The sequence below is a fragment of the Quercus suber genome, unplaced genomic scaffold (genome assembly GCF_002906115.3).
Source record: "Quercus suber isolate HL8 unplaced genomic scaffold, Cork oak 2.0 scaffold_10, whole genome shotgun sequence".
In the NCBI taxonomy this organism is placed as follows: Eukaryota; Viridiplantae; Streptophyta; class Magnoliopsida; order Fagales; family Fagaceae; genus Quercus; species Quercus suber.
This window is the reverse complement of record NW_027069476.1, coordinates 1,149,464-1,216,653: the sequence shown is the minus strand read 5'-3', so window position 1 is coordinate 1,216,653 and position 67,190 is coordinate 1,149,464. Positions and strand designations below refer to the sequence as shown.

Below are 67,190 nucleotides of genomic sequence, written 5' to 3'. Positions count from 1 at the left end.
AAAACTTACACCAATTAACTGCTCTTTTTAATGGGATACAACTTGCCACCATATTCTTGTAGGCTTTTTTATATACAGCCTGCTCATAAGCCTTACTCTGATCCATTCCATGATAAGATGGGCTTGTCTCTAGCTTTCACAATCGTAGAGTTAAAACTCTCACTTAGATTGTTACCATACAATCTGTCAAAGCTCTTGAAGAAAAATGGATCTGGTTTACTGTGCAGGCTTATATCAGCCAGGTACTTCCAGCTTCTTCATCCAAACTCTTAAGATGGTCTATCGACTCCATCCCCTCTCAAATTCCTGGCTGATGTTGTGCCAGCACACCTTCACAGTACACTCTTCAACTCCATGCCTTGTGGTTAACCTTGAAGTTGTTGTATATGTGCTTCACACAATACCTGTGCTCCACAGTTGGGAATAGAGTCTCCATTGTAGGTAGAAGGCCCTGCAATCAAGTAAGCAAGTAAGCATTCAATGTCAGCAGTAAGCAAGGTAAGCATGTAATGAAGTCATGAACATGAGCTAGATGATAATACTTTTGCCTGTCACTGACGAATACCAGATTGAGCTCTTCTGGCCTGCCAATGTCATTTGCAAACTGCTCTAAGAACCAGATCCAACTTTCCTTGTTCTCTTACTCAACCACAGCCATTGCCATTGGGAATATATTGTCATTTCCATCCTTGGCAGTGGCAGACAATAATTGCCCATCAAACCTACCCTTCAAGCGGCATCCATCCAGCCCAACAAAGGGTCTACAACCACCAAACTTTTTGAGCATTGTACCTAATGTACATTCTTTTAAAATTGGGTTCTGCATTCTTATTTTCTATTTATGTTTGCAAAATCACCCTACTTTCTACATTTGTCCTTAATATCATTTCTGCATAATCTCTAAGTAGGCCATACTTCTATCTATCAGCCCCTTAGCTGCCCCTTGATCTATACACTTGACTAAGACTTAAATCAATTGAAATATTTTGCATCACATGGTACTTAACACCGGAGACTTCCCAATTAAGATTCTTACAAAATCCTCCAAATACTTCTTTGCCACATAGGCTGATGTAACTTGCCCATTTTTAAATGTTAAGGGGCAGGTACATTCAGGATAAAGTGTCTTGATCTCAAATGTGCACTCTCCAGTCACTATTGAGGCATAACACCTCCATCCACAATTGTTCTTACAATGTACAGAAATCTTCTTCTTCTCATTCAACTTCCATTTGACATCAATGTGATTTTGAATCACATACTCCCTCAAAGCCTTCCTAAACACCTGGGAGTTTGGGAACTTCATCCCTTTTGCCAACCTAACATTTTCCATATCAGTCCTCTCATTGAACTCCAAATTTCTAGGTCTTTGCTCATCATCAGAACTATCCACACTTGTAATATCATCATCTAAAGTTGGTTCAGCCCACTCTTCATCTAAATCTATGTTTGGAGGAGGAACATTGCTTGGCCAGGTGCATCTATGTTTGGCTGAGGTGGAGAAGTGGTTGGAATAGTATTAGGCTCATATTGCACTGTGTGAGGTGGAGAAGACTCACCAAAAATGTCATTAACAAAGTCTTCTCCTTCCAAATTTTCATTCAACCAATCAAACTCCTCCTCCAGACCATCACCCCTTATAGCAGCTCCTGCATTGCCCCTACACAGCCCTACACCCCTTATAGTAGCCCTTGCACCAGTACCAGCACCATCACCCCCTATAACAGCCCTTGCACCAACTCCTACACCAACCCTTCCATCATCAGGAACTTCAACTACAAGTGGGGCATTACAACTCTCCACATACAGTATGATGGTGTCTCTTGGCCCTCCCTCATTAAGCTTACACATGGGTACCACATCTTGATCATCTTCTATGAGCCTCAAGTCTTGCTCCAAGTTGCCCCAGGACCTAAATAATGAACACTACATGGTTCATCAACCCCAATTCCTCACATATACTTTTTATCTCAAAATAACTAAGCAAATCAGGATCCCTATACACTATTTCAACTTTCCCCAAAGTATTCTAAACTAGGGTTTCGTAGAAAAGCACCCACATAATATACCTCCAATTTCACCTCATCATCCATTTGGAATAATAAATTACCATTTAACACATATACATTTAACAATTAAAGAATTGTAAACAACAAAAGAGTAAACAGTTGCATGTTTTTGTTTTGCTTTTGGGTTGCAACACACAAGAGGGACCACATTTTCTGCTTTGCTTTTGATTCTGTTTTACTAAATAAACATGCAAACACTAAAATTTAAAACCCAATAGAAATTTGGGTCCACTGTGAGACATAATGACCACGACAGACAAAATGCCCATAAACAAATAAATCCAAAGAACAGGCGGTCACATTTTTCATAAACATCAACAAACACAACCAATATTCTCATTCCATTAAATGTAGCATTAACCATTGATTGATTACTTAAAAACAATAAAACAATCACAAGCCCAAAGTAAAAACACAAATAGTGACTGATTTCTTACCAGGATTTTAGTCCTGAACAACTCGTTGCTCGTCTATTGCTCGTCTAGGTTTACACTTGCAACACTATGTCAATATCAGATGTAGAATGGATTTTCGCATTCCTTGGGCTTGTGAGGGAAAGAGAGTGAGTTCATGTTGTTTGATCCGTGTTATGTTCTAATTTGGAATAAAAACGTGTTTGTCTAATGTCTAAGGGTGAGGTGGCAATGGGGGAGTAACAGATTGAAGTACAAGTGGGCAAAGTGATAAGTTTTGAACCACGGGTAAGCAAAGTGAAAACAGGCCAAACCTCAGGTGGGTTTATTGTAATTATCCCTACAAATAATCATATTTTTTCTTTATTTACAAGATTGCCATAAGTAAATAGTAAGTTTAAAAATCTTATATAAAATGTGAATAAGATTATAAATAAATATTTTTTTTAATCCCACCTTATTTAAGATTTCTAAAAAAAGTTAAATTAAATTCATTATTTTATATAAAAGTAACAATTTATTTATATATATATATTAAACCCCGAAACATTCTGAAACAAGCAACAATAGAGACAAGTAATAAAAAGAGGAACATTGATTCAACTTTCAAGGAATAAAATGGTAAAGTTATGAAAAGTGCTTGTTGGTAGTGCATAATAATTCAGTGTTGAGTTCCATTTTTATAGATAATGTATTAAGAAATAGCAGTGTTTTGTGTCTTTTGTTTTTTGTTGATAGATATGATTGCATCTTAATATATTAAGAAACAATGATTTTGTGTATTTGTATTGGTTGATTTTTGTTAATAATATATACGATGCACATTTGAAGTTTTTATTTATTTATTTATTTATTTTTTTTCATGCTTATCTCCGGCTCCCTAACTTGAAATCCTGGGTCCGTCCATTACTTACAATACTAGCAAATTCACAAGGGCCTAATGTTATGTGGCTTATTTTTATAAGTATTATATAAGCAACATTAATAGTTAGTTGTGTGATTCATTCAAATTAGTTAGATTAGATTTAGAATATGTAATGACAGATTCAATTTAACTTGCTTTTAGTTTTATTGATAATAAATTATATGAAGCTATTTTTTTTTTTTTTTTTTTTTTTTAAGTTGGAAGTTAGTCTTGTATAAATTCAAATGTGGACTATAAATAAAGATTAATCTTGATTTTTCAAATTACAAATGTTTAGCCATTCTAACTTCGAGATTTAGATTTTTTCTTAAGAAAGCCTTACTTTTTTTTCCTCTTAACTAAAATAGAATAAACAAAAAAATTGTCCAGAATATATATATATATATATATATATATTTTTTTTTTTTAACATAACACTCACAAATCAATACGTTACTCGTTGCGTTAAGTTATCTCAAAGGACCTTTACTTTGAAACACCGGTAGAGCTTAGGTTGGGGCAGGAGCTTCTTTATTTACCAAATTTTTTTCTTAGAAAAAGATGCGTGTGTTAGGATACCGCTTATTTCTTAAAAACTGAAAATTTATTACCAAAAACACTGTAACAAAATAATTTTTAAATGTGTGAATAATGCTGTGGGATTCAAATTTACCTAAAAATCTGTGTTTTGTTGAGTTTGGTGGTACGTGATCAATACCCATGGGACCCACTAAAAAAACACTAAAACGTGTGAATTGGGCAAAACGCCCAATCCAAACGCATGCTATGACCTTTTATGCCAATAAGAAGTTAATTGTGATTTTTTATATTTTGTATACGTTGGATTGCGTTTGGCATCCCAAGTCTTTACATCTTGCGTTTAAACAATGGGTCCCATGCATTATTCATGGGACCTGCAAGTACTTTTTTCAGCAAAAATAACTTTAAAATTGGGTTTCACGGTACTATTCACACATTTAAAAATTATTTTGCTATAGTATTTTCAGTTTTTAACAATAAGTGGTATCTAAACAGACCCTTTGTCACTATACTCACGACCTAGAAATGTTTGAATTTGTTGAAATATATTGCCGTAGTAAGATTCACGCAAATATGATGATCAATGGTAGTTCAACTTCCAAATTCAAGGTAATAACTACCTCTTCCGCCAGCTTCAAAGAAGGCAACAAATTCAAATTATTCAATCTTTATGAAATGGAAATTGGTACAAAAAAAAAATGAAGTAAATAGAAAAATTAACCCCCAACCCCCCTACCCCTCAAAAAAATACTAAAAATAATATCTCCTCTTCAATTAGTTTAGGTATTCACAAATCCGTATAATCTAACTTGACTTATATACATTTAATATATATTTAAAATATATATTAGATATTTTAGTCAATTACTCCTTTGCCCCCTTCCTATAATAAAACAAAAACTCTAACCTATTAAATTATTTCTCATTTCAATTCTCACTCCACTCTCTCCTTATTGCTGCCTGCCACTCTCAACTATTTTGGGATAAAACTATTTGATACTTATTAAATTCATTGTAATATTGTTGTTATTCTATTTTTGTCTCTCAACTATAAAACTATTTGATATCTTACTATTTAAATGTCATTTGGTTTGATTATTTGTTTACCCTTCATATTTTATAGTGCTATGCTTAGAATTTAAAAAGATGATAGGGGGTGTAAAAAAACACTTGTAATATGGCTAGATGTTGTTGTTCTAATGCTTAGAGTTTTTTTTTTTTTTTTTTTAAATGTCCTACCTGACCTACATGAATTGGGTTGGACCCTTGTGATAGGTTATATTACAAAAACTAAAAACTCCTCAACCTAACCAATGCACACCCCTACTTCCATGTGAGTAACATTTAAGGATTATTTGGTTGGAGGTAAAATGGGGAGGATAGAAAATAAATGAGAGAAAATATGAGAAAAATGAAGTTTGGGATTGTTTGGTTGGAGATGAAAAGTTGGAAGGATTTTAGTGAAGTCCAAGTATTTTCTCTCCTAACCTACCAACATTTTTTTCTCTCCAAATTAGAGAAAAAACACGGGTGACAAATTTGTAACTGAATGAGTTACTTGTTTGCCCATTTTCTAACATTGGACCACTCATCTTTCTTTCATTTTTTTTTCTTCTTGATTTTTGTCCCCTTCTTTTCGTCTTTTTGTGCTTATTCTTTTCCAGTTTTCCTATTCTTTCTCTTGTATTCTTTTTCTAATACTGTTTTCTTGTGTGTTATTTATTTATTTTTATTTATATGTTGAAACCTTTGTTTTCCTTGCCTTTTTTTTCTCTCTTTTTTGCTTGTTCAGTATCCATCTCATTTCTTTGTTCTTTTTTTCCCATTGATATATAAAAAATGTAATAAATATAATAATAAAGAGAAAAAAATTAATATAATAGGTATAATGTTTTAATTTTAAAAAAATGTTACTTTATTAATTATAATTGAAAAATAATTAATATTTTATTACAAAGAAAAGTATTTCTTATATATAAAGAAATAAAAACATAAGAGTAAATTTAGACAAATCATATTTTTTATCCTCTCATTTTTTCTTCTTAACCAAACAAATAAGTTTTACATCTCTCCACTTTTCCACTTTCCCAATCAAATACAAATGAGAGAAACGGAAATCTTTTCTATCCTCCCACTTTGCCATCCTCTCTTCCTTTTCTATTCTTCTACTTTTCCATTCCCCAATCAAATGGACCATAATAAAAAGGAAGTGAAAATTTCAGCTTTTAATGTTGGCTTTTCAATCTTCTCCACATGATTTATCATCTTGTTTGATTTTTTTTTTCCTAGGTACATATTACTCTTATTATATTCTTTTAAAAAATGTTGTTAATTTAGAGATTAACATATTAGTTAAAAAAATGGCTTATAATTTTAAGAGCTCTAATAATGAGTTCTTATATATATATATATATATATATTAGTTATAACCACAAAATGGTAATTCGAAATAAGTTGATATACTTAAATATTTCATTTCAATGAACAAACCAGAATGAGATCTAAAATGGTATTCAAAAACTTTGGATTTTCTTTTATCATCAGTGGTCTCCCAAGCAGCCTTTTACATTTCTCTCTCTCCCCATGTTGTTCAGATCCATTACTACCTCTTGATTTTTTGCCCCCTCTTTCAAATCTGTTTGTTTTGGAATGAATAACCCCAAGGTGCAAAAACATGATTTTTACTTAGCCGTTTGCAAATATCGGGAGTGTTAATACTCACACATGCATATATGGTACAATATGTTACTACTTCCACTTGATATGTTTAGATAACAACTTCTATTTGAGTTTGGCGACTTGTTACTCTTTAAGAAATTGAATTTGTACGTGAAACTTGGAAGTGCGTGTTTTATAGGATCCGGATCCTCTCCATTTCTATTTGAAATGGAGAGTGTCTAGTTAAGGGTGAGGATCTGCTTAAAGAGAATCAAAGGTCTACAAAGTGCCACCTCAATTAAAAGTTTTTAACTTGACCAAATAACAAATAACTATGGTAACCAAAGTTAACTATGGTTCAAAAACAAAAAAACGCACTAGATCCTTGTATTTGGATTTTGGATTGTCCACAACTTTCTCAATCCAAAATTCCTTAGCCTCCAAATGCAGCATTGTTAATATCACTGTTACAGAACTTACACACAAGCAAAAAACCAAATTTTTAGCCATGCGCCTAAAACCTGCAGAGTTGACGACCACATGGGAGGAGTGGGTGGCGACCCAAGCTGAGCTTGCCCTAACATCGTCCATGGCGAACCTGAACCACACTGTGTGGAAGCTTGGTGGGGAATGGTGGTTTTCCAACTTGGATCTGATTTTGTGTTTTGATGGATTGGTGGGTTTACAACTTGGAGATTGGTGTTGATTTTATCAATAAAGATGATGCAGATCTTTTGATTTTAGTGGGTGTATATTGGGTTCAAATTTCTGGATATGCATACCTGTTTCTAGGTTTGATTGTTGGTGTATGTTGATTTATGGGTTTTGAATTTTGGTGGGAAGGCAAAGAAAAGGAAAAAAAAAAAAAAAGAATTAATTTAGCTGAGAGTATTTATATACAATGTTGGTGTGGGCGGCTTGCCAATGTGGTAGTTTTTTCCTAATTTGAAGCTTCCAGCTTTTGTTGGTTTCTCACTTTCTTTTCATTTCTTTTTCTTTTCTCACCACAAGTTCATCATATTCAGAAACACCAAAAGACTAACGAAGCATCAAAAGTTGAATATATAAAACAAGTCATAAATCACAACCACAGAACATAAAATAAACATGAAATTCACGTCTCGCGAGGCCTATAGCAAAAGCCAAACAAAGAACATGAGAGAGAGAAACGACACCCCAACTTTGGAAAATCAACTCATGGGTCGACAGTAGCGCGATAGTACTGAAGATGGTGGCCAGTGGTTGATGGGCAGTTGGGATTGAAGAATTGAGTGATAAAGGGAATCCAAAATCCAGATACAAGGATCTGGTGCGTTTTTTGTTTTTGAACCATAGTTAACCTTGGTTACCATAGTTATTTGTTATTTGGTCAAGTTAAAAACTTTTAATTGAGGTGGCACTATGTAGACCTTAGATTCTTTTTAAGCAGATCCTCACCCTTAATTGGACACTCTCCATTTCAAATAGAAATGGAGAGGATCTGGATCCGTTTTATAGTAGGTGTACGTGTAACCGTGTAGTTTCTAAGAATAATAATATATAGTTTAAAAGAACTAGATTAATCCAAAGACTGATCTAGGATGATATTTAAAAATAAATAATAAAAAAAGATGAAGAAAAATTCAAAGGATGATATTGATATATAAGAAATGTAGTGAATGAGAATTCAAGAAAGATTAAATGAAACACCACGTACATCCTTAATCCTCGAATAAAATTCAAAACTGATATGTAAAATCAGCGGGCTCTCTCTGTGTCGGCCATATATACAGAGAGAGCCCGCCGATTTCACATGGAATACATTTTTATAGATCTTTTGAAGTAGCAGCAGTCAGCAGAGAAAAAAAAAAAAAAAGGTGCAAACATGTTTTCTAACCCAACATGCAAGGGCNACCCTAAAAAATATTTCTAGAGCCACCACTGAGGTCCATGACCACTAAACCAATTACCCGATAATAATAAAGTGGTGTTTTGAGAATGCAAATTGCGTATTTTTTGCATTCCAGATGGGGGAATGCTCTAAGGGTTGGAAACCCTAAGCCTAGCATTTGTAAAAAATTCTAGAATAAAGGAAAATTAGGTAAGAGTTAAGACCTCTCCAAGTAACAAAAGAACAGAAAAATTTAAGGAGAATGGAATAACTGATAATGCTTGTACTAAAAAAAACCATAAAGACATGTTGGTAGGGGTGGAGCCAGGATTTTTGTTTGGGGGGGCAAAATTGCAACTCTATTATTTTATCAAGACAACCCCACATACACATATACATACGCTTTTTTATTATATACACACTTTTTTATTTGATAAGTTACATATATAACACACACAACAACAACAACAAATAGTTTAGTAATTTCAATCAAATTATATTTGGTGGCAATCTTACATAAAATAAAATTCATTTTTACTATTTTTATAGTGAAATTCTTAAAAAATTTCATCTTTGATACAAATTATCAAATTTTATACAAAGTAAGTAAAAAAATCTTTCAATTGAACTAATGAAATTTTCAAAAACATGAATGATCCAAAACTTTGAGGAAAGTTAGGCTTCAAACATATTTGAAGCGATCTTGCTCTACTCATTATGTAGTAACTAACGAGACATTTCATGTATAATTATAATGACATTTTTTTTTTTTAATGAATCAATGACTTGTTAATTGCCACATAACTGGTTGAATAATATATAAATTCAAATATGTTTGGTGCCAAACTTTATCAAATATTTAACAGATATAAGAGCATATTTTATATAAAAAATAGAATTGTGAAAAATGATGTTATGTCTTTATAATTATTAGACCAATTTTTTTTTTTAAGAGCATCATTGGACTAAATCAAATATTTTGGGGGGGGGAGGGGGGTCAACTCTTATTTTTTAGACTAAAAATTTTGAAAAAATTAAAATAATTATATATATATTTAAAAAATTTCAAAATTTTGGGGGCCCATGCCCCCCCCCCCCCCCAACATAGCTACGCCTTGCATGTTGGGTTAGAAAACGAGAGAGAGAGAGAGAGAGAGAGAGAGAGAGAGAGAGAGAGAGAGAGAGAGAGAGAGAGAGATAGAGAATATTTGCTACAACTACAAGTTGAGTCGCTAAGGAGTAAGGAGAGCAAAATCGTTACAACTGAAAAAGCCCAAAAAAGTAGAACTGTTGTCACCATTAAGGAAAACTCACAACCACAATATTTTTCTTTGTACAATTTTTTAAGGAAAAATGAAATTATGAACTATTTTTATTGAATAGATTAAATGAGTTACAAATTTAAATGATTAGCGATTTTTATCTTTTCGTTTTATAATTGGCTTTTTGTTGAATAATTTGTTCACTTCTTGTTGTTTGATCTTGTCTTGTTTTTGTTTGGTTTATGTTTGTTGTTATTTGGGCTAATATTTATTGTTGTTATTTAATCCTTTTAAAAAAAGGGATTAAGGATTATGTTTGGGAGGCAAAATTAATTTTAGAGTGATACGCCCACAACATTTTTACAATAAATCTTATGCAAAAAAATATTATTGGTGGACAAAAAAATAATATCAGTATTATGACCAAATTAGAATCAATAACAATTTACTCTATTGGATTTATTGTGAAATTATTGTGAAAAATGTTGTGAATGTAACATTACTTTTATTTTTGTTGATCTAAATTTTTGTAATTCTCAAGTTAGCGTGTTCAATATTTTTAAGTGGTCACAATAAGTTAGTTTAGCATATAATTATTTTTAGGCAAGTGTATATAGACATTTTTTTGCAAGTCAGGGTGGTCTTGTGACCACCCTGGCTTGCATGTGGAGCCGTCAGTGATGGACCCACTCTTAAGGGTTTGAGAGGTGGAGATGTCAGGTTTGAATCCCGCAATGGGAAGCGCCTGGTAAATAACTCCCTGCTCACTAGCATCCTCAATGGGTCTAGATGCACAGCTATGGCTCATTTGGATTCCCTGCTTCTGCAAGCCCAAACCCAACAGGTAGAATATCATTATGGTCGCGCCTAGGTAGAAAACGTCAACTTAGGTCGCCCCCCTTTACCCCTTTTTTGTTCATAAAAAAACACTACTTTATTTATTTTACATTCATACTTAACAATACACCATACATCTCATTCTTTATTTTACACCAACAGTCCAACACCATGATAGCGGCCAAACGGCCCAACCTCAGCCAAAAATACACCTAGCTATTGCCACCAAAACCTAACCTTAAAAATCAATAAAATAAGAATAATATTTCAATTCTACTACTAGCAATCTGCAAAAAAATTTTGCATATTGCATTCCTATATATGGGGTAATTTGGGGGTTTGGGGTTTTAAGAATGCGTTTTGCATATCCATTCATGCTCTTAAAAAAGAGTAATGTTTAGACTCATTCAATAGTTCACTATTAATTAAAATTTTAGTATTTCCTTTCGTTTTTTAAAACTTTTTTTGTGGGTCCAAATCTCTATCTTAAGGATTTCTTATTTCTAATTTGAGGATTCAAGGAGTTTAAGGTTTAGTCATGCTAATGCTTCATTTGTTATCATGTTGTAAACACCATATTTTATAACCAGTAACAAAATTTCAAGGTTGAGGGTAAAATGTCATTTCACACACCCAATGATAAATTTTTCATTCTATTACATTCTCATAATTTTTTCTTTTTTCTTTTTTTTTTAAAAAATAATTTCTTATTTGACTTAAAATAAAAATTTACATAGGCCATTATGGAATTCAATGGCAAAGTAGTCATTTTCTAGGTATAAATTAAAAATTTTGATCAAGTCATATGAAAGAATGATTTTTTTAGTCGCATCATAATAGATCATTATGAAATTTAGTGACAAAACAATATTTTTCTAGGTGAAAATTAGAGTTTTAATCAAGTCATGCGAAATAATGATTTTCATTGGTTGATCAAGTGATGTGAAAAAATGATCTTCTACTCAAGTTTTATCACATAACTTGAGCGTACACAACAAACTTGAAAAAAAAAATGCAAGATTGCCACAATGAGCTTTGCAAAACCCAATTTTGCCACAATGGAATCTTCCAAAGTACTTGTTAAAAGAAAACTCAAATACCTCTGAAAACTTGTCATTTAGTTTCATTGGCCATGATAGGAGGAGGAAGAAAAGCTCAAACCCAAACCCTTATCTCTCACTCGTGTGTTTTCTCTTTGTTTGAGAGTTTATAAGAGAATGAAATGAAAAGGAAAGTTTAAGTGTGCTCCCTAGTTCGAGTCCTGCTACCTGCACTTTGAAAAGAATTTCCTAGGCCAGTGCTTTACCCATTCGTGGGCCCACCCGGCACGAACAGTGATTAGTCTCTGGTTGAAAGCCTTGAGGAAACACTGTGGGAAACCAAAAAAGAAAAAGAAAAAGAAAAGGAAAGTCTATTTTTTCCATTAAAATTTCCAAACAAGAAAACGGAAGAATATTATAAAATTATTATTTTCATTCATTTTCATTTCATTTCCTCCTTACAAGCGAAGGTTTACGTGGAATTTCCAACAACTTTATTTTTTGTGTATGCGTATATATGTGATCCAAATGCTAGCAACTTAGTTTACAAAAGCCTTGAGGAATTGGGCCAAAAACTAAGTTAATAAGCTAACCCCTTATGGCCTAGACCATGGAAGAAGCCTATATTTTGTGTCCTCGTGGAGATCAGAAAATTAGGCTTAAATGTTTAATACAACTTACCAAGAAAAAAAAATATATTAAATCACTGCCTTAATGCAATATGGCGTAATCATTTCCATGGCTACTATTTAGTTTAAAAGTGAGTGTGGTGGATTTCCATTAACACTTACTTTTGAGAATGACCCTTCTTGATGAGTAAAATGGGTCTTGAAAAGCCCAAAAGTGAAAGAGTAAGATAAGACCCGACAAATGTTGCCCAGCAAAATCCAATGAAAAAGAAAGGGGAGGAGCCTAAAAGCCAGTAAGTCCAGCCTAGCAGGATGTAATATGGCAAGCTTAAGAAGCCCATGCTGTTCTTACCCAAGGGATGAGGGAAAACCTTAATTCTGCGAGGGTAAAAACAGTGAAACAACACCAGGTAATAGCGGCAGAAAATGCACGGGAAAGAAAGAGACAAAGCATAAGAAAGAAACAGAGTAGAACGACCAGAGTCCCACCAATTTGTAACCCAGCCAATGCAAGGCAAGGGAGGTGGGACCCGTGGCTGAAGAGATTACAGAGAGGATGGTTTGGAAGAGCTCTTTTGAGAGATTCTCTACTAAAAATGCATCTTTGCCAAAACGGGAAAGAAACTGGTGGGAACGCATGCTAGAGAGTGAAGACAAAGGGAATTAAGACTCAGGAGATACATAATACATTACATAATGATACTAGTCTAACAAAAATGAAAGTCCATCTCGGCATTATTGCTTGAAAATATCTCCATTCCTCTTTTATCATATGCGGTGCCTTACTCATCAAACTTAAGAGCCATGTGTGGACTTCTACCCCTTGTCATGGTTTTCATATGATGCAACATTTCAAAAGCCACCAAGCTGATGTTTGTTAGTAATCTCCTGCGAACAAATGCTCTTTGATTTTCAGAGATGATGCAGAGCAGCACCTTTTTCATCCTGTTAGCTAGGTAGAGATCTCCACGGCCATAGTCTTAACTCTTAACGCACGTATGAAGTGCTTTCAAATTCGCGTAGATGTCCCATATAGAATAGATACAATAAAGTTGTATAAGATAGCTGTAATAAAATGGAAACTCATTTCATTTCCAATTAACACTTACTTTTGAGAATGACCCTTCTTGATGAGTAAAATGGGTCTTGAAAAGCCCAAAAGTGAAAGAGTAAGATAAGACCCGACAAATGTTGCCCAGCAAAATCCAATGAAAAAGAAAGGGGAGGAGCCTAAAAGCCAGTAAGTCCAGCCTAGCAGGATGTAATATGGCAAGCTTAAGAAGCCCATGCTGTTCTTACCCAAGGGATGAGGGAAAACCTTAATTCTGCGAGGGTAAAAACAGTGAAACAACACCAGGTAATAGCGGCAGAAAATGCACGGGAAAGAAAGAGACAAAGCATAAGAAAGAAACAGAGTAGAACGACCAGAGTCCCACCAATTTGTAACCCAGCCAATGCAAGGCAAGGGAGGTGGGACCCGTGGCTGAAGAGATTACAGAGAGGATGGTTTGGAAGAGCTCTTTTGAGAGATTCTCTACTAAAAATGCATCTTTGCCAAAACGGGAAAGAAACTGGTGGGAAGTTGGGAACGCATGCTAGAGAGTGAAGACAAAGGGAATTAAGACTCAAGAGATACATAATACATTACATAATGATAATAACCTAACAAAAATGAAAGTCCATCTCAGCATTATTGCTTGAAAATATCTCCATTCCACTTGTTATCATATGCGGTGCCTTACTCATCAAACTTAAGAGCCATGTGTGGACTTCTACCCCTTGTCATGGTTTTCATATGATCCAACATTTCAAAAGCCACCAAGCTGATGTTTGTTAGTAATCTCCTACGAACAAATGCTCTTTGATTTTCAGAGATGATGCAGAGCAGCACCTTTTTCATCCTGTTAGCTAGGTAGAGATCTCCACGGCCATAGTCTTAACTCTTAACGCACGTATGAAGTGCTTTCAAATTCGCGTAGATGTCCCATATAGAATAGATACAATAAAGTTGTATAAGATAGCTGTAATAAAATGGAAACTCATTTCATTTCCACACCACGCAGCCACGCGGTGAGCACAGAGCGAACTATTCTTTCGCCTTTTACTAAAGAATACCGTGTGCACGCCGCAAATAGTGGCATACGCCAATTTTTGAAGGGGTTTCTCCTAAGGGGAAGCTCCCAAAAATACTAGTTTAACATTTTCAATACCTTGTTTCAGTCTCTTTTAAGAAATATAGTTAAAGAACCCGCAATTCCAGAAACTAGATCTTTAGCTGTGACATAGGGAAATTTAAGATATTTAAATACGCAGGAGGTCATGTTCGTAACATTTCATTTGTTGAGTGACTTGTTGGATGGACTCTATTCATACCAGCAATGTCACGACAGTAAGCCATCATAACAATGAGTCTCAACAGCATGAGCCATTGTCGATTTTAAGAGAACAGACTCCAAATCCATTTCCTTCTCGAACACAGCTAAAATTAGGATTTCCTTTTTTTTTGTGTTGAAAGCCTCATTGAACAATAAACTAATATTTGAGCTTGCTTTTCTTCATCAAAATTTCACCCCCTTCCCCTACTTCAGCCACAGAGTTTCAAATTCTTCCATAACTTCACAAAACCATCATCCATTTTTCTACAAGAGAAGAAGAGTAGAAGCAAAGAGAACAGAACGAAAACAAAACAATGAACGAGGAGATGAGAGGTTTGAAAGCTTGGGGCATTGACTATTACACATTCATTAGTGTACATGGCCTATGAACTATGAAGTGTACAAAGTGTGAAATATTTATGGTATTTAATTTTTTTTTAAAGTTAAAAAACCACTTCCTTTTTTTGATAAAAAATAAAACTACATTTATAAGAGCATATTTGGTGATCTTTATAAAGAAATTGTTTTCAAGAATAACTAATTAAAAAATTGAAAATACAAGACAATAGGGTATTTTTACATGGTCTACGTCAAAACTATTAAAGAGGAAAATTTCCTGAGAACCTAGTAACCTAGTGACCCCATAGTCACTTCTTAGGCCACTAGCTCGACTCGAAAAGCCGTCTACAAAAAATCTTAAATTATTATAAAATTTATTACAAAAAATTTATAAATTGATATGTTAATAAATGTAATCATGGGTTGTGCTAATTGACGATTTGAGGTTGCAATGGTTTTCGATGACCTTGGTGTTGCAACAATTGAGTTCAACATCGGTGTCCAAGCCTTTTTATGTGTGTGAGAGAGAGAAACGTTGGAGGTACTAAAAAATCAGATTCATTTGCTAGGCTACAATACCATAGAGAACAAATAACTTGCTAGGCTACTAATACAATACCTGACCAAGCCTGACAAAGATACTATAACCTTTTTACAATTTAGCTAGCTTGTGAGTAGCACGGTGAGAAGCATATGTTTTGGGTAGGGCTAGCTAGAATTCGACTGGGAAAATCATCTATAAGCTAGTAGCTAGCCTAATGTGAATGCTGAAAGCTAAAACAAACATACAACTGAGTATTTTACCGATTTTGCTAGATTGGACGTATGAGTGTGAGTATGTAGCACTCTAATGCTTCTTTTTTGAAAGAGAAATGCTTTATCAAAGTTCGTATTTGAATGATAAGAAAACACGTTCGCATAATGTGGTGGTAGAAAGTTCTCAAGCATTATTTTAATAGCTTGGCTATCTTTACATTGTTGAAGATTTCTGTTTTTCAGATATGCAGTTTGATATCATTTTATCAGTGTGCACAATCCCTGGAAAGGTTCCTCTACCCTATGTTTTGGATGGAGGGAGATGGAGGTAGGGGAGGGGAGATATTCAGAATATAGTCAATATACTAAAATTAGTATTTCGACTACCTTCTTAACTCCCTCTTATCTTCTTCTATCTCAAACATAATCATTAGTGTCTAGCTCCTAGATTTTCAACCCGGTGAACCACCTTTCGATAGGAAAAATATTTTTTTTTGTATAGGCCCAGTGTATAGCTGTGGAGCCCACATGTCAATCTAAGTCTTGTACACCGGACGCACAAGATACTTTCTCCTCAAAAGGATACCACTTGATCAAACAAATCCACTCCACGACTCTTCAAAATCACAATTCCGAATCACATGAGAATCAGTTTCAGCCTCCTCCAAGGTCCAAGCAGTGGACACATGCAAACATAGAAGATATTCCTTTATCAATTAAATGATTTGATTCATTTATGAGGAAACCGAGAGAGCCCAAAGTCCATTAATTCCAATTATCATGAACACCTTTGAGTCTCATCTTTCACTAATAACTAGACTTTTCACCGTGAATTTTCCATTTGAGATGCCCATCCACACTAAGTTATGTAACTATATATATGGGGTATCTCAGATCAAGTTTGTATTATTGATTTCATATATTTCATTCCTAATTCAGAAGATATTTTTTTCTCTCAATTCCTTTCTCTCTTTTCCTCTCTAGTCTTTGTCTACTTCTCTGTTCTTCTTCTTCGTTGAACTATACTCTCTTGTATTTTCTCTCTTCACTGTGTGTGATAAAACTCTTCATCCCTCTTATCTTCTTCTATCTCAAACATAATCATTAGTGTCTAGTTCCTAGATTTTCAACCCGGTGAACCACCTTTCGATAGGAAATTTTTTTTTTTGTTATAGGCCCAGTGTATAGCTGTGGAGCCCACATGTCAATCTCATATAAGTCTTGTACACCGGATGCACAAGATACTTTCTCCTCAAAAGGATACCACTTGATCAAACAAATCCACTCCACGACTCTTCAAAATCACAATTCCAAATCACATGAGAATCAGTTTCAGCCTCCTCCAAGGTCCAAGCAGTGGACACATGCAAACATAGAAGATATTCCTTTATCAATTAAATGATTTGATTCATTTATGAGGAAACCGAGAGAGCCCAAAGTCCATTAATTCCAATTATCATGAACACCTTTGAGTCTCATCTTTCACTAATAACTAGACTTTTCACCGTGAATTTTCCATTTGAGATGCCCATCCACACTAGCGAGTCTGGCTTGAATTTGAGAAGCTATAAAGGGGTGGAAATAGAATCAATCAAATGAGAATTCCAAAAAGATGGGGACATGGTTGCATTTTCTGGAATAACTGTATATGGCGAAACTATCTTTCGTCCCTGTTTTGATGCCAGTCATTTATTACCATAAACCCGAGCTTTATCACCAATCCCGATCCTTCACCTAGCATCCTATAGCAATCACATGATCACCTCCCTTGCCTGAGCTAGAATCCTTGCAAAAGAGTGAGTAGGTACACGCCTTCATAAACTGACAAGTCGAAAAACATTTGGATTTGAACACTTTGAATAAAAGTTAATCTTGGAGTTGAATCAATTTCCACCATTGTTGAGCTGCAAAAGCTAATTTAAAAAGCTTCTAGTCTCAAAATCCAATTCTTGGATCTACATAATTTAGCCCAACCCTACTCATTAAAGAATTTAATTCAGAACAAAATCCGTCCAGTTCACTTAAGCAACTCATGGCATAAAATGATCAAGATCTTCCTACCAGCTTGAAATAAAATCTTCTCCTTCCACCCTTCAGTTTTTTTTTTATGAACTGGACTCTTTTATCTCTTCAAAAGCCAAACTCTTGCCTCTACCAATTAAAGGAGGTAACCGAAGGTACTTCTCAAAAGGAACCAGAGAAGTTGCACGTAAAGCTGTCCTAATATCATTCTTCACACAGGCATAGTGTTTAAACTGAAAAACGAGGACGTCTTACCAAAATTCGAATTTTGTCCTGATGCCCGTTCATACAACTCAAGGGTTCCGCTATAGCCAGGCATTCCTCCATTGTGGCTTTACAAAATAAAAGGCTATCATTCGCAAAAAATTAGTGAAAAATTTTTGGACCTCTCGAGATTGACACACCTCTAATATTGACTTCTCTCTCATCACATCTCAATAACGCAGATGGACCTTCGGCACAAATCAGAAATTGACAGGGAGACAGGATTTCCTTGCCTAATTCCTTGTCCCGGTCTAATGTAGCCCATATTTAGCATAATTGCTTGTAAATTCTGCATTCCACCCTATCATAGGTCTTACTCAAATGCAGCTTTAGAGCCATGCTTGGACTTATCTTGGTTTTCATCCTGTTAGTTACAACCTTCCACTCCATTTTATACATCACATTACATAAGCTAAAGGAAGAAATTATTATTCTCCGTTCCCGTTAGCCTGGCACTTTTGTCTCAAGAAGACCAAAGTCTCTCCACGGCCATAGTCTTATTTTACAAATGTCTGAAGAATTGCTTTCAAATTCACGTAGATGTCCCATATTGAACAAATACATCAAGGTTGTGTAAGATAGCTGTTATTAAAACGGTAAGTCATTTCATTTCCAATCCACGCAGCCACGCGGTGAGCACAGAGCGAACTATTCTTTCGCCTTTTACTAAAGAATACCGTGTGCACGCCGCAAATAGTGGCATACGCCTATTTTTGGAGGAGTTTCTCCTCAGGGGAAGCTCCTAAAAATACTAGCTTAACATTTTCAAAACCTTGTTTCAGTCTCTTTCAATAAATATAGTTAAAGAACACACAAACGTAATTTCAGGAACTATCTCTAGCTGTGATATATGGAAGTTTTAGTTATTCAACTACATGGGAGGTGATGTATATAACATTTCATATGATGACTGACTTGTTGGATGGACTCATACCGGCCAGCCATCATATAACTTCATCACAATGAGACTCCACAGCTTGATCTATTGTGGATTTTAAGAACATAGACTCCAAATCCTTTTCCTTCTCCAACACAGCTAAAGAATAGGTTTTCCTTTTTTGTGTTGAGAGCCTCATTAAACTGCTTGAACAATAAACTAAATATTTGAGCTTGCTTTCGTCATCAAAATTTCACCCCCTTCCCCTACTTCAGCCACGAATAGTTTCAAATTCTTCCATAAATTCACAAAACCATCATCCATTTTTCTACGGGAAAAGAACAGAACCAAAACAAAAATAAGAGTAGAAGCAGAGAGAACAGAACGAAAATAAAACGATGAATGAGGAGATGAGAGGTTTGAAAGCTTGGGGCATTGACTATTGCACACTCGTTAGTTTACATGGTCCTATACATCATCTATTTCATGTGTTAAATGTGTACATGCTTACATGGTCATATGTGAAATTATGAATATTGTGCGTATAAAGTAGCAGGTGTGAAACTATTTATTGTATTTGATTTTTTTAATAAAAAAAACCACTATTTATTTGATAAAAAATAAAACTACTTTTAAAAGAGCATATTTGCTTATCTTTATAAAGAAATTGTTTTCAAAAATAATTTACTTAAAAAATTGAAAATACAAAGATAGGGAAATTAATTTACATGGTCTACGTCAAAACCATTAAAGAAGAAAATTTTCTGAGAACCTGGCTACCTAGTGACCCCATGATTACTTCTTAGGCCACTAGCTTGACTCAAAAAGCTATCTAAAAAAAAGAACGAAAAAAAAAAAAAAAAAGCAGCAGCTCCAAAGAAACAAAGAAAAAAAAAAGAGTTACCCAGATAAGAAGAAGGAAGAAAGAAAAAAGAGTTACACAGATGTGAAGAAGGAAGAAAGAAAAAGGAAAAAAAAAAAGAAAAAAAAGAAGAGTTACCCAGATGTGAGGAAGGAAAAAAAAAAAAGGAAAGAAAGAAGACCTGAAGACTTACGGTGGAGTGAGTGAAGAATGAAGAAAGAAAAAAGAAAGAAGAAGAAATAAAAGAAAAGAAGAAAGTGGGGTAGGTGGGGATGTAGGTGGGAAACAGGGGGCACGTGGTAAGCTGAAGAATTTTTTTTTTTTTTTGGGTGTTACATATAGTGGCGTTTTTAAAAACGTGGCTATAGGTTCTCCTTTAGAAAAATTATTCGGCTGGACCTGTAGCTGCGTTTTTGAAAAACACGGTTATGGCTTACCTTTACCTGCGTTTTAAAACGTGACTAAAGGTCAGACATAGCCGCATTTTTTAGAAAACGCAGCTATAAGTCCACTTTAAAAAAAATTATTCGACTGGACCTATAGCCGTGTTTTTGAGAAATACAGCAATAGGTTAAGGCTTTAGCCGTGTTTTTTTTGCAGTTTCTAGTGCTTATTGTGAGCATCCTTTGATCCTTTCAAAAAAAAAAATGACAGTTATTTTCTACTAATATGTCTTTTCTGGTGAGTTTCTACATCTTCTCTCCTTTTCTTTCTTTCTCACCTGTTTGTTTTTGCTATACCCAATTACTCAATTCAATAGATATTTGTGATTTTGGGTCCCTGTGGTAATTTGCTTATTTTGTTATTACACACAGCTTCCCCGATTAGCTCGGCATGGAGTGGTCAGGGATCACTCCAGTTACACTAAAATGTTGTTACATCATCAATCTCACATATCTAACCAAACCACTACAAAAGCTATGGCATCATTTCAGGTATATACATACATATATCTCTATATATTTCGAGGGAAAAAAGAAATAATGCATTTGCAGTGTTTGTTGGGTGTTTGGTATCTCTATTGTGTGGTAGGTTGTCAACATTAGTTTTTTGTGGCCTCTACAAATGAGTAAGTGTGCGTTTGTATAAGCTGTGTTTTAAGTTTAAAATGAGTGATTGTAAAAAAAGCTAAGAGGTGTTTCTGTTACGAAATGGAGTTTTGGGTTTTAAGAACGTGTAGCTCCCAAACGGACCTTTAGGATATGTTTGAATATCGCTTATTGCTGAAAATTGAAAACTAAAAACTGAAAATATTGTAGCAAAATAATTTTTAAATGTGTAAATAATATCATGGGACCCATTTTTGAAGTTGTTTTTTTTGTGAAAAATGTACTTGCAAGTCCTGTGAACAGTGTACGAGACCCACCATATTTCAGCCAAACACAAACGCATAGGATAAAAAACACAATCCAAATAAATACTAAGAACGAGAATTTATGAAATCCTTCATTCTCACTCTCTTTTCTTCTTTTGCTTACTGATTTTCATGTACTACGCACGTAAAATTACTTTTAATTTCTGGGGTTAGTGTATTTTTTTAAGTGTAATACCGAATGATATATATATATATATATAGAGAGAGAGAGAGAGAGAGAGAGAGAGAGAGAGAGAGAGAGAGATTTTTAAAAACCACTATTAAAGGTTAATAATTCAGGAGATAAAAAGACTGTTTTGACCAAATCAATTCAAATATAAAACAGCTTTGCTTTGGCACAAAAAATTTCAGGTAATTTCATAGGATGTTTGTAATTTTGCTTTTATGAGAATCTAAGGGATCTGATTAATGGATTGTTTCAATGACTTGTGATGTTCTAGGATGAATGTGACAGCCCAGCTAAGTCCAGATCAAAATGCTGGAGGTGTACAAGGGCGTCAAATTGGGGAGAATGTTTCGAGAAAGGACAAGATCAATTTTCTTGTGAATACAGTAAGTATAACCATATGATTTTTTTTTTTCTTTGAAATAAATGTAATAGGCAAAGTGTCTATGGTCTTTTATTAATAGGATGGAAGTTTAGTGAATGTTAACTTTTGATAGCAATGATGATTATTGATTCAGACCTGCCTCTTGGGCATGAGGAAAAATTGCTTAGCCCGTTAGGGTAAAAACTCTTAGATTACCCAGTAACTGGTTCTAGCAGGTGGGGTCAGTTGCCCATAGGAGTTTAATTAATAGTAAAGGTTGTTGTACAATATGCTTTGCAACGTGCAACTAATCTGAGTCAAGTTCTCCTATGTCATTTTTAAAAAAAAAAATGATTCAAACCCTTGAAATTGAAATGTGGTTAGCATCTTTCTAATATGTTGTATGCAATGAGCTCTATGAATATGATGTTATCAGCCATTTCTTGATCCGTATATACCACAATTAACCCAGCTGCATATTCCAAATGGAAAATAAATTATATTTCACTATTTCTCTTTTTTGTTTTCTGTTTTTGACTATTTCTTCTTTGGAATAATATCATTTCATAAAGCCCTCAAACTAATCCTATGGTATGTTGATACTTCAAATTTTCTTGGATTGTTCCATTCAGGATGATGCATTTTAGCTGCTGGATTGTCACCTTCTACAACATGTCCGAAATTCAATCGTTCACACTATGTACCATGATCATTAGAAAGAATGATTATAAGGCTTTGCTATGATTTCATTTAGAACTCTTTTTACCCTAATGCTTGGACAATTTACCTGGACTTTCTATGTTGTTTAGGAAGTGATTATCGTATAAGACACTACAATTACACTTAGGCTCTTAGTTAGTACTTTCACTAAAAAAAAGTAGACTTAAGTATACTATTGGTCTCTAAAGCTTAGCCCATGAGCAATTTTTGTCCATGAAGTGCAAATGGATAATATTTAGTCCATAACAAATTTAAAGAGATCGCTTTTTGTACCTAACAAACTTAAAGTAATCCATTTTAGTTTCTATAAAGTGATAATGTGTTAGATTTAAGTTTGGCTACGTCATCTAAGTGACTAAAAGCAACCACTTTAAATTTCAAGGATAAAATCACACTTGGGCTATATTTTAGAGAACGATGGTGTATTTTGGCTAAAAAGGTCAAACAACTTTTGTTTTGGTGATTGAGGCTGATATGTCAACTATATATTTATTATTATTATTATTTGTTCTTAATATATAGTAAAAATTACAAATATGTTTTGTTTTTCCATGTACATGCAATTTATTTTCATGAGAAATGCTGCAGTGTATTAGCCAATTGCTGCACTTAAGTTCTGCTCAAATATATTTTTATGTTATTATAAGTTTTTTCTTGCTTGTTCGTAAGATGACATTTAGTTGATTTTGTCGATGAGTTTTTTATTGTTTCCCAAACATTTTCTCCTTCTTGTCATATTGGTATGTTAGTTTTATTTTGCTCTTTGTTGTCCAAAAGATAGAGCTCGGGTTTATTTTTCTTACCTCTTACAAGGCCTATCTAGTCAAGTTGTTAAAATAACCCCAATTCTGCAGCTTCTTGATATTAAGGATAGTAAGGAGGCTGTTTATGGTGCTTTAGATGCCTGGGTTGCATGGGAGCAAAACTTTCCTATTGCATCTCTTAAGAGGGCATTGCTTGTTCTTGAGAAGGACAGCAATGGCATAGGATTATTCAGGTATGAGCCATTCTCTCTCTCTCTCTCTCTCTTCTGTGTCTGTATTTATGTGCATGCACGTGAAAATGAAGCACATGCAATTGTGCCTTTCAGAAGAAGATCCATTCCAGAATAAAATGAAGAAACATGAAGGAGAGGAGTATTAAAAAATTTCTCAAGACAACTGCAAGACTGAGGTGAAGAAGAAGTCTTCATCTAATTAAGAGTGTTTGCTCCTGTTTCTTGCTTATATATCTTAATCTAGTCTTATTAGCAATTTTGTTTGTTTATAGATCTCAGTTTAAAAACCTCTACTGGCAATACAAATAATTTTTATGGAGAAACACGTGTATAACTAGATCACTTGAAGTGTTCATTCTCATTTTCTCTAGCTAAAGAGGTTTTGCCAGATAAACACATTGAACTAACCCGCATTCAATTGATATGGGGGATAAAATTATATAAATACTCTGGCTTAAATTATACTTAATCTAATTATTAAAATATCAATAATTCAGTCTTTTAACCAAAACATAAATTAGGGGAAAACTAAGAACACAAAAGTTTTAAGTTTAACCAAGAACATATGTGGATTTATGCAACTTACACTCATCCAATACTTATCCCCATATAAAAATGCCAAAATAGTTATTGACATCATTAAATATTGTTGGTAAAAATATTATTCCTTCTTTACAAAAATTAGAGGAATATTTTCTTTTTAAAATCTTCCTCAAATATGTAAGAGTTTCTAAGTGAGCATGCTGCATGAAAGCAATATTTATCTATTTAAATTCCGAGATATTTTTATAACCCATTTTTATTTCTTGTTATATTTGTTCAATTCAAAATTTGAATTTCAAAAAGAATTTATAACAAGAGTATCCATGTTGAAATATTTCAGTCAAGCTGCAAGTAGTTTAGGTGCTTTAGTTAGTTTTCACTGCTGTGCTACATGCAGTTTATATTTTCTGTTATTTGTTCCCTTATTTCATCACGTGTTAGTCATGTGAGTTAGTTATTTTGTTTGTTAAGTTTGTTAATGAGTTTGTTAATTACTCAGTGTATATAAGCAGATCAGTTCTTAATAATAAATCATCAGAGCATTATTCATCTTCCTTATCTCGTTCATATCTCTCTCTCTCCCAATTTCAATATGGTATCAGAGCGAGTTGGCTCGGTACATTCCATCGATTCCTAACTCATCCTCCATTGTTAGGGTTTGTTTTGAAGCTTTCTTCACTCTGCATTCCCTTCTTCTTTCATTGATCTTTCTTGCAAAGTTTCTTTAATTCTTTGCTTTCTCTGATTCTTGAAACTAAGTTCTCTGTAAAACCTAGTTCAAGCTTCTTCAATGGCTTCTGCATCTGCCAATACAGATTCCGTATCATCCACTTCTCAATCCTCTGTTCTTGCTTGGGAAAAACCATCCAGTCCTTATTTTTTGCATAGTAGTGAGAATCCTGGCTTGATTCTAGTTAATCAGCCTCTTACTGAAGAGAACTATGCTACTTGGAGCCGAGCTATCATTTATGCTCTTGATTCCAAGAACAAAACTGATTTTGTTGATGGCACCATCAAAGCTCCAATAAGTTCATCGGATCCAATTTTTCCTGCTTGGAAGAAATGCAACAGGATGGTTCTTTCTTGGTTGATCAATTCGATGTCCAAGGATTTGATCTCAAGTGTGATTTACCTGAATACTGCGCAAGAAGTTTGGGTAGATCTCAAGAACCGATTCTCTCAGAGCAATGGTCCTAGGGTTTTTGAACTACGGAGAATGGTAAGCAATCTCTCTCAAGATAATCTCTCTGTGAATGGTTATTACACGAAATTCAAGGTAATCTGGGATGAATTGGTTAATTATAAGCCAATTCCCTCATGTTCTTGTGGTATTTGCACCTGTGGTTCAATGGATGCTCGGATTGAATATCAGGAAGAGGAATGTATTATGAACTTCCTGATGGGGCTTAATGAGTCCTTTGCAACGGTTAGGGGACAAATCCTACTGATGAAGCCTTTGCCTTCACTGAATCAAGTCTTCTCTCTCATCACTCAAGAAGAGTTGGTTCTAATGCCATTGCAGTTGAATCTGCTGCACTCTTCTCTAGAGGTCCTAATAATTCATCTAACAGAGGAAATTATACCAACAAGCCTAATGGAAGAAGGGAAAGGCCAATTTGTTCACACTGTGGAATTCTTGGTCACGTGGTGGACAAATGCTTCAAGATTCATGGTTACCCTCCTGGGTACAAGAACAAAGGCAAGGGGCACTCAGCTAATCAGGTTTCAATGGGTTCTAATCTGGATCACACAGAATCTATAGAGGAGTTGACTACAGTGGCTCTCACTTCTTCTCAATGTCACCAGCTCATGACTATGTTACAGGCTCATACCTTGGGATCACAAGGAAATCAAGATTCCTCTCTTGGACCTCATCAAGCTGCCACACTCATCAGTCATGCTACCCCTGCTACCAAGTCCTTGCCACCTGGTACTTTTCACACTGCAGGTATTTTACCTACACTTAATACTGCCACTTTAGATAAACCTGAATGCCTAGACTCTATTAATTCCATGCCTCTTTGTTTGCATTCATCCACCAACTTAGATCATTCAGTTTTCTCTTCCACTCATGTCATTCTACCTGCCCTGTTACCTAATGAATGGATTATAGATAGTGGTGCTACTGACCACATGGTTCATTCCATTTCATATCTTACCAAAATTACTTCTGTAGCTCACATTAGTGTCAAACTTCCTAATGGTGAATCTGTCTTAGTCACTCATGTTGGTCAAGTGCAGTTATCCTGTGATTTGATTCTTGACAATGTGTTGTGTGTTCCTTCCTTTTCTTTCAATCTCATTTCCATTGGAAAATTAACACATTATCTGAGGTGTTGCTGCATTTTCCTCTCTCAATTCTGTTTTATACAGGACTTACTCCAGTGGAAGACGATTGGTTTGGGTAGAAAGCATGGTGGTCTGTACATTCTACAGCAAACCAATTCTTCTAAGCTTTCTGTCCCAATTCAATTTTCAAATTTCATGCCCACTGTTCTCTCGCATCCTGGTGTTTACTCTCCTTCCTCTGTTGTTGCTGATTGTAGCCTTGTCTCATGTAATAGCACTACTGTTTCAAATTCTGTTTTGTGGCATAATAGAATGGGTCATCCTTCTTCATCTAGATTGCAATTGATTAGCTCCACAATTCCAAATGTAATTTTCTGTGATAAAGAGCTTCCCATTTGCACCATCTGTCCTTTAGCCAAACAAAAACGGCTTCCTTTTCCTAATGAGAATAACATTTGTTCTTCCATATTTGATCTTGTTCATTGTGATATATGGGGACCTTTTTCTGTTCCTTCTATTAATGGTTTTAGATATTTTCTGACCATTGTTGATGATTGTAGTAGATGTACTTGGGTATACTTACTGAAATTCAAATCTGATGCTAGGTCAGTCATTCAGTCATTCTTTTCCTTTGTTGAAACTCAATTTCATCTCAACATTAAAACCTTAAGATCAGATAATGGTCTTGAATTTCATATGCCTCAATTTTTCTCTTCTAAGGGTACCTTGCATCAACTGAGTTGTGTAGACACACCTCAACAAAACTCGGTTGTTGAAAGAAAACACCAACATATTCTAAGTGTTGCTAGAGCCCTTAGGTTTCAAGCTAACCTGCCTTTGAAGTTCTGGGGAGACTGCATCCTTACAGCAGTATATCTCATAAATAGGTTGCCTAGTCCTTTGTTGAACAATAAAACTCCTTATGAAATTCTTTTGGGTAATGTTCCTTCTTACTCTCATCTCAAAGTCCTAGGTTGTTTATGCTTTGCATCTACTCTCTCTAGGAATAGATCTAAACTTGATCCTAGAGCCTCTCCTTGTGTTTTTCTTGGTTATCCCTATGGTGTCAAAGGCTATAAGTTGTTCAATCTTAATACCAAGGCCATTTTCTTGTCTAGAGATGTTGTCTTTCATGAACATATATTTCCTTTTCATTCCATGGATTTTCATCTTAACAATGCTTCCAACTCTCAACCACTTTCTGGTGGTTCTTTATTTCCACCTCCCTCATTCATTTTTGATGATTCACCATTGGAAATTTCTGACACTATGATTGACACTCATACACCTCACATATCTGATTTACCTACATCTTCTTCCCATACTATACCAGCCCATCCCATCACTCCTGACCCTAATCCAGTCCCACTTGACTCCCCTGCTCAGCTTGTACAACCTGCCCAATCAGTCCAACCTGACCAACCAGCACCCAGAAAATCATCCAGACCCCACAAAGCCCCTGCTTACCTTCAAGATTTCCATTGTCAGCTTGCCTCAACCAATCCCCTACCCTTACCTACCACCCCTTTTCCTATTGAGTCTGTCCTTTCTTATGATAGGATTTCTACCCCCCATAGAGTTTTCACCTTTGCTCTCTCTATTTGTGCTGAGCCCAAGTCCTATGCTGAGGCTGCCAGGGACCCTAGGTGGCAGGCAGCCATGTCTGATGAGATTCAAGCACTTGAAATCAACAATACTTGGCAGCTTACCCCTTTGCCAGCTGGTAAGGTCCCTATAGGCTGTAAATGGGTCTATAAGGTCAAACATAAAGCTGATGGGAGTGTTGAAAGGTTCAAGGCTAGACTGGTAGCAAAAGGGTACACTCAACAGGAAGGTTTGGATTACTATGAAACTTTTAGTCCAGTTGTGAAGTTTGTCACTGTTAGGACTATACTGGCTGTTGCAGCTGCTCTTGATTGGCATTTGGTCCAGTTAGATGTTAATAATGCTTTTTTGCATGGAGATCTTGATGAGGAAGTATACATGCTACCTCCACCTGGTTTTGGTAGCAAGGGGGAGCCTGATTTAGTTTGCAAACTCACCAAGTCCTTGTATGGACTGAAGCAGGCCAGCAGACAATGGTTTGCAAAACTCTCAACCACAATCATCAAACATGGATTCACTCAGTCCAAATCTGATTACTCTATGTTTACAAGAGTTCATAATGATGTTATCATTGTTATCTTAGTATATGTTGATGATATTTTGGTAGCTAGTAACAACCTTGAAGCTGTTTCAGAGTTTAAACAATTTCTTCATGATCAGTTTAAGCTAAAGGATCTTGGTCCTCTGAAATACTTTCTCGGATTAGAGGTGGCTCGATCCTCCACAGGCATTAGTGTTTGCCAAAGGAAATATGTTTTGGAACTTCTAGCAGAAACTGGACAGCTAGCAGCCAAACCTATTAAGTCACCTATGGAGCAACACACTAAGCTATCAAACTATCATGGAGACTTGCTAGAAGATCCTTCTCAATATAGGAGACTTGTTGGGAAACTATTGTATCTCACACTGACCAGACCAGATATTGCATATAGTGTGCATCAGCTGAGTCAGTTCCTTGCACAGCCTAGACAGCCACATCTCCAAGTAGCCAATAGAATTCTCAAGTACCTAAAAGGGACACCTGGACAAGGACTCTTCTTTTCAGCAAGTTCAGATCTACATTTGAAAGGTTATTGTGATGCTGATTGGGCCAGCTGTCCTGATACAAGGAGGTCTATCACTGGATTTTGTGTATTTTTAGGTGAGTCCTTAATTGCTTGGAAGTCCAAGAAACAACACACTGTGTCTAGGTCTTCTGCAGAATCAGAATACAGGTCTATGGCTGCTGTTGTTAGTGAGTTTGTATGGTTAAAAGGCTTGCTTAAGGACTTATCAATCAGTCATGAACATCCTGCTCTTTTGTACTGTGACAGTAAAGCTGCAATCCACATAGCAGCTAACCCGGTCTATCATGAGAGGACTAAGCACATAGAGCTCGACTGCCATTTTGTGAGGGAGAAGATACAAGATGGCTTAGTCAAGACCTTTCATATTTCAACAAAGCACCAATTGGCTGATTTACTTACAAAGCCTCTGGGACATCAACAGTTCAGCAATCTTCTTTGCAAGATGGGCATGAGCAACATATATGCTCCATCTTGAGGGGGAGTGTTGAAATATTTCAGCCAAGCTACAAGTAGTTTAGGTGCTTTAGTTAGTTCCACTGTTGTGCTACATGCAGTTTACATTTTCTGTTATTTGTTCTCTTATTTCATCACGTGTTAGTCATGTGAGTTAGTTAGTTTGTTTGTTAAGTTTGTTAAGTTTGTTAATCAGTTTGTTAATTACTCAGTGTATATAAGCATACCAGTTCTTAATAATAAATCAGTCAGAGCATTATTCATCTTCTTTACTTGTTCATATCTCTCTCTCTCTCCCAATTTCAATATGGACTTATCTTGGTTTTCATCCTGTTAGTTACAACCTTCAACTCCATTTTATACATCACATTACATGAGCTAAAGGAAGAAATTACTGTTCTCCGTTCCCATTAGCCTGGCACTTTTGCCTCAAGAAGACCAAAGTCTCTCCACGGCCATAGTCTTATTTTACGCATGTATGAAGAAGTGCTTTCAAATTCGCGTAGATGTCCCATATCGAACAGATAATAAAGTTGTGTAAGATAGCTGTTATTAAAATGGCAAGTCATTTCATTTCCACCGCACGCAGCCACGCAGTGAGCACAGAGCGAACTATTCTTTCGCCTTTTACTAAAGAATACCGTGTGCGCGCCGCAAATAGTGGCATACGCCTATTTTTGGAGGAGTTTTTCCTATGGGAAAGCTCCTAAAAATGCTAGTTTAACAATTTCAAGTCTTGTAGTTCTTATTTACTGACTGTGGATACTTACATTTAATGCAAGAGACTAGTCCCCAAGCTGTGATGCTGGTTTAGTAATCATACAGGCTTTGTAGATATTTAACTGCAATTTAAACTATAAATTAAATATCATTGTTTAAAGCTACATCTTTTTTTCTTCATCAAAATTTCAGCCTCAAATGAGTATTAAATCCATAAGTTTACAAAATCGTCATCCATTTTTTGTAGAAGAGAAGAAAAGTAGAAGCAGAACAAAAAGAAAATAAAAAGGAAAGCCCTTAGGAGCGAGGAGATGAGAGGTTTGAAAGCTTGCTATGCAAACGGAATGAGACACTTCCTGAGCAAAAAAGAGACAGGACAGATGAGGAGTTCATACCACTTTCAAAAGAGTATTTCTCTATTTAATTGGTGATCTTTATAAATATATCGTTTCAAGAATAATTTCTTGAATAATAAAAAAGGACAATAGAGTATTTTTACATTGTCTATCTCAAATATTAGAGATGAAAGTTTTATGAGAACCTTGCAACCTAGTGACCCCATGGTCACTTTTTTAGGCCACCAGCTCGACTTGAAAAGCCATCTACAAAAAAATGTTAAAAGTTATTATAAAATTTATTTTAAAAAAAAGTTATAAATTGATGTGCAAAGTTATTATAAAATTTATTTTTAAAAAAATTTATAAATTGATATGCAACGAATGTGATTGATGTCGATTCAATAAAATAATAACCGAGACCTTCTTAGCACTGGCCATAGTTGCTAAGATTTTAGAGGAAACATTATTAAAATTTGGTCCAAAATCCATACCAAATGCTCCCCCATTTCAGCTGAAGCCTCTGCCATTCTTTGGGCTGTCCAGCTAGTGAATCAAGAATTTTGGAATCTGACTAAAAAAAAAACTGTTTTGATCCTCTTTCTTCAAAAGAAGTAACCCCCTATTGGTCCATGGCTAATACTATGTGCAATACTTTAAACTTTAAGTCTAGGTTCTCATGATGTCTTTTTCGTTGAATTAAGAGGGTCTGTAATGTGGCTGCCCATGCTGCTGCAAAACTATCTCTCAATGCCCCAAAAAAAAAAAACCATCCTTTGATTTATAAATGGCCACAAATCCAAAAGTAATACTTGTTGCACACAAGCTATTATACACAAACCGTGATATAAAATCACAATTCCCAAGTTTAAAATTGACTTCAAGTCATTATTTTAGTTCAAGAATAGGGTGTTTAAAAATGTGTAACAATTTGTGTATAATAAATACCCCTAATTCAATTCATTCATTTTGAAAAACCCGTGAATAAACAATTCATTGTCTTATTTTGCTTATTTAAATAAGTTAAATATGGGTTGAGCTGGCTTGTGATTTGAAAATCATGGTATTGCAACAGATTTTTTTTTAATAAAAAAATTAATAATTAAGAGTGAAACATATCCGTTGAAAACACAATAAGATACCAGATGAGTTACAAAGCTTTGCAACAATTGAGTTCAAGATCGGTGTCCAAGCCCTTTTGTGTGTGTGTGAGAGAGAGGAACGTTGGAGGTAATAAAAACGAGAGATTCATTTGCTAGACTGCAAATAGTAAGGAGAAGAAACAATTTGCTAGGCTACAATACCTGAACAAGCCTGACAAGAAACTATAACTTTTTTACAATTTAGCTATAACTGGTGGCTAGCTTGGTGAGAAGCATATGTTTAGGGCAGGGCTAGCTAGAAATTGACTGGAAAAATCATCTATAGGCTAGTAGCTAGCCCAATGTGAATGTCCAAAGCTAAAAGAAATATACAGCCGAGTATTTTGGTTAGATTGTACGTACGAGTATGATACTCTCACAAATCCAATCATCTATTTAGCCCAAAAATAGTCCGATCATCTAAAACATAGAAGATTGACCATTTCTGACTATTCGGCACACTCCCATGACACAATACGGCCAACCCAATGAAGTCAAAAACTCCAAATCAACGTATTGAATTTCTCACAAGATATGTCCCACATGAAAAAACAGCTGCCACTGATAAGTCAACTTCGCCGCAAAATGTAATTACGAAGATGCTTTTTTATATCCAGATACCCTACCCCCGGATCCATATAAGTTACTCATACATCTCCATCTTCATTTCCATCTCCACCAACCCCATTGGCCCACTCCCATTAAAATTAAAATTTAAAAAAAAAAAAAAAAAAAAAAACTTTAAAATAAAGAACTGTGAATAAATCAAAGAACATTTTTTGCAATTTTATGTTTCTCAAAACAGACAAGGTTTTAGACATTATCCTTGTTTATTAAAACATTTTTCCTTCCAACCTCACTAGGGAATAAAAATAAATAAAAAGCCACTTAGTAACTCCGTATACCAGTAATGTTGATAACTAGACAATAATTATTATTATCTACAAAAAGATAAAACAGCTGGTTCACCGGAATAAAATCCAGTAGTCCTGGACTCTGAAAAGCAAATTCTTAACAACGCCTCTGGCGGAGCCGATCCTGACACCACACTCTTCCGCCTTCTTATGCTCTAAGCAACGAATCTAAATTGCAGAAACCCAAGATTTTCATTGCTTTGCCTGTAAAATAGAAAACATTTAAGTTCATGGCAATCTTAGACAAATGAGAGACATGGCTCTAATGTAAAGGGAATAAATTAAGCATAGTCCCATAACATATGGCTACAGTCAACTACACTCAAAGTCATCTTGACTTTTATAAAAAAGATAAGCAAAGGAATATCCTAATTATTTTTTTAATAATAAGTTACACATGCACCCACTTGGCCTTAGAAACACAATCTTATGGCCCCTCACCTAGTACTACAAAGGAGAGACTGCCGTTGAAAGTTTTGAACTACAGCTTATCAGCAGGAATATTATACTTAATTACCCAAAAATTATTACTTTTGGTAGCTAACATAAATTCACCTAACAACAAATCAATCATAATTGATAGCTAAGATCCACACTCATACTCCCCAACCCCACCCCACCTAACCCCAACACCTAAACAAGCTTGTACTGAGGGCAACTAATCAACCCAACTGGTGTTTTATCAAATTAGCCTACAGCGTTATAAACTCCAGGACCGCCGAGTTTGAGTCGTTGGTCCACCTAAACTTCAACTCAAACCCTTCCATGCATTCAGAAGTAGGTAAAGATTTTCTAGCGTGGTCCCCCTATGAAGGACAATTTTAAATTTCTCAATTTATCTTTATGTTTTAAATTTGCCTTTTTATTAGATCATATTCATTTTCATTTAGGGTACATTTGGTTTGATGGGTAAAAAAGTGAGAAAATAAATAATGGTAAAAAGATAGAAAAGTAGGAGGATAGAAAATATTTTAATTTCCCTCCTTTTTGTTTGGTTGTTTGGTTGGGAGTGGAAAATAGAGGAATGGAAAAAGTTTATATAAATTTACACATATACCCTTATTAAAAAATGATGTCCAATTAAAACCAAAAAAAGTGATAAACAACCCAAAAAAAAAAAAATCNCGAGTTTGAGTCGTTGGTCCACCTAAACTTCAACTCAAACCCTTCCATGCATTCAGAAGTAGGTAAAGATTTTCTAGCGTGGTCCCCCTATGAAGGACAATTTTAAATTTCTCAATTTATCTTTATGTTTTAAATTTGCCTTTTATTAGATCATATTCATTTTCATTTAGGGTACATTTGGTTTGATGGGTAAAAAAGTGAGAAAATAAATAATGGTAAAAATAGATAGGTAGGATAGAAAATATTTTAATTTCCCTCCTTTTTGTTTGGTTGTTTGGTTGGAGTGGAAAATAGAGGAATGGAAAAAGTTTATATAAATTTACACATATACCCTTATTAAAAAATGATGTCCAATTAAAACCAAAAAAAGTGATAAACAACCAAATCAATCACCTAAATTTATTAAAAATAAAAATCATGTCCATAAAAAAAATCACATCTAAACCACAACCACCCTCCCCCCCCCCCAAAAAAAAAAAAAGCAGGCAACATCCAGGAGGAAAAAAAAGTGTGAAGAAAAGCAATGTGGATAAAGCTCTTGTGCAATTGCACATGGGCATTTTCGTCCAAAAATGATGCCCAATTTCTCCCTACACTTTTCTCTCCATTTTGGGGAGAAAAATTTTTAGCAGGTCCAAGAAGAAAACACCTGGGCTCCATCATTTATTTTTTTCCTCTCCACTCAACCAAATACACTCAAAAAAGTTTTCCTTCCATTTTTTCTCCAAAGTTTTTCATCCACCCTATTTCACTTCCAAACAAACACACCCAAGTAATAAAGTTATTTTTTCAAGTATGGAAAAATCATCACTAAAGAGTTCTATTCCAATTTTATATATATATATATATATAGAGAGAGAGAGAGAGAGAGAGAGAGAGAGAGAGAGAGAGAGCAACAAAATACCTGGGAATACAAGAAGGTTCCAAGGATAGCTATGGCAGCTCCAAGAGCATTGATGGGCTGGACTGGCGTTTTGAATATAATGATTGATGAGACTATGACAGATATTCGTTTCATGGTGTTACCAATGCTAAATGTCAAGGGAGAGATCTGGTCCAAGGACATGTATGACACCTGGTTGTAGAGATGATAGAACACACTCTGGGCCGCCACCCACCTATGTGTACAATTAACAGCCACACCATTAGTAAATGGAAAGGGAAAAGGAAAATAACATCAAACTTTTTAAGAAAGAACAGAATCCAACAAGAAATATAATGTACACATTCTGTCACAAAGCCTAAACAACATCACATTACCAGAGAAAGAAAAAAAGAATAGAAAAAACCTGACAGCATCATGAGGAAGATCTAACACCTTCAGTCATAAATTTAAGTTTACTATCAGCATCTGATCAATTGGTGGAATGGCATAATATTAACATAATAGAATACCAAAATTATTAGAATCAAGTCTTTGAGCAGAATACCAGATAACCCACATACTAATTCTGTAGAGCCATCTGCAATATATGAGTGAAAAACAGCAAGAAACAATTTTCAAATTCACCATGGTCAAACAATGCTGGATGGATCATTAAATCAATCCAAATAATATGCATCGACTGCCACAACTAAGTTTCCAATTTTTCTTATTCTTTTCTTTTTTCTTGTCAACATTGAACCTTAAGACCTACCTATCACCTATCACCTATCCCAATCCCACCCAGCCCTCACCACCAGACCAGCAGCCCCAGAGGCCAGGGCTGATAGACTCAGTTTTTCTTTTCTAGTCTACATAATAGTTGGGTACATTTGAAATAAGGCATTCAAGTAAATTTTTTGAATGTCTTTCTATGAGCAAAGCTATAAGGCTGAGTTCTATTGGAGACAGGACAGCACATTCATTCAGATATGAAAATCTAGTACCTTCAAGAACACTGTACATTACGCAGATTTGAGCATGAATAAAAGCAAGAAAATAGATTATTGAAAACTTACATGAGCTCCTAGGTTAAATATCACAAGTTGGTTCTTGATTTTCTAATTTATCTGGGAGGAAAAAAAACAAGAAAAGAAAGACACAAATGGTATGCACATTATCATCTGAGAGGATCAACTTAACGTGCACGACATCCTAAGCAATTATCCACATATGTGCCATGTGCACCCTACCCAGAAGATCCAAAACATCTCTAGAAGAGATTTGACTTGGTAGAAAAAATATATGGTATATAATGTCAAACTTGAATTATTAGTGAGATAGTCATACAATATGAAAAGCAATACAGGTTCTCAAAAATTAAAGGCAATAAATATGGCATAAAATGTTTTCATCTGAATCAGGAATAATTATTACTTTCAAGAATCAATTTAACATGCATCTCTATGATCTACCACGGAAAAACTAATACATAGAACCGAAGAGTGCAACTATGCAACCAAACAAGGACATTAGGATAGAATTGACAGTCGTTACGTAATTACCATATGAAATGGGGTCCAATTTGAGAGATTGCTGTTTGCCAACCAGCTGCCCACATTTGTGGTCCCTCTATAGCAATAGCAAACGGTGTGAGAATCAAAAGGGACATCATAGACAGACATGCGTAATAGTTCATCCCACTAACAGACTTCCCCTTCATGCCCCTTTTTGAGAAGATGTTCCGGAAGACAAAAGCCAAGTTTGATATCATGGCACCCATAAAACCTGAATAGTGAAAGTCAAGAAACCAAATTCAGGGCTCTGAAAACAAGACACAAAACAATAAAAATTGAAGTCCAACCATATAACCTCCTCCAATGCCAATATACTCTAAAACACAAAACTGTCATCAACAGATTAGAGACTCCTGGGTTGAAAAATAAACAAACAAACCAATTTTGACACCTTAAATTTAAGTCGCCAGAAAAGGCAAAAAGATCAATATGAAAAACATAAACTAAAAGATTCACCTTCAAATTGGTTGCTGAGAACATTAGAATAAAAAGAGAAAATATTTATGATTTATGTGTCACAATTTTAGGCAAAACACAAAACTTGCCCATACTTTGCTTTATTAAACAAAAGTAGTTTTGATCCAAAGTCCCAATATTAAAAAAATGAAAAAAAATAAACAAATAAAAATTCAGAATTAAATGTTTTTCTTTTCCTGCCTCTTCTGAGCAGTCAACACAGTGAAAAATATACATTTGGAAAATAAGATCAAATACTAATGAAACACCAATATAAACAGATAATAAGATGATAGATCAAGCAATTGAATAATCACAAGTGTATCACATAATAAAGTTTCATTTTTACCAGTCATGTTGAAGTTGAGCTCAGTTGCAGCAGAAAGTGCACAACCACCAATAATTGGTATAAGGGACAGGTAAACTGGCACAGGGAAGCTCTCACCCAACAGGAACCTTGAAACCAATACACTGAAAGCAGGCTCACCACTCTTGATGATGTGGGTGAATGAAACTGCAACCTTTGACATACTCACAGTTGCCGCAACATGCCCAATCGTATGCGCCACAGCAACCTATTGAAACATAGGCAAACACTAAGATCACAATCTATTCCAGAAAGTCAAAGAATTCAATCATTGAGATAAAATCCAAGCCATATAATAAACCCAAGAGACACCAGAACCCTGATTGTTTCCTTGGTTGCCAATAAAATGTAGGCAGAAAATCATGGAATCATAATTTATATACCTCCAAATTTTTATCAATAAAACCCCCAAGCACAAAAAATTTCAGTGAACTGGACAAAATTCAACTACTTGGCCTACTTGAGGCTATTAATTTTGTGGTAAATTTGAAATCAAACAACAAAAACAAACAATTCAAAACATCACTTTCTTTCTCTCTCCTGAACTTTCTCAGCAACCAAACAAAAGGGTAACTTTCTATATTTTCTTATAATCAAATATATTCACAATTTCTGAAATCTACTAACGGATCACAAATCCTTAAATCAACTATCAGATCAAACCAAAAATAACATTAAAAGGCCTAAAATAGAATCATACTCTTTCCATCTTCCTCCTTCTCACCAACCAAACAAAACCCAAATTTTCACTCACCTTAAACAAACTCGTCCATCAAACATCAAAACAAAATCAACAGACACACAACCTTAAACTTCATAATATATTCTCAACTTGCTCCACTTTTCCCACCAAATCAAATCAAAATCACAAGAATCAAAAAGTCTTCCATCCCAAAACAACATGCAACCATAAAAACAAGACCCAATTTTAAACTTTTTTCAAACTCACCGGGAACAAAATCTTCCAAAACTCAAAGTCAGTCTTGGGAGCCTCAGCGATCCTTGTGACCCAAGAGATTAACATCATGAGAGACCCACATGCAAGCGAGAGAGTTGAGGTCAGCCATGGGTAAGGGAAAGCATTCAACACCTTCTTGTTGTAGATATTGAACACCACATTCAGAGCCCACCAAGTAGCGAAGTAAATTCCGATCTTCAACTTCTGCGCCGCCTCCGATTTCGTCTCGGCCGGTTCGATCGGTTTAGACTGATCCGCAGCCTCATACGCCTCGCATTTGATCCGATCCTCCCGATATCTCACCGACCCAAAACTCAGTTTCTCAACTGAATTCACATGCAAAGGCCTCGACACCGATACCAAGCCGAGTCGCTCCGGTTTTCTCAACGCCGGTACGAGTTGCAGAACCGGCCGTGCCGGATACGACTTTTTTCGGAGAAACAAATCGGACCCATTTATCGTTGGGGACACGGATTGCTTCACAGAACAAATCATGGCGTAAAAGATTCGAACTTTGAAAGCAAAATTCCAAGTGGGTTTTGAGGGTCTTTCACAAAAAGACGATCACAGAAATATATATATAGTTATACTTGTTCAAAGAGATCAAACTTCAAAGAAACAGTAAAAGCCAAAACCTTCACGGCTTTTCTTTGCTTTTGAAAAACCTTTTCCAAAAGCCTTTGACCTAAAAAGAAAAAAAGCAACGATCTTATAGGTATTTATATATATATTTTTTTCAACATATGAATATGATCAAGGCTTAAAAGAGAAATTTTTTTTTTTGTTGATATTTGGGTTATGATGATCTATAAATATTATAGGCTGACAGTAGGAGTGAATTACGGGTGTGATCTATAAATAACTTTGACACAGTAATTAGTATAAATAAAAGAGAGAGAGAGAGAGAGAGAGAGGATTTGTTTGGTTTTGGATGAGGAGGGTAGGTGAATTTTGATGAGGAGGTCAAAAAAGGGTTTTGCGAGTTGGGATGCTTGGTAGTGAAATCTACAATGGGTTGCTTCTCTGAAATCTCAGTCCAGTCGGTGTGTTTTTGTTACCAAATATTCATGTGACTTGTTTCCTTTTTTCCTGTTTTTGCATTTAAAAAGGTTATTTGGACCAGCATCTCCCTCTGTTGTAAAAGGTGAGGAAAGTCGGTTTTGTTTGGGTTTTGCTATGCTGTGGTCATGTCTTATATTTTTTTATGGTTGCAGCCAATAATGCACTCTCTCAGTGTAAACCCACTGTTCCTCTTGTGTGAGTTGTACTTGTACTGTATTTGCAAGTAAAGCAAATTACAAAATCTTTTTTTGGAGGAACATTTGGACCCAGTCCTTTCAAAAATTTATGTTTATTTTAGTATAGGGACTTATTTTTATTTTTTTACATTATTAAAAAAAAACACTTATATTAAATTATTTATTTTATTTAAATAAGAATTTTCCATTCTTTGTTTATTATAATTTATGTTTATTTTAGTATAGGGACTTATTTTTATTTTTTTACATTATTAAAAAAAAACACTTATATTAAATTATTTATTTTATTTAAATAAGAATTTTCCATTCTTTGTTTATTATTATCTTCATAGAGAGAGTGAAAGAAATTTAATAAGACAAGAGATGAGAGAAAAAAATATTAAAATAATGATATACAAAGCTGCAGCAAGAGTATTTGCATCAAATAATGCAAAATATAAAAAGTTATCAATTTTACATATTCAATCCCACAAAAAGTCAACTACATAGTCAAGTTAAAAATGTGTAAATTTGCAAAATTTATATAGTAACTGTGTATATTTACCCTGACACTATTTAGTTTGCATGGTAGTTTTATTATTTCTTTACATATCCCAAGGTCGAAGAAAGAATGTAGATCTTGATTATTATGTACTAAGAAAGAGAAATAATTTTTTTTATTGATATTTTAATATAATGTAGAGTAAAATAGATAATCTAACGTTGAGTGTTTTGAAAAATGAGTATATAAAATAGAAAAAGTATATTCTTATGCTAAAATAAACGAAATTTTTTGTATAGGCTTATGTGAATACTCTAATAATATATATTTACACATCTTTCTTTAGCTTGATTGATGTGAGTGATTTTGGAGCTTGAATGTATAAATTTGATACATTTTTATATTAAGCACATACTGATGTAAATGCTCTTACTGTTTGAAACTATGTTTCACAATGCTCTGAGCTAGTGTAGTCATTGAAGAGATCATTTATGTATAGCTTTAATCATGCCATTTTTTTAAAAAAAATAAATCATACAACTTGTTTAAATAATAAAATAAAATTTAGCCCTAAACTAGTTTGAAGCAATCTTACTCTAACTCATGATTAAAAAAAAAAATTTATTTGTAGTTTTAGTCATGTAACTTTTTTAATGTGTTATATGACATGTTTAAATAATGCATTGAATAATCTTATAAATCATCACGTAATTGATTGGAAAAAATAGTTACAATCTAATTTGCAACAAAACTTTATTCTAAATAATATACATTAATAGTCTTACAAACTATCACGTTGTGAGTTGAAGAATAGCGTTCCAAATCAATTTGGAGCTAATTTACCCTAATATTTTTAAAAAACCATATGAAAAATATCACTTTTACTTGGTTTAGGTGCAAGTATAAATATACAATTTACATTACATTTGAGCAAAAAATATGTACTTACACTTTCTCTTATTTATTATTATCATTATCATTATTATTATTATTATTATTATTATTATACACCAATAACAACAAATCATATAAATATTTATATATGTATATGTGTGAGAAGAATATCATGCCACTAAACTTATTGATTGTCAATACTCAATTATTGGTGAATTTTCTTAGATGGGAGTGGTCAAGCGTAATAAGCAACATATGACAATGTTTTCTAGAATTTGTTTAAGAAACTTTAAGGGATAAGGCTGATTTTTTTTTCCCCTTTTGAATAACTGAAATAAGTAGGAATGGGAATTTGAATTTAAATTTTCTTTCATGGAAAAAACTAAACAGTACCATTAAAAGATAAGATTCTAGAAGGTTAAGTTTGAATCCTAATTATTTAGAAATTATTGTACATTTGTACTTGTGATTCTTCTATTTTGAACTAGTTATAAATCTATCATAATCTATCCTAAAGTGCTACCCTAGAGTTAGAACCCAAGACCCACCCTCAACCCCCATGCCCTAAGGCTTAGGAAGGTACTATTCGGGTTAAAATGGGGGCCTTAAAGGCATGGTTTCAAAAATCGGATCGAGGCAAAACCGAATTTGCCTTCAGCTCCTAATTTTATCCAGTCTTGGCCAGTTTTGAGTGTTTTTTCTAGACCAGACTAGTGGCCGGTTTTTGGTTCAACCAGTCAGAGCGACCAATCCGGTTTTTAAAACCATGGTTAAAGTTTATATATATGTATATATATATATATATATTTTGAGATAAACGATAGAAAAGTTTGTATGTTTTGATTGCATGGTTCATGTTTTTTTTTTTTAATACATATTAAGTAGGGCAGACGCGAACTTTGGATTTTTTTTTTTTATTATTATTGAAAATGTAATAAACAAATTAATGAAAACTAACCTAACGTTTTGAGAAATTGTCTATTTTAAAGAAAATTTTAATGAAATATTTTTATATTCAAGGTCAAAACTTAAAATTCAAAAATTTAATAAAATGTCACATTATGATGATTTATAAAGAATGTGATTAGAGGCAAGAATAGTTCATTGAATAATGAGTTGGATTGAATCAACTGTTTGAAAGTAAATAATTTACGATACCCCAAGCTAAAAACTAATGGCAACAAAATAACATATCTTTAAAAAATTAATATAGTTTTAAAATAATAATAGAAGGATAACCCTTCCAGTATAAGAGTGAATATCTATCAAGAAAAATGAAAGAATTATTAATTTTTTTAGAAAGAAAATAATAGAGAGAAGGGATTGAATAAAAAATGGGTCTTCGGTATGGACTCTTCAAACCATGTCATGTGATAATAAATATAACATTATGCGTACCAACAAGGCACGAAGGCCTTGATAAGTCTATCATTGTAGACACAATACATTTGTTAAGCCACCACTTTTCGAACTACTCAACTTCGGTCAAATATCACCTAAAATGATACAATTCTAATATCAAGCCACACCCTATGTCGGTGAAAAGGGAATATTCTTTTTGTGTGATGAACAGAGGAAAGAGTTAATATTCGAAAGATATTAAAAGAAAGGAGGAAATAGATTAGGGGAAAGATCATATGAGCTTTGCTTCCTAGAAAATAAATAAACAAAGAAAAAGAAGAACCGAAACATACTGTAGGAGAATATGCCAAACAAGTTGAGTCACCTTAACTCAAGAATTGAACAGACATATACTACGGGTTGATTTAGCACAACTCAGTTCTTTTTTTCTTTTTTCTTTTTTCTTTATATATATATATATATATATTCAACAACTAATACTAAGTTATACAAATCTGACCTAAGTTATACAAATCTAATACTAAGTGTGAGGGGTTCGAGGACCGAATAAGAGGACTAAAACGTGAATTATTCGCATAAACACGCTCTTAGAAATGTATCGGCCTTGAGGACTTCTCTGACCCAAGCATGGGAGGGAATACGGAGTAGCGCTTCATGGAAACCCGTGCGGAAGAGAAAGGACCATGAGGGGGGCAATGATGGTGGGAGGAAGCTTCTTGGAGAAGTTTACCTTCCCCCTCCCCATTAAATGCCCTGGAACAACCTTATCAGTTGCATTTAATGATGAAATAACTCCTAAACAGTATCTTCCCAGCTAGCAGCCCTTTCCACCACATTTAGCAGAGTGTTGATAGGACAAATGTCCTTAGAAACGCCTGGAGGCAAACAGATGAAGGGTTAAAAAAAATTAATGAAAATCAACCTGACGTTTTGAGAAATTGTCTAGTTTAAAGAAAATTTTAATCAAATATAAAATATATTCAAGGTCAAAACTTGAAATTTTAATAAAACTAGCTGTTAATCCGTGCAATGCACGGGATAGTTAAACAAAATTTATACACATTCACTTTTATTGGTACAATCATTTGAAAACAATTCTAACTAATGCCCAAATGTAAGAGACACATTGACTTACTATTTAAAGTAGCCTTCTGAAAAATACGATTGGCTATACAAATCTCATTTGTTGTCATGCAATGGATTTATAAACTATTAATCCCAAAAATATGGGTTTATGCTGTCATTAGAATTTACACATATTGTGCAACTGAGCGTTAATTTCTCATCAATGGTTAGAAATATAAATTGCAAATATATAAATAAAGACCATGACCTGAGGAGGACGCATTAAACTTCAAATTAGAGTAATAATATTATTTTTTTCAATCTTTGCTCAGTTGTAATAATAATATAGAGGAAATTCAAAACATGGAAAGAAAATAAAAATTACAACAATTAAGTAATTCCATTATCTTTCATGCTATGCTTTGTAATTGTACGGAATTAAGTCAACTCAATTTAAGTAGTTGTAATAAAATTGGCTTCTACTATTCTCTATTCTATAGATATATGAACATATTGGATTTCTCAAACAATTATCGGTATTGCAATAAAATGATATATTATTGAAAATAAGAAACAATTAAGTTCATCCCTTAAAGATTTACCTCTTGTACTTGTATGATACGGTAATTTCCATTCAAACTTTAAAATAGATTATTTGCCTAACCTAGATGTTTTCCTTGTGGTGAGGACAAATAAAATGAGACAGGTGCTTCATGACCTTCAAAGCAAAAAAGCTTTCTTCTAGTCAAATACAAAACTTGTCAAGAGGAGTAAGAGAGAAAGAAATTACTCAATGAAAAACCATGGTGAATGAAGAAAAGATTTTTGAACTTCCAAAGATCCACACAAATTTCAGCCATAGGTGCAAAATGCCAAGTTAAGAAATATAAATATTGATCTACAGGTGCAATTTTTAAATAGAAAATAGCAATTTCATGGACAATAGAAACTTTTTAATATTTATTGAAAAAAAAAAAAGATAATCTAAGATTTTTCCTAAATTTTTTATTTTTGATAAGTAATGTAAATTGTTTCTTAGATTAATTGAATCATATCATGAATAGAAACCCTAACAACCAAATAGAAAAACTATAACCTTGATTTGATTTCTCATTTATCAATGATGGTGACTGGAGAATAAGTTGATTTGGTCCATAAGAGTGGCCCTAAGTAATTGCTGATGGCAAGTACCAAAGATAATAAGTAAATCAAATCAAAGAAGGAGAGAGAGTATAAATTATTTCACGAAATCAAAGATCTCTTTACATCCCATAAAATTTAAAATAAAAAAGAAAATCTCTCTATAGCTTAAGAAACACAATATACTAAAATTAATNACTTTAAAATGAGTACCTTTCTCCTTACTACGCATTGGCGCCCCTTAAAGTCTGAAGTCAGAACTCTAAAGATCCATCTCTGGCTACATTTTACTAAAACTTAAAGCTGAGCAAAACAGTAAAAAGGAACAATTTTTTTTTTTTTTTATAATAATAATATTCTATAGATAGGAATCGTGTGATTCAAACTCTGATCATTTTAATTGAAAATATTAAGAAGTCCTAGTTGAGTTATAAATTTATTTAAAAAAAAAAAAAAAAAAAACCCTTCTATTTTAACTTTTTAAGCGAAAGGCATTATCCTTATATTCCTATTCCTATGCAGGATAAAGTTATTTATTCTCTTTAGTTTGGGTAGAATTTGATCCATGCCTCTCCTTTAAACGAGTATCTTGTAAACTAGTAGTATTTGTAACACTAATAGCTACTATTATTTTCTCAAAAACAAATCCTATTAATTGCCAAAATGTAGGGACAATGATATTGATATCTACCTCGGAAATGGGTGTTAAAAGTTCTTAATAATCGCCACAATGCTCAGTTTCATTGAAGTTAATAATTAGTGCACTCATTTGCCAAAGGAGAAAAAAAACAGTAGTTTCGTCAAGATAAAGTTTGGCTATGAAACATGATTGTAGCCTAAGACTATAATTAATGATAAGAATATGGCATATATTCCTATCATATATAATACATATGATTTACATAAAAAAATTGTATACAATTATTTAAGTGTGATTTAGTAAGTAATATACATTGTATAATTATTATTATAAAAAAAAAAAAAAATTGTTCCTTTTTACTGTTTTGCTCAGCTTTAAGTTTTAGTAAAATGTAGCCAGAGATGGATCTTTAGAGTTCTGACTTCAGACTTTAAGGGGCGCCAATGCGTAGTAAGGAGAAAGGTACTCATTTTAAAGTTTTGACTTCATCGTAATCTCCAAGGTCCATATCTTTGAATTGTGAATGGGACCTGGTGATGTTCTTTTCACACTGGAATTCTGGAAATCAGATAGGACTTTGGAGTTAGGACACCAAAAGAGAAAAAAATTGTTGAAACTTCAAAGGTCCAAAGAAGAGGACAAACATGTCAATAAATGATGAATTGATATATACCTATATCCTTTCATAGTTTCATTAGCGTTTGGTTCGGATAATTTTCACAAAATAAATTATGATATATATGACCGGGTTTCAAATTGTTGAGGTATAATCTGATTTAATTTAATAGGTATTTGTGGTCTCTTATGCAAGGAGAATATATTTCAGCAAGTATTCATCAATAAGTTAAGGAGAAAATATATATTAACAAGAGGCCAGAAATAACGTTGAAAATATTAACTTAATACAAACACACATAATTTAAATAATTTCCAATGAAGATTAAAGACCGCCACCCAAATTTTACTTTTGGAATTTAGGACACGAAGTGAGGCCAAAATGGGCATTCGCCCTTTTTGCCCAAAAAATGTAGCAAAATGCTCCTGTATTGAAATTATTTAGCAAAATGTTTTTGTTTTGAAACTTGATTTTTAGAAAATCGAGTTTTTCATAAAAACTCGATTTGATGAGAATCGAGTAATGTGAGAAATTTTACATGGAACTCGAGTTCCATTTTTTTTTAGTTTGATTTCACATAACTCATTGTCTAAAATCAAGTTTTTTTTTTATTTATTTTTTATTTTTTATTGAAACTCAATTTTTAAAAAATCGAGTTTAAAACGGAGCATTTTGCTAAATAGTTTCAAAACAGAGGTATTTTGTTAGAAAGTTTTAGTGAAAGGGGCAAATGCCGATTTTGGCGAAAGGGGCAAATGTCCATTTTGGCCCATGAAGTGAAAACAATCACTTTTAGTTCACTTTTTCTTAAAACAAGAAAAACGAAACCATGATTGATTCAAAAGAGTCAGTTATTTGCAATTTGAATTAGTGTGAAACAAAGGCTAATTCCACCAACAATGTGATTCCCAGAAGCTGAAATTAGTCTTTTGCTTCGAGAATTAATGAAAAAAAATTGATGTCATAATTTAAAAGAAAAGAAAAGTACTCATCGTCAAAGTTCTAGATGCATGTTCTTAAATCAAAGTCTGATACCCAGTTGCCTATGTTGAAAGAATGGAACTTGTTCCGTAGTACATTTTTCTAAACGATGACGAAAATCCTATTCACATTTGTGGCCTATATAAAGTCTCGTTGTTTCATTGACTCTCATCACTTTCAATATTAACCATTGCCATTCCTTGCGACATAATTTTTATTGAGAAAAAGAGAAACGCGTACAAGTGTGGCAGGGACGACCCAGTGGAACCCAAGGAAATTATATGGCTAGTCGTTTAGGTTTGGTTGGGTGCTTCATAGTTATAGTGGCTCTAGTAGTCAAGGGTTCATCTGCAGCAAATTATACAGTTGGAGACGCATTGACATGGACCACTCCACCCGGTGGCGAAATTGCCTATAGAACCTGGGCTCGTTCAAAGACTTTTAATATTGGTGACGTGATAAGTAAGCATTCATTAATATTTCTTCAAATGTCATCGACTATCAATCTCACCTCTTTTTATTTTTTATTTTTTACAGGATAAAAATTCTATTATATCCTAATTTAAGTGTATATGTGCGTGAAAGCTCCCTTCTGGAGACATAAACCCTGGCTTTTACCCCCCACACCCTATAAACACTTATACTTGTAAAGTGACCATCGCACTAAAGGTGTGTAATGGTCAATCTCACCTTTAATCTTTGAAAGACTTGTTGCATTTATTTTTTTTACATTATTAATGTAATATCTTTTACTAAAAAACAATTAAATTGTTGGGGAAGCATTGGTTTGAATTCAAAAAATTATTGTTCTTCTTTCCTCTCTTTCTCATTTATTATTATTATTATTATTTTTTATACAAGATAGAAATTATACTCTAACATAATCTAAATATATATGTATGTGAAGCTCCCTCCTAAAGACTTGAATCCCGGCCCTTACCCCCCACACTCCACAAGCACTTATACTTGTAGAGTGACCATCGCACCAAAGGTGTGCAATGGTCAATCTCACCTTTAGTCTTTGGAAGACTTGTTGCATTTATTTTTTACATTATTAATGTAATATCTTTTACTAAAAAAAAAAAAAAATTTAAATTGTTGGGGAAGCATTGGTTTGAATTCAAAAAATTAATGTTCTTCTTTCCTCTCTTCCTCATTTTTATTTTTATTTTTATACAAGATAGAAATTCTACTATAACTTAATCTAAGTATATATGTGTGTGAAGTTCCTTCCTAGAAACTTAAACCTTGGCCCTTACTCCCCATACCCCATAAACACTTATACTTGTGAAGTGACTATCGCACCAAGGGCGTGCGGTGGTCTAAAAAAAAAAAAAAAAAAAAAAATGTAACTATTGGCTAATACAATTACATGGTTAAATTTAATTAAAGAATATAAGAAACAACATCTAAGTAACTTTACTTAAATTTTCTCCTAAATCACTATTCACTATAATAAAGAATTTGAAATAGTTTTAATTTTTTTTTTGGCTGATATATATATGTTAGGTACTTACCATTTGTTTGTCCTTTTTTTTGTGGGTTGTAACATTATATATCTTTATTTTCAAAAGATACTGCCTCATGGTTATATAGCCCTCACAATTTATTTAATTTTTTCAATAGAAGGAAAAATATTGAAGATTTAAATAAAGTAGCCGGTTATGATGAATGCTAGCTTTTAAAAAAAAAAACTATTATTAATGGATATTTTCGTCTTTTTTTTTTCTTTTTTTTTTTTCAATCTTCTCTAGTGTTCAACTGGACTGGGATGCATGATGTTGCTGAAGTGACAAAAGAAAATTATGATAGCTGCACAGACACTGCCATTGGTTCAATACAAACAACCAGCCCCGCAAATTTCACACTAACTTCCAACGCTACTCGCTATTTCATCTGCACCATTAGTTCCCACTGTGAAATTGGCCAGAAGGTTACCATTGGCATTGGATCAGATTTCTGGAACTCCGCTTCATCTCTCAAATATGGTGCCTTGTCTGCTGTTCTGTCCACCATAGCCATCTCGTTCTTGACATTTTTCTGAAGTTCCCCATATCTATTATAGTAGATTTCCACTTGCATTACAGTCATTGTTTTTCTTTAATTTTTGTTAAGCCAATATTCTTCTTGTAGTTTGGTACACTAGCATGAATCACGTACCAATACCATATACTGGAGTGAATTACAATAAAAGAATTGATCACAGCTCATTTCATTGATAGGTTATTATGATTTGATAGTCTTTTATATGTTTTGTTGATTTGTATTGTACCTGTGATTATTCACGCATATGGGCAATATGGCTTTATGAATTAAATTATTTATCACATGGAACAGGTAGAGTTACTTTTTTTTTTTTTTTTCAATAAATTAAGATAAACGCAGTAAGAGAAGCACAAAATAGTGTGGGTGTGTGAGAACTGAGAAGTGAAAACCAAGATTCAAATCTCATGGTGCATATTGAACTATAGATATCATCGCTTAAATTGAAAAGCTTACAAAAAGAATTACCACCAACATTTTTTTTATTTTAAAATAAAAATTAAGAAAAAGTAATTTATTAATTAACCATGTTGAAGTTCGCTAAAAAATAAATAAATAAATAAATAAAAAAAACCATGTTGAAGTACTTTGCTAGAGACGGTCCAAGTGATTCTATCGAGAAGATCGGCACTTAGGGTTAGGGGTGGCCATGCTTATTTTTTTTGTATAAATCAAATCAAGGGTATATTAAACGAAAATGGAATAAGATCGTAAATACCCAAGCTCCAAATATAGGCTATTGTGAGGTTCTACTCTTCTCTAGCCAAGGCTTCGTGTATAAGGGCTCATGAGCCCCTGCGTGTGTGAGAGAGAGGGAGAGACAGAGCCACCAATGGCAATGCTGAGCAAGAACACCAATGGCAATGACTGTAGTTGACTCAGATCGAACATGGTTCAACTATGGAAAGAGTTTAATCTCACCTAGCCCCTCCTCAATTCTTGTTGACTGCTGAGTTTCAAATGGGGTTCGGGCTTTGAAGTCCTACCAAGTTCAAATCCTCTCACATGCTATGCACATGACTTTTTAACATTTTTTTATTCTTAAATTTTAGTAGATGTGATGCGGCATCCAAGCAGTGTAAATGAACTATTTTATAAAATAAAACATTTGAAGCATGGGGCAAATGTAGAAGATCAAAGTGATAATTAAACCTATTTTTTATTCGAAATGTATTGGTAAAAATTATTTGTACCTTTTCTTTTATTTATATATTGTGAACATTGAATAAATTCTATTTTATTTTAATACATTGATTTAATTATAAATGTTAATATATTTTTTATTCTTTTGTTCTAAAAAGTAAATTATAAAAAAAATAAAGAGAGAAAGGAGATCCAATGAAAAAAATGTTACATTAGAGCAATTGCATTAGTTCGACTAAATTTTTCTGTCTATTTTACACTAAGAACTTACATTTTATATTTTACACTACCACTTTTCTAAAATACCTACATCAATTCATTTATTTTATAATCTATTCTATTTAAATAATAATATTTTTTTTAAATTTTTTATTATTATTCTTTTGTTCTTATCTCTTTATCCTTTCTTTGTACTTATCTCTTTATCTTTGTCCTTATCTCTCTCAGACCAATCTTTTGTCCCTCCTCCGCTTCTTCTTCTTCCTTTCACGTGTCAGTTCACCTCCCCTCCACAAGCAACTTCTTCTTCTTCTTCTTCTTATTCTTTCTCTCATAGTCAAATCAGCTCTCCACCACAAGCACCAATCTCCACCACAAGCACCACAAGAATCAAAACCCACAAGCACTGATCTTTGTCGACCCACAAGCATTGACTCCGTCGACCCATAAACACCAATCTCCGTTGCCAACACTAATCCACAAGCATCAATCCCATTTCCATCAACCTACAAGCACCGATCTCCACCGCCAACACCGATCCACAAGCATCCAGACCCATTTCCATTGACCCACAAACTCTGATCTTTGCCACCAACACCAATCCACAAGCGGCCAACACCAACACCAATCTCTCTCTCTCTGTTGGTTTGTCCGTGTGGATGTGTTTGTATATCTCTGTGTTGATTTGTTTGTGTGGATGTGTTTGTGTGGGTGTGTTTGTGTATATATAAAGAAAAAGAAGATTAGGAAATGAGAAGTTTGAGACTAAGTTCGTTTTGCACACAGAGAAGAGAGAGAAAAAAAATACGAAATTGTGAAATTAATAAAGCTAGTCGCTAACCCGTGCGATGCACGGGATAGTTAAATAAAAGGACAATTAACCAACATCACATTGAGGTAAAAGAATTAGTGAGAGACTGATTTGCCCACCAAGAATTTAAAAGAAAAAAATATTGATATAATAAAATCTAAGAAATTTAGAAATAGAAAATTGGGTTAATAATATGCATATTACAGACATTTTGCTAGTTAGCGTTTTTAAAAAAAAAAAATAGATCTGTCATAATTAAATAAAATACAATGGGAAGAAATATTTAACTTCTATGCTTTTCTATAGTTTAGAAGTGTTGTCTAACATAGAATGTTATTGGGTTGTAAGAAAAATTTTTATAAAATGTTAATACCATATATATGTGCTTATATTGTCAATGTCTTACTGCAGGTGCATAGTTACTGAAACCTACAAAGTAATTTACAATTCTTAAATTAATAAAGCAAAATTCCCAAAAGTTATATATAAACACACACTCAAAATTGATATAAACAACAAAGATAAAAACAAATCTTATTTAGTCGTAGTAATATCAATATAAACAATTCAAAACATGGAACATTATCAAATTTATAACACCTAATTCCATTATCTTTTACATTGAATCCAAACAAATAATTAATCGAAATTAATCCAAACAAATAATTAATCAACCAAAAATCAAAGCTTTAATTAAGAAAACAAAAAATCACATGAACCCAAATAAAAATTCTCAATAAAGTAAGAACATATAAGTTAAAGAATTAAGATCAACCTATTGAGACACAAATACCAAAAACCCCAAAACTTAAAGCTTCCAAATTTTATAGAATCCCCAAATTCTACTTCAAAACCAAACAAAACCCTTCAAATTCAAAAAATTCATATATAATATACCAAATAAAAATTTACCACACCATGGGCTGGAAGACATAGGTTGCAGCTTTGATTTTTTTCCAAAAAATAGAGATGCTTCATCTGCCATATACAATATAAAATAATTATTAGAAATTTCAACCCAAAAACCAAACCCATAAAAACACTATCAAAATATAGAGATTAACCCAAATACTTAGAAGAAAATCAATTCTAAACATAATAAAACAATAAGATAGAATGAAAATTTCAGGCACATATGAAAGCAAATAAAAAAGACAAAACCTACGTTTTTTTTTTTTTTTTTTTTTTACGTGAGTCTCTCTCCTTCTTATTTTTTTTTTTTTTTTTTTTTTTTTTGAAACCTAATTTTTGTAATTATTTAATTTTGGTATTTTTATGCAAAAAAACGTTATTTTAGGTCTAGGTGATTTATTTCCTTGTTTTTAGGTTCTTTTAATATTTTTTAGGTCAAATTTGTTTCCTATTATGGTTAGGTATTAATTAGGGCTTATTTTAGAATATATTTTCTTGTCCATCAAGTTTTATGGAGCCCTTAAATAGGCCTCCAAGTTTGTATACGTTTTTCAATATTATTGATATTAATAAAAATTCAAACTTTTGTCTATTTTTCTTCTGGTAGATTCTATATAAGATATAAAACCTAAAATAAAAAGAATCTAAAATAAAAAAAGAAAAAGAAAATAGTGATGATGTGGAAAATTGTGAGAGCTTCAGAGGTTTCGATTTTATATATATATATATATATAGATAATAGTATGCACAACTACAATAACCGTATATATATGCACGGTTACTGTAGCAAATGTATAAATATATACAGTTTTAGAAGAATTGATGTGGGAAGTTTTGTGGCTTAAATGTGTAAAATTCATATCTTTTTCTATTATGCAAGAGTATAAAAGAGCTAATGTGGATGCTCTTATGCATGCCATAAGCAATCTCTACCATATGTAATGAGTTCAGACTATGTACAACATTAGTCCGCATACAAACACAACCCTTGTCACACCTAAATCTACACTCTACTTATGTGTCAATTTATTATTGGATTTTAGCAATTTTACATAGGTCCACCATAGGTACTTGAGCATGTTATACAACTTGTACACCAATCTTGAACTGACACATTAGTTGGGTGTGGATTTAGGTGTGGAAGTGAGTGTGTTTCTAGTATTATTCTATGCCACCTCAGAGTAAAAAAGAATACTATGTATCTAATGCATATAAACAGCCTCTCAAAAGCACCTTAACGCGATATTGGAAGGGGGTGAATTTTGTGTTTACCCTCACCAAGGAGTCTATGACTTGAAAACATTTTCCCTTGCATGCCTCGATGTGCATCAGGAGAGTCAGATTCAAATATCATGTACTCTGCTTGGAAACGCACCCTCTCACTAATATTTGCAGAGCTATAAACAGCATTACTTCAGATGTATTAGAAGGTATGCCTATGGTAGTGTAGTACCATGCATGCAAAGAATGTTGAGTAAGTGAAACATTGTCTGTATGTAACAACAGCTTTAGCTAACAGGATTTTGACATTTGTATTGTACCTTTCCTTCCCCTTGTTTTATAAGAAAGGGGAAGGCTTATATTAAGTCAGATTTGAAAAGCATACTAAAACTCTAGATTGACATTTACCCATAGTTTTTCTCTCCATAATATATCGATGGTTTTTATTGTAAAAGGTACCATTGCCCTTGTGTGTGTGCATGTTCTTCTAAAGTTATCGATGATGAATAAGCGGTTAAATGGTTGATTAACCAATTGTATATATACCTACAAGAACGAAGAAAGCTTGGAGTGTCATCGATGTGGTATCGGCTTGTAGCTCTGATGCCTAAGTTAGTAGAATGTTTTTGAGTATTAGGTTTTCGTAAATGTAAAAGATATTCTCTCATACCTATTTTGGGTATGGACTCTAGCCTGTATAGATCTTTTCTTAAAAGGATGACTTCATGATTTTAGCCACATTATTATCATGTTTATAATGGGTCTATAATGAGTAGCATAGTTGTCCACATTATTTTCAATATTTTAGGCATATAATTTATAATCCCATATGTTGGTACAAATACAATAATAATGAAAATAACACAAAGAGAAATTGAATAATACTTTTGAATATTATTAATATAGAGAGAAAAATTACACAATACTATTTGGACTAAAGCGTGAATCTCGCTCCCTTTAAGGAGATTAAAGCTTTTAGTTGGCTAAACTTTGTAACTGGTGTAGACCTTATCTGACTTATTTCCCCAAGAATATAACAGTCTAACAAATGTTGTATGGCTAGAACAACCTTTGCACAAAGTATTCAAGCCCAAATCTCTACTAGAAAGAACAACCTTCCTTACCAAATACCTTTTTTTTTAGTGTATAAGAATGCTTGCAATTGCTATTATATTGTTGTTACTTGGAATATGTCTGAATGAGTCTATTTATAGGCTCAATGGGCTACACAAAATTATTACCCAAATTAATTTGATTAATTAGGTCCATAATTCTGTTGTAATGGGTGTTACAAGATTAATTGCTAGACATAAATCTAATGAGATGGAGTTACATAATTAATGAATGAAATAAGGAGTTTCTGAAGAAATAAATAGGCCCAACAATTAATCCATTAAGTGGGTGAATGACTTCATTTTCCATAATAATAATAAAAAAAACCATTTACTCACCAATGAATAAGGAAACTATTCTACCACCGCACGCCCTTGATGCGATAGTCACTCCACAAGTATAAGTGTTTGTGGGGTGTGGTGTGGTGGGCAAGGGCCGGAGTTCAAGTTTCCAAGAGAAAATTTCACACACATATATACTTAAATTAGGTCAAAGTAGAAATTCTATCTTGTATAAGAAAAAAAAAAAGAATAAGGAAACTATTCAGAATGTATCTAGCCAACAAATTGCTACAATACATATCAGCCTATTAATCATCACAATTAAAAAGAATAAAATAGTCTCTCTTCTGTTGGAAAATTTAGATCCCAGTTGATAGAATTAACAAATTTTAAACCCAAGTTGTTAATTAAATTTATTATGAATAAAACTTGTTAAAACAAACAAACAAACATCAATATCATGTCAAAATCATGCAACAGAATAAAATAAATTAGACAAGATATGATAACCCAAGAAAACCAATGAAACAAACTAGTTTCAAAGTAAAAACCTGGGGAAAACCTTCTCGAAAAGCAATCCACTATAATAAAGAGAAGTTTTAGATCTAGTACAAAACCTTTGTTCCTAGATTTTACAATCCCTGTAGATGAACTTACAGTAGAAACCTTCTACCATTTCAGAACGTTTGAACTCTTTAATATATGAACGCTACCTTATTTGCATGGATCCCAGTACGTGACTAACCAAAAATGCACGGCTCCCAGTACGTAACTAACTCACCAACTTAAAGAAGATATTGGCTGTAAAATTCTTCATTTTATCAACAATGAAGATCAAGAAGCACTTGGTTATAAAACCTTAAGGCGTAAAAACGCAGTAGCTTCTTTTAGAGTGAATAAGGCATCGGTCACCTTTTGCATATGTTCTTCTTGTATTTTTATATGTGACGGCCTTTAAAATAAGCATTATATATGTCTAGGGTTGTGAGAAAAGAAGCCCTACACAAATACATGAGCATGGGCCAAAAATCATATCTGAAAAACTGATTTTCATAATTCTCGATAGATAGTATCTGTCTAGCAGCTGTCAAGCTCGATAGATAGCTATCTGTCAGGAATCTGTCCAACTTTAATGAACAACTCTTCTTCACTTATTTCTTGGATAGATTTGCATGACTTCAATACTAGACTTGAACTCTTGTTCTTTAAAGCATTATACACATCCTAGATCTACCAAATTACAAATAAAGTGTGTTTTGTCAAAGGATTAACCAATCACATAAAATAGTGACATATGTTCCTAACATTGAATCACATATGTCGTAACAACCTCCCCTTTTGGTAATCCGTGACAAAACCACAACAAACAAATGAACATATGAGAGAAGTCATAAATCACTCAACTTATACTCACTTGTTGAATACAATAAAATTTATCCTAACACAAAATCTTGAAAAACTTTGCAAGAATAGAATTCATGACAAATAAACTTTGACAACCTGTATTTCTGAAACACTTTAAACAAAACTCATCAAGACATCTTAGTGTGAAACAGAAATATAAGATTACATAAAAGATATAAGAATCATGTGCATAAAGAGGGAAAAGAAACAACGCATGTAAAGATAGGTGAAGAAGACATACATCAATAGATATAAACTCAAATATAAATACAATGTATGTCAAACATGGTCACAAGATCGGTGTACAAGAAGAAGGAGGTAAGCACTCCTCCTAATAAGATGAAACACATCTCCCCCTTACAAAGGCATGTATTTCTCCTTCTAACATATAAAATCTTAAAAAGAAACTACATATTCTCCACAATTTCTCCTCCTTTTCATCATGATTGACAAATGGTACAAGAAGCTAGAAAGCTTCACCCGAAAGATATAAAGATGATCAAGGGGGCATAAGAAATCCATATAAATGCATGAATGTAATGAAACAAGATGCTATGAATGACAAGATAAAAGAAAGATGCAAAACATGTGAAAAACAATGCATGCAAAAGGATCTCGACAGATTGAGTAGCTGTCGAGTAACTATCAAGCAGAAGCCAACCTCGATAGATCGAGAATCTGTCGAGGATCTGTCGAGCAGACAAAAATTTTCTCGATGGATCGAGAATCTGTCGAGAAGCTATCGAGAATGCAATAAAAAGAAGCTGAAAAGCTCGAAAGATAGTCTAGCTGTCGAGAGATGTCCAGCAGCTATCAAGATTGCTTAAAAACAGTTTTTCAAGAAGAGAAAAACACAGATATAAATGCAATTGAACATGCAACTCAACCAAGGATTTAAACAACATTTTAATCTCTCAAAAACATCTCTTAACAAGAAAAATGTTAAGCACATAGATCCAAAACACACACACACACACACACACTAAACAAGTCTAACTAATTTTATATTTCAAAAATAAGTTAAGACAGTTTAGTGAGCATACATTAACACATATATTCATTGTGATGGCCAAATCATATTGTACATGCACATGTATCAAGAGTAGCAAAGAATATTACGTGTTGTGTGTCAAAAACATCGCAAGATTGTATAAATGTCTACATGTTATCCAAGTGCTCTAATGATTCCCAAAGCACCAATTCACTCATAACATTCAAGAATAGTGATGATTGTGATTAGGATGATCACCTCTCAATGATTTGGCTATGGTGAGAAGGAAGAGTGGAGAGAATTGATAGTGTTTGGCTCTCACTAATATGGGTAAGGTTCTCTCAACTCTCACGTGGGATCCTAAGGGTTTAATTCATGGAAAATATGTTATATATATGATAGGAATGAGCTAGTACAGCAGAGTGGCATGTAATTGAATTTTCTCAAGTACAACCAACTTGCAGGTGCTAATGTCCTACAAGTTTGAATATCAACTTCTTTTCAAATGGCTACCATGCTTGCCAGTTTTGTGTTTGCGGACTCCATTTCACGAGTGCAAACTCCAGTCTTCAACAGCATTACTTTTTCACTCTATCACCCAACCCAATTACAAAAGGAACCCACAAACACAAGAATACAAAGTACATATTTGAACTTGAAATACATTCAAATTTAGCCTGGAATATGCCAACATAAACTAGGATCTAACAAATACTAATATAGTACTTATCACAATACATATAAGAAAAATGCTAAGGATATACTACAAAATTATATTATATAAGGCTTACAAACTAATGTGGCAATAAAAACAATTAGTGAGTTCTAACCAGATAATAAATGCATATTTAAATTATTTTTCGATAATCAGTGACATATCAATTTTTAAACTTTATGTAATAAAATTTTTAGTATTTCTAACATCACTCATACGTATAAATATGTCAATCTAACTTATGTGAACAAGGATAAATTACTAAATGCAAAAGATAGTTAAGTCAATTTGAATTTTGAAATGACTAATTTCCTTAAATTTTTTATGGGAAATTTTTTTATTAATTAATTTTATATTTAATTCTCATTAATGTGGCAGTCATTCCTGTTAATCTCTGGACCTCTTTAGGATTTCGAGGTGACTGTAAACTATTAATTGCCTTAATCTGATCAGGGTTGACCTCAATTCCACGATGAGTGACCATATAGCCCAGAAATTTACCCAATCCCATGCCAAAAGAGCACTTGAAAGCATTGAGGCACAGTTGTGTCTCCTTAGTATTTCAAAAATATTCCCAAGGTCTCCCACGTGCTCGGACACCACCTTACTCTTCACCACCATATCATCTATATAAATCTTAATATTTTTGCCTAATTGTGGCTTGAACATCCTGGTCATCATCCTTTGATAAGTAGACCCTGTATTTTTCAATCCAAAAGGCATCAACTTATAGTGGTAATTTCCAATCTCCTGATCACCCAGAGCTAGTGGTGTTTGATGGTATCCCTGGAAGGCATCCAGAAAGCTCATCTGAGGATGGCCGACAGTTGCATCCACTAGCTGGTCTATCTGAGGCATGGGGAAAGGGTCTTTTGGACAGGCCTTTTTCAAATCTGTGAAGTCCACACATACTCACCACTTCCCACTCTTCTTTTTCACCACTACAGTATTGGCTAGCCACTCAGGGAAAAACACCTCTTTAATAGCCCTAGTCTGCTTAAGTTTGATCGCCATGTCCTTGACAGCATCAGAATGCTCTTTAGATGAACGCTGAGGTGTGAAAGGCCACAATCTGAATGACCCCTTGTGATTAACTCTAATTAATTAATTAGGCAAGTTATTAATTAATCAATTAATCATGCAATTTCGTGAAAGTACAAACAAATCACCAAAAACTAAATATGCAGTAAAATTTAATAACATAGTGATTTGTTTACGAATGGGGAAAAACCTCGCGGCAAAAATCCCACCGGGTGATTTTCAGGTCACCACTCCCAAAACTCTACTATTATCAAATCAAGCGGTTACAAGTAAAGGAATCCCAAGTACCTTACAAACCTACAGTTGAACCCTTACCCCAATACCCAATTGGACTTGATCTGTAACGACAGTTCCCACCTTTGATGCACGGCTCCCAAGTACATGACTAACCAATGCGCGGATCCTAGTACGCGACTTCAGAATACCAACTTAGGAAGAAAGGTTGGCTGCAAAGTTCTTCAGTTCATCCTTTATGATGAATAGCAGGAAGATGCTTGGTTACAAAACCCTACTATGCAAATACACAGCAACTTCTTGAAGGAAGATGAACTAGGTCAAGAACTCTGTCTTTTGATCACAATTTGCTTGAATAGGGATTGCTCAATGATTTTGCCACTTGTGTCACACTTGACGGCTCTTAAAATAATCCTTTTATATGTTTAGGGTTAGAAGAAAAGAAGGTCCAAAAACATATTCACGGATCCCAAGAAAATTAGATTGGAAATCTGAGTTTTTAAATCTCGACAGATAGCAGGTGTCGAGGTAGCTATCGAGCAGGTGTCGAGATTTAATGAAATTGCACTTCAGCTTGCTTTTTCTTGGACAGACTTGATGACTTCAACACTTGACCTTGAAACGTTGTTTCTTAAAGTATTAAAAACACCTAGAACTACCCAATTACAAGTAAAGTGCGTTTTGTCAAAGGATTAGCCAACTTACATGAATAAGTGACATATGTTCTTAACAAGTGAAAACATATATGTCCTAACAATCTCCCCCTTTGGCAATCCGTGACAAAACCACAACAAACAAATGAGCATATGAGAGAAGTCATAAATCACTCAACTAATTTTTGAAACTAACCTCATGACACTCCAAGTTGTATTAGTAGTTCTAAATGCGTAATATAATGAGAAAATGCATAAACCTCAAATTAGAATGAATGAAAAATTATGACACTATAAAAAATAAATAACATTGCCTAAATCCCACTAAAACATTGCCTAAAGAATAAGGTAACTCTCTTGTTGATTTTCAAATTGCTTTATCTACTTATAAATTATATTCTTAAAATAAAAATTATATATAAAAAAAATAAAAAAAGTTCTTTTTTTTGCTACAAAATAAACTTGTAATATTTGTTCATTTTTTGAAACTAACCTCATGACACTCCGGGTTGTATTAATAGTTTTAAATGTGTAATATAATTAGAAAATATGTAAACCTCAAATTAGAATGAATATAAAACTATGACACTACAAAAAAATAAATAAATAAATAAATAAAAGTCTCATCGCACACGCAAAACGCGTGTGATGAGGCTAATTTTTCATTAAAGTGATATCAAAACTTTTAAAATAATTTATTAACAAATGATTTAAAAAAAATTTATTTTTTTTATTTTTTTGGGTAGAACTCTTTTACTAATTCTAGTGCTTAATAAAATGGGGTTGGGGTTTGGGGTTTGAGGAATGAGTTGCAGTGGACTTTGTTGAATGGGTTTGGCCGTTGGTGAGAAATTTGAAAGTCAAACCCAACCTATTTGTAGTTTGTACGATGGCCCTCAAATAGTTATACCTTTCCAAGTCTATTTTGATTTTTGAAAGCCCATTTTGGTTGAAGCGGAAAATTCAAAACAAACTAGTGAGTACAATTTCCACTTTCTACGTACTACGCGCATACAAATTTTCATGATATATGGGGGGGTGGGGGGTTGCCAAGCCCAGCCATACGTAGTGGGCCTAAAATCCAAGGTAAAGATTAGTGTATGTGCGAGGAGGATAAAATTGTCGAGAGATATTTCGCGTGAAAGAAGGATACATGGAGACGAAGAAACTCTGTCCAAAGAGAGCATCAGTGTTCCGAAGATACGATCATCTTCGGATGAAAGGATTTTGGGGTCATATAAATATCTGGGGGGTCCAAATGAATTTACTAGTGACTTCAGCAATTTGGATAAACTTTAGACACGCCTGGAGATAAGAGGAATGGAGAAATATCTAAAAGGAAAAACTGCTACCACTGTATTAAATGCGCTGCAGCAACTTTTCTGACCGCATTTATGTGAAGAGGACCTCTGAACAGTACAACTTGAGCTATCGTCATTCACGAAAGTTAAGAGAGATACATGACATGACATTCACTCAAGTAAGGAGCTAGATGGAGAACAAGTGGACGATGGGGATGGTAGTGGAGGAGGATATATAAAGAAGAAGGATTTCTAATGAGAGAGGGGGGAAAAAGAAAAAAGAGAACAAGAAAGAATTGTAACTGATATTCAATTTATCATAAGTCTCTTCAGACTTGATCTTACTTGGCCTTTACGTATACTTTGATGCTGGTTTGTACTTGTATGCTGTGATCAATCGTTGTTAACTCCATAGTTAACCTAGCTCTATCACCCACGCTCTACAAATTCATTGTTTTTGGGCTTGGGCCACAAATCCTAACCCTACAATATATATATATATATATATATATAACAATTTACATATTATGTTAATTTTGGTGTCATTCAAAATTTCAAATAGTGCCATTAATGATGTCATGAAAATAATACCAACACATCAACTTCTTTAAAAGTCATTATATGGTGACTCATAAAAATATCTACACCTATCATTTAAATAAGTTATATCACTTGTTAAACAGGTTATGTAAAACTAAAAATATAATGTGAAATCCAAGCTCAAGAGGAAGGATTTAAACCTAGATAATTCCGATGGAAATACTAGGAAGTACCAACTTAATTACATGTCTAAATCTAAAAGAAAAAAGTATTGGAATAGGTAGGGACTTTTTTGAATTCATGAAAAAAAAGTGTTGACTTAAACCCGACCCATTAAAATGTTAGCTGGAGTCAACCCACTAGTCACACAAGTTAAATCCTTTTTTTTTTCAAAGATAAATTTTTTATCATTTCCTTTTACCATTTTTTGGCTTTCTAACTTAGTGTAACATTCACATTTTGCTCTTATTTATTTCCTTTTTTTCTAAGTTCTTTTCTTCTCACAAATATTCATAGATTATTTCTTAACGAGGTCAAGGCTTGAAGGCTTCAATCTAGTAAACCTTAGACAGTATAAACTTAAGCCTTGTTTGGGAGAGGGAATGGAATGGAATAAAAAGAATAATTTTAGAATATTTTTCCCTTCTCTTGTTTGGGAGTTTTAATGAAGGGAATGGAAAGCTCATTCCCTTATTTGGGAATTTAAGTGGGAGTGAATGGAATGAGTAGAATGGAACACTCATTCTTCTCTATCCCCTTAAAATCTCAAATTTTAATTCCCCTTGAAATTGGGAGGAATTAAAGGAAATGAAATGAAATTTAATAATTTTTTTACTAAAACTTCTAAAATAACCATATATATATATATATATATATTTAATCTTTTATTTAAAATAGGGGTCTAATAGTAATATTGTCATAAAATGATTCCATTCCATTCTTTTCATGTTGCTCCCAAACAAGATTACTTAAATTCCATTTAATTTCATTCATTTTCATTCCTTCATTTTAAAACATCCAATCAAGGTTACTTAATTCCATTTCATTCCATTCTTTTTCCTTACTTAAATACACTCCATTCCATTCCCTTATGATCATTCCATTCCATTCTTTTATGACTCTCAAATGGAGCCTTAAGAATTTATATATTATTTAACTTTTATTTATGAATATCTTCTTTTTTTTTGTTCTCTTATTTGTATTGAAAGGAAAATAAAAAGACAATATATCAAAACAATTTTTTTTTCATATAAAAAAATATGGATCATATTAAGTTGACCTAATCTTCGAAAAGATCATATATATTAGAGTCATAGGTTTTACCATCCATTTAGGGCGTTCCATTTTTTTATCTGAATTTAATTGGATTGACCCCAAACACTACGATATGTCCTGTTTTTCAAGTCTAGAACAAATATTACACATTTATTTTGTAGCCAAAAAAAAAAAAAACCTATTATTTTATTTTATTTTATATATATAATTTTTATTTTATTTTATTATATATATATATATAATTTTTATTTTGAGAATATAATTTATACGTGGATAAAGTAATTTAAAAACCAACAGGAAAGTGACCTTATTTCTTAGGCAATGATTTAGTGGGATTTAGAGTTATATTTTAACCGGAGTGTCTTTTAGTTTTATCTCTACTTAAACATAGGGGTGTATGAGCATTTTTTAACCAAAAAAATAAGGATCCCGAATAGGGGAAGCCTCTTAAATAGTAGTATAGATATAGATATATAAAACTGTCAAAAAATCATTTTTTAAATTACAAAAAGTTTTTAAAAGTATTTCAAAAAACCTTAATGTTAGAATTATGTAATAAAATAATTAAATTTACAATATTTTAATATCTTAAGCTTTTGAAATAATTAGTAATTTAACACGGTATCAGACTAAATGAAAAGTTTCAGTTCATATGTAAAGGTGAGGATTAAAATGATGTGATTAAATAATTAAATTTACTATCTTCTAATAGCTTAAACTTTTATGTTAATCGGTAATTTAACACTTAAAACAACATCGGTTAACTTTTTCTTAGTAAAAAACCAACCAAAAAAACAAGAACATATTTAGCCAAAAAACAAAAGGAAACACAAGTATATGCTTAGCACAATTCTGATTTAAAGGATGATTTCCAATAGTTTTTGGACGAAAATACCAATGCTTGCTGGGCCTGTCGGCCCAATACTTAAAACATTGACCAAACAAAAGATATTTTGGAACAGTGAGGCATTTTAAATTGCGCTCTTGTTCTGTCAGTCAATGACAGTATAGCATTATTTTTCAATGACAGTGTAGCATTATTTAGTACTAGACTACTTGGACCAATAATAGCACAGAAGTGAGAGAGAGCAGTTTGTAAATAGTAATTCATTCGCAAATCTCAAGGAGTTGGAAGCAAAATTGAGCTCTGGGTCAATGGCAAAGAAGGGTTTGTTGAACCAGTACTTGTTGCAACTTCAGCATCATCCACTGAGAACCAAGGTCTCACTCAACAAAACAACGCGTATTTTTGTTCCTTTTTTTTTTTTTTTTTTTTTGTTATCTGGGTTCGTTTGAAGTTTTGATTTTGCTTAATTTTTCGTTTGACCCATGTTTGGTTGCTGAGAAATGAAGAGGAAATAGAAGAAACATGAAAGATTGAATATTTTCCATTGTTTTTCTTTTCTGGGTTTGGAGTTATATGACACGAACATTCAGCTGAATCAGGAAAAATGTCAAATTTAATTTTCTTTTATTATGTCTGTGCTGAAAGTGAATTATACATATGTATTTTTAACGGCTATAAATTGGGTTTTACGTTTTCTCTGCGATTAATCAGTGTGCAATTTGTTATTTAAATCAGGCAATTACAGCAGGGGTGTTGTCGGGGATCAGTGACTTGGTTTCGCAGAAGCTCACTGGGATACAGAAGATTCAACTGAGAAGGCTTGTTCTCAAAGTGGTAAAGCTCTTTCTCAATTCATTTTATAGCAAAATTACTTATGTTGTCAATTCAATTGAAGATAGTTATATTGTATAGTATAAAGCTTGTTGTTGTACATGTGCACGTATGCATTTTTTTTTTTTTTTTTTGATATTGGATTTTGAGGACCCTTTGGCCTAAATTGATGCTAAAATCTCAAACTAAACCAGTTGGTGCTCTGTGTTTTGACACCGGGAGATTGAGTCTGTTCCTAATTTGAACATGAAAAAATAATGAAGTGAATGTAGAGCATGGGAGGACAGTAAGTAGTGGCTTTAGTGAGTATGATTTCAGTTGGTGCGTTGATATGATACTCTGCAACATTAGTTGCGGCATTAAGTAGGGTACCATTTATCGTCTTTAGAATAATCAGAATTCAGAAGATGCTCTTTATAGTTAGTGATGCTAAAATCTTGGCAAATATTTGTAGTAGATGCTAATATGAACTAGGTCGGTGCTAGTGCTAAAAAGAAAGTGAAATTTTGATATCTGTGGTCTGTAATTGTAATATCTTATAAGTTATGTTGATATTTATGGCTGAGAAAGTTATGATTTATCATTGACCAATGACCATAATTTATATATAGTGCAATGAATATATAGACCTGGTATGTTCTGGAATGCAGGAAAATTTACCCATAGGCAAGATATCTTGAATTACTTTTGGACTAAAAAATAAATACACCTAAGAAGAGCAAGTTCTCAGGAAGTAGTTCCCCTACTTGCTACTGTTAGAAAATCTTGGTATCACTTTTTCCAAGTTCTTCGATCATTTGTTTGTACTACCACATGATGCGGCACCGAAATTTAAGTACCTGGCTGAGGATTGGGGATTTATTTTATTTTTGTTTTTTAATTTCTTCCTCTGAAACTTGGTGTGAATGTGTTGGAATGTAAAGTTCATGGCTTCATGTTCTATATCTTTACTTGTCCCTTATTAGGACTTGCGTACTAACTTTAGATGATGTGAGTACCAAATGAATGTGGATAATTGTGGAATTGTTTCACTAGTTTGGATGCCCGATAGCCTCAAATTACAATGAGAGATTGGGGTTTGGGACCTTTAGGTTCAATATAAATAAATGGTTGAGTCTCAGAATAGTTTTGTGGGAGGTAGACAGATTCTTGACTCAGTCCTTTTAGCCAATGAGTGCGTTGATAGTCGAGTGAAGAGTAAGATTCCGGGGGTTATATGTAAGCTAGACATTGAGAAAGCTTATGATCACGTGAATTGGGAGGCTCTTCTAGATCTATTGAAGAGAATGGGCTTTGGGGAGAAGTGGTGTAGATGGATCTGCACTTGTATCTCTACTGTCCAGTTCTCTATTTTGGTTAATAGGGCTCCAGCTGATTTTTTTAGGAGCACAAGGGGTTTGAGACAAGGGGATCCTTTATCTCCTATGCTGTTTTTGGTTATTATGAAGGTTCTAAGTAGGATGTTGAAAAGAGTTGAAGATGCCGGCTTGATCAGGGGATTCAAGGCTAATGGTAGACGGGGGGAAGGGGAATGTGTATCACATATTTTGTTTGCGGATGATACTATTCTATTTTGCGATGCGGAAATGGAGCAGATCCTCCATGTTCGGATGCTTCTCCTCTGTTTTCAGGTTGTGACAGGTCTGAAGGTTAATGTCTTGAAGAGCGAGATGGTTCCAATTGGGGAGGTTAATAATTTGCATGCATTGGCTGAGATTCTGGGTTGTAGGATTGGGACACTGCCTATGACCTACCTCGGTATGCCGCTGGGGGCTTCCCATAAGTCCCCCAAGTCCCCCCCTCTATTTGGAATCCTATCTTGGAGAAAATTAAACGGAAGTTGGGTGGGTGGAAGAAGCTGTATCTGTCAAAAGGTGGAAGACTTACGTTGCTTAAGAGTACTCTAGCTAGCCTTCCTACTTATTATTTATCTCTCTTTACCATCCCCTCGCATGTGGCTAATAAGATTGAGAAGATGCAGAGGGATTTCTTGTGGGGGGATTCGAAGGCTCATTTGGTGGGGTGGAATAAGGTGTGCTCCTAAAGGCGAACGGTGGATTGGGAGTAAGGAAAATAACTACTTTTAATCAAGCTTTATTAGGAAAATGGTTATGGCGGTTTGGGGTTGAGGAGAATCGTCTTTGGAGGAGGGTTGTAGCTTTGAAGTTTGGGGAAGAGTGGGGGGGTTGGTCTTCCAAGTTGGGCAGGGGTGTCCACGGGTGTGGCTTATGGAGAAGTATCCAAAAAGGTTAGGAGGTGTTTAGAAGATATATTCAGTTTGAGGTAGGGGTGGGAGATAGAGTGAAATTTTGGACAGATTAGTGGTGTGGGGAGTTACCACTCCATATTTCCTTCCTGGTTGTGTATGGGATTGCTTATAATAGAGAGGCATTTGTGGCCTCTTCTCTCAAAAGGTTGGGTACTGAGGCTTGGAGAAGCTAGAAGGTTCGCTTACTCAGGGAACCAAATGATTGGGAGTCAGGTGAGTTGGAGGATTTCTTTCGAATCTTGGGTTCTAATTTACCTAAATCTGAGCACGGAGACCGTACGAGGTGGAAGTTGTCGAAGAAGGGGGATTTTGACATCCGCTCTTTCTACAATAAGCTTCGTAGTCCCTCACCTATTATCTTTTCTTGGTAAGGTATTTGGAAGGTTAAGGCTCCTCCACGCGTCTCTTTCTTTGTCTGGAATGCAGCTTGGGAGAAGATTCTTATAGGGGACAATCTACGGGGTAGAGGCTTTGATTTTGTTGACTGGTGCATTATGTGTCGATGTAGCGGGGAGATGGTGAATCATTTGCTACTCCATTGTGACAAAGCTCATCAGCTATGGAGCTTGGTTTTCAGATCTTTTGGGATTTCTTAGGTTTTGCAAGATCGGTTGCAAATATGCTTCTTGGTTGGTGGAATTGGTTGGGAAAGCACTTTTCTAGCATTTGGAACTTAGCCCCTCTATGCCTGATATGGTGTATTTGGAGGGAGCGAAACTGGCGAACTTTTGAGGACATGGATAAATTCGATGACCAGCTGCTAGCTTTCTTTAGTGGCTCTCTTTTTGATTGGTCTAGGGCTTGGGGACTCACCTCTAGTGATTCCCTCCCATTGTTCCTTAGTTCTCTTCTTTGTTCTTAGTTCTTTGTTGGTTGTTGTTTTTTTTGTTTTTTCTTGTTTGTTTCCTTCCCTGTATCCCTTGTTCTGCCTTATGTTGTTTTCATGAGGTAGTTTTTTGAATATACATCTTTCTTACTTAGCAAAAAAAAAAATATATAAATTAATGGCACGGCACAAATTTGGTTCTTCAAGACCTGTCAGAAAATCAATCCCTCAAGCAGGCTTTTGGTATTTGGGCATGCAGTCTGGAGAACTATATAATCACCAAACCTAGTTGTGAGGTGGATGGATCACACCAAAAGTATGCCACCCTAA

General features: G+C 33.9%; 3 protein-coding genes and 3 non-coding genes across 6 annotated transcripts in view; 5 read left to right on the top strand and 1 right to left on the bottom strand.

The window, feature by feature from the left end:
- The first annotated feature begins 14,283 nt into the window (after positions 1–14,283).
- LOC111999409 (U5 spliceosomal RNA) lies at positions 14,284–14,399 on the top strand. The gene has a single exon (XR_002881596.2). It is a non-coding gene; the product is annotated as a U5 spliceosomal RNA (small nuclear RNA).
- Positions 14,400–18,601: 4,202 nt separating this feature from the next.
- Positions 18,602–18,719, top strand: LOC111999405 (U5 spliceosomal RNA). Its single transcript, XR_002881593.1, has one exon. It is a non-coding gene; the product is annotated as a U5 spliceosomal RNA (small nuclear RNA).
- An 11,164-nt stretch (positions 18,720–29,883) lies between these two features.
- LOC111999406 (U5 spliceosomal RNA) lies at positions 29,884–30,001 on the top strand. The gene has a single exon (XR_002881594.2). It is a non-coding gene; the product is annotated as a U5 spliceosomal RNA (small nuclear RNA).
- A 2,253-nt stretch (positions 30,002–32,254) lies between these two features.
- Positions 32,255–38,800, bottom strand: LOC111999391 (glucose-6-phosphate/phosphate translocator 1, chloroplastic). Its single transcript, XM_024031517.2, has 5 exons — positions 37,744–38,800; positions 36,777–37,002; positions 35,960–36,182; positions 34,437–34,650; positions 32,255–32,611 (listed from the first exon to the last, which is right to left on the bottom strand). Exons 1-5 carry the CDS (start codon positions 38,245–38,247, stop codon positions 32,600–32,602), a joined length of 1,179 nt encoding a protein of 392 aa, XP_023887285.2. The 5' UTR covers positions 38,248–38,800; the 3' UTR covers positions 32,255–32,599.
- A 7,566-nt stretch (positions 38,801–46,366) lies between these two features.
- LOC112034981 (stellacyanin) lies at positions 46,367–48,409 on the top strand. Its single transcript, XM_024067809.2, has 2 exons — positions 46,367–46,652; positions 47,945–48,409. Exons 1-2 carry the CDS (start codon positions 46,472–46,474, stop codon positions 48,232–48,234), a joined length of 471 nt encoding a protein of 156 aa, XP_023923577.1. The 5' UTR covers positions 46,367–46,471; the 3' UTR covers positions 48,235–48,409.
- Positions 48,410–63,094: 14,685 nt separating this feature from the next.
- Positions 63,095–67,190, top strand: part of LOC112036549 (peroxisomal membrane protein PMP22) — a 7,615-nt gene continuing 3,519 nt past the window's right edge. Inside the window, exons 1-2 of the mRNA XM_065777649.1 lie at positions 63,095–63,308; positions 63,670–63,768. Coding sequence (XP_065633721.1) covers positions 63,243–63,308; positions 63,670–63,768 — 165 coding nt within the window. The 5' untranslated portion in view covers positions 63,095–63,242. The remainder of the gene's footprint in view (positions 63,309–63,669; positions 63,769–67,190) is intronic.

Bases quoted from the DNA above. Each gene is read 5' to 3' on its own strand.
- LOC111999391 (XM_024031517.2), bottom strand. From the start codon at position 38,247: ATGATTTGTTCTGTGAAGCAATCCGTGTCCCCAACGATAAATGGGTCC. The intron at 36,183-36,776 runs GTAAAAATGAAA...TTCACTATTCAG, and splicing joins GCTCAACTTCAACATGACTG to GTTTTATGGGTGCCATGATA. The intron at 34,651-35,959 runs GTAATTACGTAA...TTGTACACATAG, and splicing joins ATTGGACCCCATTTCATATG to GTGGGTGGCGGCCCAGAGTG.
- LOC112034981 (XM_024067809.2), top strand. From the start codon at position 46,472: ATGGCTAGTCGTTTAGGTTTGGTTGGGTGCTTCATAGTTATAGTGGCT. The intron at 46,653-47,944 runs GTAAGCATTCAT...AATCTTCTCTAG, and splicing joins TAATATTGGTGACGTGATAA to TGTTCAACTGGACTGGGATG.